The sequence below is a fragment of the Aedes albopictus genome, chromosome 1, assembly GCF_035046485.1.
Source record: "Aedes albopictus strain Foshan chromosome 1, AalbF5, whole genome shotgun sequence".
Lineage (NCBI taxonomy): Eukaryota > Metazoa > Arthropoda > Insecta > Diptera > Culicidae > Aedes > Aedes albopictus.
This window is the reverse complement of record NC_085136.1, coordinates 241317233-241389321: the sequence shown is the minus strand read 5'-3', so window position 1 is coordinate 241389321 and position 72089 is coordinate 241317233. Positions and strand designations below refer to the sequence as shown.

Here is a 72089-nt window from a genome sequence, read left to right as displayed (position 1 = left end):
GATTCCTCCAGGAATTCCTGCGGAGATTCCTCCAGGAATTCCTGCGGAGATTCCTCCAGGAATTCCTGCGGAGATTCCTCCAGGAATTCCTGCGGAGATTCCTCCAGGAATTCCTGCGGAGATTCCTCCAGGAATTCCTGCGGAGATTCCTCCAGGAATTCCTGCGGAGATTCCTCCAGGAATTCCTGCGGAGATTCCTCCAGGAATTCCTGCGGAGATTCCTCCAGGAATTCCTGCGGAGATTCCTCCAGGAATTCCTGCGGAGATTCCTCCAGGAATTCCTGCGGAGATTCCTCCAGGAATTCCTGCGGAGATTCCTCCAGGAATTCCTGCGGAGATTCCTCCAGGGATCCCTCCGGAGATTCCTCCAGGAATTCCTCCGGAGATTCCTCCAGGAATTCCTCCGGAGATTCCTCCAGGAATTCCTCCGGAGATTCCTCCAGGAATTCCTCCGGAGATTCCTCCAGGAATTCCTCCGGAGATTCCTCCAGGAATCCCTCCGGATATTCCTCCAGGAATCCCTCCGGAGATTCCTCCAGGAATCCCTCCGGAGATTCCTCCAGGAATCCCTCCGGAGATTCCTCCAGAGTTTTTAAAGAGTTTCATCCAAGAATTCCTCCGGAGATTCCAACAAAAATTCTTTCACAGATTCCTCCAGGGCTTCCTCTAAGATTTCCTCCAGGAATTCATCCAGCTTTTGCTCCAGGATTTTTTTCGAGGATTTCTCCAGGAATTCTTTCAGGAGTTTCTCCAGGGATTCCTAGAGGAGTTCCTCCAGGGATTCCTAAGAGTTCCTCTAGGAGACCTTTACTGAATTTCTCCTGGGTTTCCTCAAGGAGTTCTTGCAGGGATTTCTCCTGAAGTTCTCCAGGATCTTTTTCAGTTATTCCTGCAGGGATTCCAGGAATCCGTCCAGGGTATTCCACCAGGAGTTTAAAGTACCATTGAAGAACAATAGAGTCAATTAGCCACTATTAAAGCTGATGTTCACTTACCGTACGAACAATATGGGCTTGATTTATATCTATCTATATTGTGTGTTTTATTGTGATAACAATATTTACCATTAAATCAATGATATTGTATTGGGAGTGTTGTAAGAGTTCCACCGCATATACCCACAGCAGTTCTACCAGGAATTCGCGTTGGCGTTCCACTTGAAATAACTGTGCACGTTCCACTGGAATTCATTTAGTTCTACTAAGAAATCTCCTCAGCGTTCTCCACTGAAAATTCCTCTAGCAGTTGCACCAGCGCATGGTCACGATTTTTTCCGCAGTCAAGTTCGCAGATTGTGAACAATCGTCGGTACCCAATTATGTAATTTATGTTTAGTCCGTTACTGTCAGATCGGTGTAACACGCTAAATATAATTAGCACAAAATACACAGTAATGTATATTATTTGGTACCGGACTGGACACACAAAATCTAATGGTTTTCTTTGGTACATCGAGGTCTTAAAATTAGTCTTGAAATTAGTCACTGTACTCGAATAGCATAGCACGTAAGATTTCTCAATTTCCCCCTCTCCTTCTGCCCAAATTGTCCCACTCTAAAATAATGAACCAGTCATGATAGGACCATACACGAGTTTACTCATTTTACGCTGTCTGTAAATTGCGTACACTAATTTTTAGTTATCTCAGAACCCCCTCTCAACTTGTAGACATTTATCCATATCAAATTTTGAACATTTTGTATGGATCGTAGATTCATACAAAACACACCCCTCTTCCCTTCCCATTAGAGTCTGTAGTCTGTTAGTCGCCTAGATAACACGGCTCCGCTCAAATGTCAAACGAGCGAACGCATGCAGAGATCCATAAAGAACAATAGAACACCGCATCATTCACGATTTCGAAGTTCTTTCATTTCTTTATTCAATCTGAAAATGAAGAACGTTTGGCAATCGGCATTCCGGACAAAGTTGCAAAAATCTATCACCTACAAGCTCATTCATTCAATACATTGTTTTTTTTTTCAGTAATGTCGCAGCGCATCAGAACCATTCGATGGGAGGATTGCACAGCCGCGTCTCATTCGGTGGTGACAGAATGTCCCTTAAAAACACATCGCCCTATCCGATCAGCTCCCTCAGTCCGTATCAAAACAAGTGGGTTGTCCGAGCCCGAGTCATGTCCAAATCGAGCGTCCGAACCTGGAGCAATGCCAAGGGCGAGGGAAGGCTGTTCTGGATGGATGTCATGGACGAATCGGGGGGGATTCGGGTCACTGCATTTAACGAGCAATGCGATAGGTACTACGATATGATCGAGGTGGATAAAGTGTACTATATCAGCAAGTGCAACGTGAAGCAGGCGAATAAGCAGTACTCCTCGTTCAAGAACGACTACGAAGTGACCATGACTAACGACACGATCATCCAAGAGTGCAAGGACGCTGGTTCGTTCAAACCCTCGCTGCAGTACAATTTCGTACCAATTTATCAGATTGGGACCATGGAGGCGAATGCGATAATCGATGTCATTGGAGTTTGCAAGGAAGCTGGAGATGTGATACAGTTCACGGCCCGGTCCACTGGTCGGGAGCTTAAGAAGCGTGAGGTGATCCTGGTGGACAAGAGCAATGTAGCCGTTCCGTTGATTCTGTGGGGTGTCGATGCCCAGAACTTCAACGCCTCAAGCAACCCAGTCCTGGTTATCAAGGGAGTTCGAGTGTACGAGTTTGGAGGGAGTAAAAAGCTCGGACTAATAGCCAGCAGTGTCATGAATATCGATCCAGACATCGAAGAAGCGCACAGGATGCGCGGCTGGTATCTGAGCGGTGGATGCGACATTGTTATTGACAGCGTTTCCACCAGGACCGCTATCGGAGCTGGCTTCTCTGCCGAGTGGTTAACGTTCCACGATGCCAAGGAGATGAAATTGGGCACCGGCGATAAGGCGGATTTCTTTCATGTTAGGGCTGTCGTTCGAAACATCAAGTCGGCCAATGCGGTCTACAAAGCGTGCCCACAGCCGAATTGTAACAAAAAGGTCATCGATCAGGGCAATGGGCAGTATCGGTGCGAAAAGTGCAACGCGAGCTTCCCTGACTTCAAGTATCGGCTACTGGTTAATGTAAGTACAACAATTACTTATCTTATTGCCTTCACATCAAGAAGCGCGAAATCGAATCATTAGAATAATTATTTATTTATTTTTATTTATTTGTCACCGTCTTCAGAAATACTGTACAGACTGATTATTGCTTATACTAAATTAATTCTAATAAAATTTCTAAATCGATCCCTACTTACATTAAAATCAAAAACATCGACTTCGTTGAGTGCATTGAAGCACCGTTCAAGCGGATGGTTTTGTCCAAACACGGTGCGATGTCGAGCAGCCCTGAAGAGAGATCGCTGACGCGTTCGTCGTGCCGGTACGAAAAATTGAGCTTGCTGAAACAGCTCAGGACAGTCAATTCGGTTGCTCAAAAGATCGAACGCAAACATCAGTTGAAGATACACTCGACGCTTGCGCAGTGACTCCAACCTTATCAGTTGGCATCGTTCGTTGTATGGAGGCAGCTGTAGCGGGTTAGACCATGGTAGTCGACGTAAGGCATAACGAACGAAGCACCGTTGAACCCGTTCGATACGTCCAATTTGAGTTTCGTGAAATGGAGCCCAGATCTGAACTGCATACTCGAGTATACTTCGGACAAGCGAGCAATATACAGTTTTAAGAGCGTACACGTCATGGAATTCTGATGCATTTCGACGAATGAACCCGAGTACCGCAAAAGCCTTAGCGGTTGTGGATGCCACGTGCTCATTAAAACTTAGTTTGCAATCCATTATTACTCCTAGGTCCTTGATAGAAGTCACACGGTCTAACGCAATACGGTTTGCTCTGTACGCAAAGTTCAACTGTGAATACGATTTGTTGAAGCTGATGACTTTACATTTGATTGCATTCAGTTCCATTCCGTTTGATACGCACCAAGAAGCTACAACGTCGAGGTCCTGTTGCAGAGCGGCACAGTCTACTAGTGAACTTATGATCCGGTAGATCTTTAGGTCGTCAGCGTACATGAGGTGATGAGAACTGATTCGGTGGCTCAGATCATTGACGAATAATATAAATATCAACGGTCCGAGATGGCTACCTTGCGGAACGCCTGAAGGTGTCGAAAAACGAGTTGACTCTACGGATTTCAATTTAACATATGCAGATCTACCATGCAGGTATGAGCGTAGCCAAGAGATAAGCCAATCAGGAAAGCCTAGAACGTTGAGTTTTCTCAGTGCTAGATCATGAGGGACTTTATCAAATGCTTTGGAAAAATCCACGTACACACTGTCCACTTGGCAGCGCTTTTCTAAACTGGAATTCAGCAAGCTAGTGTACGCCATTAGGTTAGTTGTGGTGGACCGGTTTTTCACGAAGCCATGCTGGTATTGCGAAATTATGGGCTTGGCAGCAAGGTACATTCTTTCGTGAACCAATAGCTCGAGTGTCTTTGCTAGGCAGGAAAGAATCGAAATGGGTCGATAGTTTTCAACGCTATGAACATTACCTGCTTTATGTATAGGCGTAACTGCAGCTAGCTTCCACATATCCGGAAACTCTGCTTCTGACAGTGAGAGGTTGAACAGGCGGCAAACAGGTAATGCGAGTACATTAGCACAGCGTTTGATAAATAAGGGAGGAAGTTTATCAGATCCAGCACCCTTAGAGGGATCTACGTCATTTAACGCCCTGGTAACTTCAGCTATGGTAAACGTTGGACGTGGAAAATGAATATTGTAAGACGGTAAAGAATTCAGCAATTCCGTTGAGTCCACGGGAGAGTCAGGATTGTACACCGACTTGAAGAAGTGAGCAAAAAGTTCGGCAGAATCTTCGCTACAGTGAGCTGTTTTGTCACCGAGAGACACATCGGACGGTATTGCCTGCGCGTCTTTTCTGGTTTTGAAGAATCTCCAAAATGAGGAGGGATCGTTCTTAACCTCGTCTTCGATTCGGAGGATGTACTCACGGAATGATGAAGAAACACATTCTTCGTATTCAGCTTCAACTCTGCGAAGAATGGCTCTGTTGTCATCAGTTCGGCGACGCAGGTAACGGCGACGGGCTTTTCGAAGAGTGTTTCGACGATGACGCAGCTCAGCATTCCACCACGGTTTGTTGTTCAAATGACGAGGGTTGATTCTGCGGAGAGGAGTATGTCTACTTATGCTTCCGAAGATCACACTGTAGAAGGTTGCAACTGCTTCATTAACACCGACGCCGTGTAGTAGCTCATCCCAGTCCAGAAAACGTAACTCATCGGCAACGGCGGCAAAATTACATCGGTTGAAGTCAAAATCGAAATCTTCGGAAACACTTAGAGGATTCGCAGATTCACTTACGTTGGTTAAACGAAGAACGAGTGCTTTGTGATGTTGGTCAAGAGGTAAAATTGATAAAGGAGCTTCGAGCAATTCAGCTTCCCTGCTGTTGCTGACAAAGACCAAGTCAAGCAGTCTGTCATTAGAATTTCGTACATCAGAGATCTGCTGCAAGCCACTGGCAATCATACTCTCGGTGAACTCTTGCTCTTGCTCAGAGGACGCATTTGTCGGAAGGAAAGAATCCAAATCGTTATCATACGACCACTGCAAGCGAGACAAATTGTAGTCACCTAAAACCATCACGGAGTCCCCACAAGCAGCCTTCCGTATTATCTGTTGAACGCAGTCAGAGTGTGCAGCATAACTTGCAGGATCGCTATTTGGTCTCAGATAAATAGCACAGACAAAAATAGACTTAGACGGGAAGCGGAGTTTTACTACGACTTGTTCGAGTGAGTCAGATCTCTGGAGACGGACAACTGCGCTGGGGATGGATCTTTTAACAGCGATCAACACGCCACCTCCTCTACGGAAACGACTAGATGCGCTGTTACGATCACAACGGTAGATATTGTAGTTTGATGATATTTCTGAATTACTTACATCGGCCTGAAGCCACGTTTCGGAAAGGGCGATAACGTCATAATCACTGGAAGCTGTGGCCAGGAAAAACCGGTTCGTCTTCGTTCGCATACCACCAGCGTTTTGGTAGTAAACCGTTAACGGAGGGTTTGTACTTTCGGGCTGCTGAGAATCCTGGGTCAACGTCGGTGCGATGGGAGGAGAAGTAGTACAGGGAGCGAAAGGCGGGTGGTATTAATCTTTAATGTGAGCCACGATCACAGAGGTTGGCGGTATTAAAGTGAAGGTGTTTAATTTTATTGTGCTGCAAAATGGTAAGTAGACAAGGAGCGTCCAATCGATAACACAGACCACCAGCTAAGAGCTGTGTGCTTAGCTGGTAGTGCAGACTGGGTACTGTTGTTCTTCTGACTTCAGCCAAATTGAGGCGGTGCGTCTCGAGCGTTTGTTCACCAAGGAGGTGCGGCTCAAACAGCGTCTGTTGTGTCACCCAGTGACTGAGTATGAAATACTCCTCCACAGGAAGCTATACCTGTGGGGAGCTCAGGAATCTGTCTACACTCGTCGTCATACCAATCGTTCCTTCGGCTTCGTTCCACATACCCAACATCCCAAGTAACCAAAAGTTTCGCTTGCCATGACAAAATGCGCTTTCAAGTTCCGCGAAGTTCAGATAAAGTTCTAAATGGAACTTTCTGGCTGCTTAAAAGGCTAACGATGAGCCTTGCTGGAACTTCGGTCACAAGTTCCGGCAATGCTCATTGTTAGCCTTTTAAGCAGCCAGAAAGTTCCATTCAGACCTTTATCTGAACTTCGCTGAACTTTAAAGCTGCTTAAGATGCTACGAGGAACTTTGTCGGAACTTTTAAGTTCATAGAAGTTCAGTTCAGTGGCATTGTGTTTCAATGAAGATTACATTTATTTCTTTTACAGAAAACAACTGTTTAAGCAATAAAAGACAAATATGAATTTATCAAATCAATAAATATTAGGCTTGAGCAAAACAAAATTGCCACCCATCGGATTCGAACCGATAGTCGCTGCGTGAGAATCCTACGCTCTACCGCAGTACTACAGTTGCGTTTGAGTGGACAGCAGCTAAAGTCTGACTTGAATCGATTTTCTGTCGGCAGCTAGTTTTGCACATTTGTACAGTAGTGAAGTTAGCTTGACTTTGTCAAGTGTCTCCAGCAGCGCAGCGGTATGTCAGCAGGCTATCACACAGGAGGATCCAGTTCAAATCTACATAGCAGTGACATGTGTGAAAATGTAATTATTGCGACATTTGCACCAATTTAGACTCGGCCGAAATTCATTATCATCACAGTCGAATTTCGCACACGACTTTGCAGCGGCGCAGTATCATAACGTCCGAGGCCATAAAGTCCCAGGGCTTTATGGCGCATTTTTCCGGGGCATAACGTCCGAACTTGCAGATACGCCACGAAGTCCAAGGAAAGAAGGCACATAGGATATTATGACGCATCCAAACTTCTGGACGCTATTTCGCAAAAAAAAAACGCGACTTAATGTCCGGGACTGTATGGCCTCGGACGTTGTGACCCGGCCCCCTTTGCAGCGGCTAGCATACACAAGCTCCGTTGAGTTCATCACAGGGGCGTCGGATGCACAACAGGTAAACAAAATCAGTTTGATTAGTGTGGAATGTCGCTGGGAAATGGTAATTCAGTGGATTCTCAAATTATCACAGTAGTCTAAACATCAACAAGAAACCCAATATCAGAAACAATTTCCGGACATGAATCACAAACCCACCAACAGGGTTGTGATTCTGGAAAATACATTTTTGTTTCTGCATGAATTTTGCCAAAGTTCTGTCAGAAGCTGCTTAGAAAGCCCTCCAGCGTGCTTATGTGAACTTTCAAGTTCCAAAACTACTTAAAAATGAAGCTGTTTAGAAGGCTTATGAGCAACCTCGAACAAGCTGCTTAGCTTATAAAGTGCTCTTTTATCTGAACTTTTGTTTATTTGTTTGTTTGTTAACTCTCAGCTGAGTTGCTGATGGCTGCTTTTATCGCATTCCAGCAGTCATCGAGGTGTAACGATAAGGAGGCTGTGCAGGAAGTAGGTACTACGATTCGCGGTGTGGATGATGGTTGGTTCTAACAACAGCTGATGCAACTCGTAGTTCATTCAACTTTTCAAAGTCTCGTCTTCCACCTGCACTCCGTCGTGGATGGTATGCAACACCTTCCGTTCTAAAAATTCAAAGGCGCGTTGATCCGAAGCACGTAAAGTCTATGTTTCGTACCCATAGAGGACTACCGGTCTAATCAGCAGTTTGTAGATAGTTAACTTCGTGTGACGGCGAATTTTGATCGATGGTAGAGTTCTGCGATCACCAGTGAGCCCAAGTACACGAATTCTTCAACCGCCTCGATTTAATCACCGTCGATAGAAATTCGGGGTGCCGGGTGCGATAATTCCTCCCTGGAGCCCTCTGCCATCCTGAACTTTGTCTTCGACTCATTAATGACTAATCCGGTTCGCCTGGCTTCATTTAGTCGGATGTACGTTTCCGGCACCGTCTCAAATCACCGAGCTATAATATCAACATAAGCGAAACCAAGCAGCTCAACGAATTTCGTGAAAATGGTTCCACTCGTGTTTATCCCCGCTCTCCTTATTACACCTTCTAAAGCAATGCAGAACGAAAGACCATAACCTTATCGTAACCTTCTGCGAGATTCGAAGGGACTCGAGAGTGTCCCTGATACTCAGGCTACGTACATCACTCGATCCATCGTCATCTTGATCAATCATAACAGTTAATCCGGAAATCCGTATTCGTGCATAATCTGCCATAGCTGATCTCGAACGATTGTATCATACGCCGATTCAAACTCGATGAACAAGTGATGTGTGGGCACGTTGAATTCGCGGCATTTCTACAGCACCTGGCGTATGGCGAACATCTGGTGCGTTGTAGCGCGTTCACCCATGAATCCAGCCTGATATTGCCCCACGAACTCTCTCGCAATCGGTGATAGACGGCGGCATAAAATTTGAGAGACTATCTTGTAGGCAGCGCTCAGTAGTGTTATCGCGCGATAGTTCCCGCAATCCAACTTGTCGCGTCACCCTTTTTGTAGAAGGGACACACGATACCTTCCATCCATTCCTCCGGTAATACTTCCTTCTCCCAAATCTTGATAACGACCCAGTTAAAATGCACTATGTTCGGGGTGTTTCTTCACTCAAAATAAAGAGGTGTTCACTCGTCAACGTTCACGTTAGAAGAGACAGATCATCTCACTTTATTCATACTAGTAACCTACATTGTATAAGTTTTTGGGGTTGTGTGGTTGGTAGAATGATATGACGTTTATGGATCTGTCAAACAACAGTCTAATCTATTGTGCGTTTAGCACTAAATTGATTTCCGAAAAAACTTCATTGACTTCCGCTGCCTTTCCTATGCGTTAAACATTACGTCGGAAGTAGTGCGCTGTATAGAAAACCAGATTTACTGTACAGCGCACTACTTCCGACGTTACGTTTAACGCATAGGAAAGGCAGCGGAAGTCAATGAAGTTTTTTCGGAAATCAATTTAGTGCTAAACGCACAATACACTGGGACAAAAGCATACATAGTATTCGAGGTAGTCCGAAGAGAGTGGAAGCGAATGCTCGTGACAAACGTGACAAGTATTCGCAGAAGCGGGCGAGGCAGCCGTCAGGTGAGGAGCTGTCTGGCGGCGCCCGCAAGGCCAGGCGTATAATAACCCCGAAAGCCGGTGGTAATGCCGGAAAGTCGGACCCCAGCCAGGGTTCCCGGAAAGCTGGGGAGGGTGGGCCTGAAGAGGCTGGTCCGTCCCGGAACGATGGGAACAAGGGGTTGCGACCATTGGTGGGCCCTCAGCAGCCACATAGCAGGGCGATCCAAGGAGAGGACCCTCCTTGGACAAAGGTAGAGCGAAAGAAGAAGAAGAGGAATCCGCAGGTAGAAGAGCAGGGTGCCAAGTCAAGGCGCAGGAGGGTACGTGCCAAGCGCGAGAAAGGTGACGCGCTCGTCATCAAGACTGAACAGTCGAAATACTCGGACGTCTTGAAGGCGATGAGGTGCAACGCCAAGCTTGAGGGTCTTGGAGCCGACGTACGCAGTATCAGACGTACTCGTATGGGCGAAATGATCCTGGAGCTTAAGCGCGAGAAGGATCACAAGGGCGCCGCCTACAAGAGGCTGGCAGAAGAGGTCCTTGGTGATGGAGTGGAGATGAGGGCTCTTACGCATGAGGCGACTCTGAAGGTCAAAGACCTAGACGAGATCACCGAAGCGGGAGAGCTCGTCACGGCACTGCGGCAACAGTGCGATGTTCAGGTGGCCACCACAGCCGTCAGGCTGCGGAAGGAACCAGCCGGGACACAGATAGCTCTGGTTCAGCTACCTGTGGCGGACGTTAAAAAGTCCGTTAAAGTAGGGCGGATAAAGGTGGGCTGGTGCGTATGTCCTTTGACATTCCACGAGCCACCAGAGGTTTGCTTTAGGTGTCTGGAACCAGGACACAAGTCGTGGGACTGTAAAGGCCCCGACTGGCGCAAAATGTGTCGGCGATGCGGCGCTGAAGGTCACAAGGCCCAAAGCTGCACGAGTCCACCCATCTGTATGATCTGTACCGGGAAATCCTCGAACAACAGACATCCAACGGGTAGTCCAAGGTGCCCGGCCTTCAAGAAAGCCGCAGTGACCAACAAATCACAGTGCAGGTTACGCAGCTGAACCTGAACCACTGTGATGCGGCTCAGCAACTGCTTTGTCAGGCGGTTTCTGAGTGGGAGACGGATATCACCATCATATCGGACCCATATCGAGTACCCGCCGGCAACGGCAACTGGGTCTCGGATGGGACCAGGAAAATGGCGGCGATATGGACGACGGGTAAATACCCCGTGCAGGAGTTGGTGTCTACTACCTATGAGGGCATCGTGGTCGCCAAAGTAAACGGGGTCTTCTTCTGTAGCTGTTATGCGCCTCCGCGGTGGCCGATCGAGCGGTTCACGCAAATGCTGGACCGCCTAACGACCGTGCTAACAGGGCGAAGGCCGGTGGTAATAGCGGGTGACTTCAATGCCTGGGCTGTGGAATGGGGAAGCCGTTTCACGAACCAGCGGGGTCAGATCCTGCTAGAAACACTGGCCATCTTAGATGTCGACTTGGCTAACGTCGGTACCAAGAGTACCTATAGTTGAAACGGAGCGGAGTCAATTATTGACGTGACCTTTTGTAGTACTGGCCTAACAAGTAGTTCGAACTGGAGAGTAGATGATGGCTACACTCACAGCGACCACCTGGCGGTTCGCTACAGTATCGACTACAACAACAGCAGACAGCGGATAGAAGAAGAGGCGGCTAGGCCAAGGCCAAGCCCTCGTAGGTGGAAGACATCATACTTCGACGAAGAGGTATTTAGGGAAACGCTCCGCCGTGAGCAAAACTTAATCGGTTTAGACGGCGACGAGCTGGTAGCGGTGCTCTCACGTGCGTGTGATGCGACCATGCCTAGGCGAGTCCACCCTAGAAATATGAGGCCACCGGCTTACTGGTGGACCGACGCGATTGCGGACCTGCGCCGCGCCTGCCTACGGGCTAGGCGGCGGATGCAGCAAGCACGATCTGAGGAAGAGCGAAATGAGTGACGGATGGTGCTCGCCGCTGCCAAAGTCGTGCTGAAGACAGAAATAAGGGCATGCAATAAGGTCTGCTTTGAGGGTCTCTGTCAGAATGCCAATGCGAATGCGTGGGGTGATGCCTATAGGATCGTGATGGCCAAGATAAGACTCCTACAGAGCAGTCTCAAGAGATGTTGGTAGGGTCATCGAGGGGATCTTTCCGCGTCATGCTCATAGTCCTTGGCCTCTTTTCGTAGGACCGCTCGGAACTGGGTCTTGCATTGAGGGGAGGGGTTACTGATGTGGAACTTGCGGGGATAGCAAAGTTCCTAAGTGTAGGTAAGGTCCCAGGTACGGACGGAGTTTCGAACCTAACCTTAAAAGTTGGTAATGCGGAAACTTCCGGGATTTTCAGGTCTACTTTGCAGCAATGCCTAGACGAGGGAGTTTTCCCAGAAGTTTGGAAGCGACATCGCATAGTGGGAAAGCCACACCTTGAATTAGGGGTTTTTGCTGAAGACTCTAAATCAACGCATTTTCAATAGAAGACGCATTGTTGATGCCAATGAGTTTTGATCTTTTGGGCGAAAATCAATCAATAAATGACGCACATTTGCCATTCTTTCAGATGCTCGTATGCGATTGGACCTCTAACCGATGGGTCACCGTGTTCACGGATCTGGCCGAACAGATGCTGGGCACATCCTCGCAGGATATCGGCAACGCGCTGGAGTCGAACGCACGCGAGGCCGAGAGGATTTTCTCCGCCATCCATTTTAAAAGCTACGTTTTCAAGCTACGCACCAAGGTAGATAACTATGCGGGCGCACCGCGGAGCAAGACCATTGCCGTGGCGGCGGTCGACAAACTCAACCACAAGGAGTACAACGCTTATCTCATCCAGAACATCCAGAAGCTGACCGGTGTCGGCAAGCAGTAGGGAGGCAAATCCATTGAAGGAAAAATCGAGCCACCCATTTACGAACTTTGTACCTGTTTCTGAACTTGTTTTTATTCTTTTTGTTTACCATTCGTGTATAAGATCCAACAAAAATACACAGTTTTTATTGTTTTATAAAAGAATTGCTTTCATACTTAAAAATCTATGTTGAGTACGAACCGATCAAGGTTGTTGATCGAAGGTAGTCGAAGACATTTACCTTAAATATTTGTGATAGAGCAGGTTACCGTAAAACTGGCCTAGCTGCACAAGTTTTTCATATACCATATTTTCAGGTTCAGCTTCTGAAATGAGCTGTAGATGATTGAATCTAGATATGCCGAAATGACATTTTCAGCACTGCAAACATCACGTTTGATTCGGTTAGGCTCGCTTTAGTGTTGGGGGGTACTAGAGAATTAAATCCAATTTCTAAATGATCCAAGCCATCAGTGTGTAAACAAAACCATGTGAAGTACCCGCGCCTTTACTACTACGCGCGGTTTTTCTCGGAAGCTATCGTAATTTGTTAGGCGTCTTAGAGCCGATGCACACGAGCGTTAATTGACGCTGCGTGAATTGACGCTGCGTCGCCGCAGCGTTCCTGTGGGGCATGCGTTGACATTGCGTGACGCACACGGTGCGGCGCGGTTGCGGCGCGGCAGCGTTGCGTTCTCGTGTGCATCCTCCCATTTGATTGTGTGTAACTCAGGACGCACTTGCGTGCACGCTGCGTGGACGCGCCGCCCGTGTGCATCGGCTCTTAAACGCATCAAACGGTCGGTCGCGCGCAATTTTTCAGAAAGGGTCGTAAAATTAGCCATATAGGTATGCATAAGTTGACTGACTGCATTCGCTCTAATTGAACGCGTAGTGGTTTTTTTCTGCGATTCATTTGGGTTATGTACGCTGCCGCCCTATCAATCCATTCATGCGAGGTTGCAGCGATGACGACGACGAGGTTATAGTGTTTGGTTGTAATTTTATGCTTGAAAGATCGTAAAGATCGCAAAGCGCCAATCCGGGCAAGTGGTTTTACGATTTTGTTTTGATTGCATGTAAACAAAATTCCATGGGCAACCCGAAGAAAAGTGTAAGACTGGGAATTCAGAAATAGGGTGAACGGTTCTTCTGCAAATCGGCTTATTTTGGGGTATTGAGATAATTGCATATTCCGAATCTGCACGTCAAACTGAGTCAACCTGTTTAAAAATCAATTTGTAGTTGGTTTTTCGAATCACCCCTCGTTACATTTTGTACTTGGCGGAGCTTCAAACAGTTGCCCAGCTGTCAAAAGGGGATACATTAATTTCTTTAAAATTGATTTAGGATAGGGGTAGGCGGGGCAATATGGGCACCCTAAGGTTTTTGCCAACTTTACCTGGCAAGATGTCAAAAAAGTTTAGTTTTTTGATACATGTATCCTTTTAAAGTCTATTTAGCATCTATTGCATAAAAACGCTCACGAAGAAAAATGATTTATCCACTTCAAAAAATGTTATGAAAAATGTTAGTTTGTCATGACCGTCTTCAAGCATACGGGGCAGAATGGACACCCCCATGGGGCAATATGGACACCATGAGACTTTGACGAATTTCGTACATTATTTACACATATAAAGTAATTTCATTACAAAACAACTATTATGGATGAATAATACGCCGGAGTAGTTCATTTTTGTTCAGTTAATTTAAATTCAGGCTGTTTTGGATAAAGCTTCGTTTTCGTCGGCATGTACAGCTGTGCCTAGAACAACTATTTTTTTACTGCTGTCGTTTTTTGACCATTTTGTTTCACGCTATGTCTACTATAGTGAACATTTAACCGAAAATATACTGAAATCGAAGAATTTGGTTGGTTTGTGATTTAGGTTATATTTTTCCCTTGCCGCTTCTTTAAAAAAGGTGAGTGACCATTTTGCCCCGGCAGCAGAAAATATTTCCAAACTTGATTTTTGATATAATAAAGAAGAAAATATAAACATGTTAAGCACGTAGATACAGCAAAACTACACGGTAAAAAATCTGCACTGTGATATAAACTGATTGGCACTTGAATTCGCACTACTGTTCAATCAGTTTGTTATCAATCACATATCATTTGACAAAGAACATCCAATGCCTCTTCAATTTTAATGTAACTTCACATCAATTCGTTGACAATGTTTTGATTTCAAAACTAAAATTTAAAAAAAAAATGTGTACAACCGCACCCAGATTCGATACCAGGACCTTTAGAGTCACGATCAACTATTTTACCACTACACTGCTTCACCTCTGTTAGAGAGGTACGAATCGAAGCGAAGAACTTTCTACCGCCTGTCATCTATGTTTACTTTCATGCCCAAAACAGTCATTACCAAATCAACAACTTTTCACTTTGGATCGTATTGCTTTTTACAGTAGTGCAAATCGAAGGGATTTTCTGTTGATTTCTCTGGTGGGTTTGTTTTGGTCCTCAAATCAACACTGACAGCATTGCGATCTCAAAGGAAAAGCACTTCTGATCATGTTGATGACGACATTGAATAGTTAAGGGATTTTTCCCTTACATCTAGCGTGCAGAATTTTTACCGTGTACTTGCATGTGTTCTAGAAATATCAGGTTTTAATCGACCTGCAATAAATTAATCACTAAATCTTATTTTAGATGGTGTGAAAATTATAATTTCCATGCACAAAAAACGGAGGACGAAACTTTTTCGTGTGAAATCAAGTATAATTTTAATTTTGAATGCATCTTTCCTGAAACTACGTTTTAGGCAAATGGACTATATTCTCTATTCATTAAAAGTTCAAAAAAGTTCGCATATTTCAAAATATTGAGGGTGTCCATTCTGCCCCGGGTGTCCCATTGCCCCGCCTACCCCTACAGTTTAAAAATTCCAAAAAAAAAAAAAACATAGTGGTTCAGAAAAAGCGCTCTTTCGTAAAAACTAAAAAAAAATTAATGACACCTTGCGCTTTAGTACTACCATGGCGCAGAGAAACAGTGACTACCTTCTGTGCCAAGTAACTTTGCTATTCAAATGTCAAAATCAATTTTCAGTCTCAGTATGTAACCTTTGGTTCCAATTCGTGGCTTGTTGGCTTTGCCACAAGTTCCTTTTCCTAACACCGTAACCTACCAGTAAGCACCTAAACCAATTCCATCCCGATCGTAGAACAGCCTTACTGGTGGCGTATACCTAGCTGTTCTAGAAATAAGCTTGACCGAACCGTGCATTCGAATATTAGTCAAAGCGTTTGCTCACTCCGACACGTTACCGCCCGTACTGAGCTAGGACAACCACCCTTTCTGGAGTTGACCTAATCGTAATGTGACCCTGCGTGGAAGGGCTGCCAACATTTTTGAAATGACAACTTCGGCTTTTCACGAAGATGTGAAAAGCCGAAGCGAATAAAACTATGAACATAGCATTGGTCGGGTCTCATTCCTAAAAAGGCTACCCTCTAGTTTAGTAGGGCGCGCCGTTCATAGTTTCCGTAATTTAAAATGTGTATTAGAGTGTAGCATCGTGTATTTAACCTGAATGTGTCCTTTTTTTAGATAAGCATTTGAAGATTGTCCGTAAGCGACCGATCCTAAAGAAAACGTGTTAATTTGTGTTATTAGAAGAAAAGGTAATTAATAATAAGGCTCATGTGTGAAATCGTGTTACAAAATGGTGGTTTTAAAACAAGAGAGAGAGATTAAGGTATACTAATTGCGGAATAGGTCCGTGAGTGTTTCCGGACCTTTTCTTTATTCTATGGTGGCCTCGGGCGATTCCCGAAGAGTCTCGTTTACTTCCCAGGATCGAAACACTGGACAGAAACCTGCGGCACGACCCTCGTGTAGAGCTAGAGCCCTAGTACGCACCGGGATCGCCATTGCTGCCTCCGCCATCTTGTAGACCGGGCAATCGGCCGCGTGGTCACTCAGCCGACGCCTGTCAGAGTCGATCGCCGAGATCGCCCCCAAAACCAGGAACGCGAATCCTCCCCACCGCTGGTAGGCCTTAGCCACTCCAGTGGGACCCCAGAGTGTCATCGGTCCAGTGGGAGTACTGACGGAAAAGCTCCTTCCCAGCTTCCCAAGAGTATCGCCGAAATACCTGGACCCTGGTGACGGTAACCCACGATCAACCGTAACCTCGCTGGTGGGCCGTAGCCTGTCCAGAGAGTCGGTCCTCCTCCCCAGCTTTTGTGTGGGCCGCCTGGCCTGATTCAAGCTAAATCTTCATCGCCGCCTCCGTCATCGTGTGTGCCGATCGAAGGACTTCTGCCACCACCCGCGCTGAAGCCCGACCAAGCCGTCGTGCCGTGAAGAAGCGTTCTACCAAGCCATTTCACACCGGTTTGCCCGTTGGAGGTGCCAAGCTTTCCCAACAACCCGTACGCCCAGGGCCGGATTTACAAATGTGGGGGCCCGGGGCCACAGCGTTGTGGCGGCCCCCTTTTTAAAGGATATTTTTTTCCATTGTAGAAAAATCCAGATAATATGGAAAATTCTTCCAAAAATTAGAATTGTTATTGAAGAAATTAGGCTGATAAAAGTAATAAAGTATTTAATTTGAACAATATTAAAAACTCATCAGATTTGTTAAAGAATTTTTGACAGGACCCGATATTTTGATAAATATTTTTCTAACTGCCCCCTCAAAATGCAATAGACTGCCAAAAATGGGGAGGGGGGAGACAAAAAGGCTTCCACTATAAACTAAGCATAACAGAGATCCAGATATGAAAATCTAGTCTGAAGACGATTGTAAAAGAAATTTTATCAAGTAAATAGCGCTTTATCCCAGAGTGTTCATAATATTAGATTCCATTGATCAAGTCGAAATTAATGAGAAAGTCTTTTAAGAAATTTAAAAATAGATTTTATAGGAGACATTTTTGATAAATTTCAGATAAAATCAGCGCTATCTTTGGGGTCGTTATTGCAAAACCTCCAAATAGAATTTCTTGCGGAATCTTTGATGAAATCTATAGAGTTGCTGAACAGAACGATTACCAGGTTTCTTTTTCTGTGGAACTTTCTTGAGGAATCGACTGTTGATCTTATGTTTTGAGGTTATGGCTTCCAGTCTTGGAAGAAAAACTCAAAAACGGATTGTTAAGTCTTCATCCGACGTTTCGGTCACTATATTGTGCCTTTCTCAAGGAATTAACTATGCTCCGTTCTCTCGTAACATAGGCCCACAGCATAGGCCAAATTTGTCCCAGACGAACGTATCGTCTGCCGCCTGCTGCGGTGGTTCGGTAGAGGGAAATTCCGAAAGCGAGGCTGTCCGACAGACAGACGAATCGATACAACAAGAATCAATACAATCAGAGTAAAAGTGGCGCCAAACAGGCAACTGCATCGTAGTTCTGCGACCCGGATCGTTTTCGGAATTTCCCTCTACCGAGCACCGCCGCAGGCGGCAGACGATACGTTTGTCTGGGACAAATTTGGCCTATGCTGTGGGCCTATGTTACGAGAGAACGGAGCATAGTTAATTCCTTGAGAAAGGCACAATATAGTGACCGAAACGGCGGATGAAGACTTAACAATCCGTTTTTGAGTTTTTCTTCCAAGACTGAAAGCCATAACCTCAAAACATTTCTGTGGAACTTAGGCATAAACATTCCTAACGCGTCTTCGAGAGGAGTTTCTGGTGAACGCGCAGAATAATTGTTGAGAACTCCTTGTAAAACTTCAAGAGGCAAAAAATCCATAGTGGTATTTTACCGGAAATTCTATTAAAAGCTGCTGAAGAAATTTCATCGGAAAACCCACAATGAGTTCCTGATGGAATTTCTGTTTTACTTTGAATAGATTTATAAGTAAAATTTGTAAAAATAGTTTGCAAAACTTTAAATATTTCAGGATTTTTCAAGAATTTCTCCACAAATATCTACTGAAATTTTCATAAGGAACCTATGGATTTGTTAAGAGTTTATCTTAAATTACACATTCAAGCTAGGAAGAAAAATTCGTCATGGATTTAATCATATTAAAGAAAATCGGATCAGATCTCCGCCTAAATCCGACCTAAAATTCTTGCTAGTTCCTTCAAAGAAACATTTCAACAATTCTGATGTTCGTTTTGAATAATTTATAAGGTTGGTAAGTGAAAATAAACTCTATAATTCTAAAAACTTTTATTCTGATAGAAACAATTTCAAATCTTCGAAGAACTATCTAGGCAATTTAAAAAAAAATACCAATAATTTTCGACAGAAATAAACACGAATTTTCAGCAGAAATTTTTGGACTCTTTATTTCATAGCGTTTAATATTTCATCCAGAATTCAAGTGAAGATTTTCTCATGTAAAAACAACTTGTGCAATTCACAAGAGTGATCAATTCAAACCTTAAAAATCTTAACACCTTTCTGGAAAAGTTTGAAATTTTATTAAAAAGCAGATATCTGTTTTTTTTTTTTTCATTTGAAGCACAATATTTCACACACATCTTGAGAGTAGAAGTACTTAAAATTAAACCAAGATGTTTCTACATTTTTTCGGTTCCTATTTGAAGTAACATTTTGTGGGGGCCCCTGAAATGTGGGGGCCCGGGGCCATGGCCCCCCTGCCCCCCCCCTTAAATCCGGCTCTGCGTACGCCTACTGGTGGGCCCTAGCCTATCCGGTTGAGTACCTGCCATTCAACAACGATCTTTGGACAGCCATCTCGGGGCGGAAGTGCTCGCCCGTCGTTATCGTTAGTAGCAACCTCTCCGGTGCCCGCCTGGCCCCCCGTCGAAGATGCCATCCACAAAGCTAGCCAACGTAGACCGTCGCCGCCAACCATCCCGCCACCGCCAATGTAATACGCACGTATACCACCTCTCTATCTCTCTCTCTATTGTCCAATGGACGAATAAAACGATTATGTTAAGTTAAGCACTGATAGTTACGTCATTTTAAAAGGCGCACTCCCTCAGGTTGAATACATTTCCGCTACTTTTGGTTCGATTCCGTACCTAAAGGGGTATCCAAGCCTCGGCTTTGGGTAGTCAGTTTAGGACTTCGACCTCTTTATTGTTTTGATCCACCTTGGTTACATACAAACCGGTTGGCTACCTATTCCACTCATTGATTACAAACCGATGCTCTTACCAGGTAAGTGATCAGCGTTGCAGTGAACGAATTGTTAATACACAGAGAACAGACATCCAGGCTAGAACAAATTTCATTCGGAAAGTTGTGTAAGGATTTGAATCTTTACTTGAGTAAGGTTGCAAACCAATACACGATGACAACACTAACGCCACCAAACACCATATTGCCACAGTCAGTGGTGAATTGAAACATTTCAAGTGGTGAATTAAATTAGTATGGGAAATTAACCGACTGCAGCGCCACGCTATTGCCACTCGTGTTGCCGATTTCAAATGGCCGTTAAATTCCTTACACAGTTTCGGAACTGGACTTGGATGTCTGTTCTCTGTGGTTAATATACAGAGTGAACGACCCTGTGATCAGCAAATATTCCCACATATATTTCCCGTCTGAGCAGCCAGAGGCTACAAGTATAACCTCCCGCATAATCACAAACTGTAAATGCAACGTTTCTCATACTGTGGATGACTATTAGCAATTGTCATGTAACCATTCCTCAGGCTGTCCAAGATAACAGTAAGACAACCATTCTATGTACAGATTTGCCAGTTTGATAAATGGTAATCCGCGAAATTACAGTATGATGAATAGGCGGTTAAGATAGGTTACCATAAAAAATCGCTCGTTTTCTCGAACAAATTTTTCGCAATACAGTAAAGGATACGGTCAATATATTATCCAGTTTTTCAAACCATTCACTGCATAGCAAATGGTTGGACAACAGTTCCACAATAAATCTGGGAGAAAACGAGCACTGTATGTGATATTATTGATTAATGGTATTTTATGGTATTTTAATTTTGATATATGGTTCTGCTGCATTTCAACCGTTTAGAAATAAAAAGGCGGTTGTGTTTTCTTTTCTGTAGATTTTTTTATTCATCAACTATTTACCATCTATTCCAAGACTAGTTACCTCCAGCATCATGCCCAGCAGCCACTCCCATCCTACTAGATGCAATTCCTCCACCAATTGTTGCGGCTCCAACGAATGCCGGCAGTGAGCCACATTTTGTTCACTTTTCCCTGCCGGCCGTTGAGCGACGAGAATCGGAACCATGTCTACAACACAAAAACAATGCGTATTAGTCAGTGCGGATCACCATCCGCTGGTATCGATTGCAACTCACATGAACATTTTGCTAAACGACATCGCTCTTCTTCTCCTTTAGTTCTTCCGGAAGTTTTCAACAATGCTGAAGTTAAAGCTGCCGCAGGTCATTTGTATTGGGAGTTACTGGGCTGGATCTGTCGGGGAATGCCTCTGGGTCGAGCTCTGGGTAAAATCCGTGCACAACTGCGAAGAGAAAAGATCGATGGTTTGTTTAAAACACTCACTTTCTGACGCCAAACCTGTGGCCAGGCATTGAAAGCTTAGTAGAATACTCACCGAAATGCATAAAATCTGCCGTTTCAGATGTATCCCGGAACGGATTTTCCGAAACTGCATTTAAACACCAGCGACCAAACAAATTACTTTTTTTTCTTTTTTTTATTGCAAAATGTCAAGCTGCAACTACTTGAGTAGATCCTCTGGTCAAGTTTCAATCGATCACAAATACTAATGTACGAAACTGTTTGTCATATTGTGCAACATTAGTAAAATATAGTTGAATGCACATGTTTCAGTGTGTTGTGCAAATATGAATGTAAACCATTTGACAAACTGTGCTTCTATTTTGCAACCATTTCTCGCAAATATTCATCCTCATATAACTTAACAATAACTGCACAAGATAATACATTGTCACCTCTTGCTATGGGTTAATTAAACCATTGAAGACAGTCGAATGCACAGACCTTCATATTGTTGAACATGAAAGCAAATGTGTGTGGTATATTAACATTAACACATACAAGATATTTATTGTGTGGAGATTAAGGACAAGGTATTTGGAGTACATAGCTCAAAATTTCTAGAGCACCGTTTTTTAGAACCGTTGAACGGATTTGGATGGAAATGCATCACGCTAATTGTTCAGTGGTTGTCAACAGCGTGATGCATTTTAATCCAAATCCGTTCAACGGTTCTAAAAAACGGTGCTCTGGAAATTTTGAGCTATGTACTCCAAATACCTTGTCCTTAAGGCAAATTGTAATTTGTTATGCGGGCTCTCGCTTTGTAACAAAAGGAATTCAATAAAACTCGTTGTATCTTTTTAAGTTTCTCACGTGTTTAGATCGTTTATCCGTGTGACTAGTCCCTTTCGGTGGTTTCCGGTGGTGCTCTACTCCTTCAGAGAATGCCTGCCGAAATTGAAGCTGATAGTACACAGGGTCAAATATTTTTCCAATGCTCAAACATCCTGTTTGATTCGATCGAATTTCCATTAGTGTCAAACTGATGTTGTATTTTGAGTTCTTTCCTTGTCAAATATTTGACCCTGTGTACTTCAGGCCTTAGGGAGTGCGCACAAATTGTGCAGATTATCCCCCATGGTTAGGAAGATAAAAAAGGGGCATACGTATGAGGTCCCCGAAGTTGATGGATTGAAGTTTGACGAGCTTGACTGGAAACGCACTTTCATGCACCGAGTACGTATGGAGACAACTTTTACGTATTGATTGATACACCAAGCGGTAAGAAGAAGAGTTTTGACATCCAAGCGGTGTGCCGTTTACATCCATCGACCAATCAGCGACGAGGATCTAATCGACGGCACACCGCTTGGATGTCAAAACTTCTTCTTCTTTTCGCTAGGTGCATCAATCAATAGTAGAGGGCACTCAGGCCTTAGCACAGAGAACAGACATCCAAGTCCAGTTCCGAAACTGTGGAAGGAATTCAACGGTCATCTGAAATCGGCAACACAAGTGGCAATAGCGTGGCGCTGCAATCGGTTAATTTTCCATACTAATTTATTTCACCACTGACTGTGGCAATGGTGTTTGGTGGCGTTAGTGTTGTCATCGCGCATTGGTTTGCAACCTTACTCAAGTAAAGATTCAAATCCGTACACAACTTTCCCAATGAAATTTGTTCTAGCCTGAATGTCTGTTCTCTGTGGCCTTAGTTTGACCGGTAGTCTAAGTATTACTTTACACCTGACATCACCAACATGAACCCTCGGTCACACAGCCGTTTCCCATGAACTTGCGCCAACGCAGTGGTATTCACGGCCGGCTTTGGGACAGAAGGTCGAAGGACAAATGGTCGAAGGACAAAATGTCGAAGGACAAAAGGTCGAATGGACAAAAGGTCGAATGGACAAAAGGTCGAATGGACAAAAGGTCGAATGGACAAAAGGTCGAATGGACAAAAGGTCGAATGGACAAAAGGTCGAATGGATAAAAGGTCGAATGGACAAAAGGTCGAATGGACAAAAGGTCGAATGGACATAAGGCCGAAGGGACAAAAGGTCGAATGGGACAAAAGGTCGAATTTTAGTAGACTAATTTACCAGCTGGTATTTCTCGCTTATAAGACAAACATTTTTGAGAAGTGAGAATCGCGCTACAATATTCGTTGGTCAGTCGGTTTTCTCGGTAGGGCGATGGAAGTGCGAGTGAAAATTCCGGGATCAGAATCGCGCTACAATATTCGTTGGTCAGTCGGTTTCCACGGTAGGGCGATGGAAGTGCGAGTGAAAAATCCGGGATCAGAATCGCGCTACAATATTCGTTGGTCAGTCGGTTTTCTCGGTAGGGCGATGGAAGTGCGAGTGAAAAATCCGGGTTCAGAATCGCGCTACAATAATCGTAGATCAGTCGGTTTCCACGGTAGGGCGATGGAAACGCGAGCACGAAATCCGGGATCAGTGGTCATCGTGATTAAATAAATCATAATCGTGATGAAGACCGCGACGTGTATTTCCATATAACTAGTGGATCATATCACCTAACAGAGGTGGCTCCTAGATCCACACCTTACCCTACCCTACTAACCACCATTCCTTCCCGTGACAACTGTGGGGATGCTGTGGATTCCACGGTTTCTAGTAGCAACGGTTGTCGAACTAACATTCCTTCCCTTTCCTGTTGACCGTAAGGACGTGGCCAGCGCCGTTATTGACTTTAAATAGCTGAACTCTCGAATTGTGCACATTGAGAATGGTTAGCTAGTCCCAAGCTTTCACATTCATTGGCTCTCTGTGCAACTTCGATTGTTCTGGTCAATCACGGAGTAGCAACTACGATGTGTACGGTTATCTTTGCTTTGCTTTGCTTTGCTATAAGACAAACATTTTTGAGAAGTTTTTGTTGCCGCTTATTGAAAAAAACATTGTAGTGCTGAAAATGCTTTGACATCCATGTGCACAACAGAACATGTGCTCGATGAACAAATTGAGATTTGAAATTATGAAAAGAAATCCACGTACTCCGGTGAGACTCGAACTCACGACTCCCAATTCGCTAGACGGGCGCTTCTATTCCTTCAAGCTACGGAGTCACTCGACTATCTCCGTCGCTAGCAGGCCTAGAACTGAACTCGATTCCACAATCGCACATGGTTATCTTCTTTTCACAATCCAAACCCCCTTCGGATGGGATTAGATGAACATCTAACACATTGTTTCAACAGTGTAATTTCCCACATGGCTTGGTCAGCCAAAGCAAAATCAAGAAATTGACATTTGTAAGGTGCTACGGTCACCCTTACCGTATTCGGTCGGCCGAGGACCGACCCGTCGAGAGTCCGACTGCACACTAATTGCCATACCAATAAGTGATTGGGAGGCAGTGCCCGAAGCTCTCGACAATTAAAAATAACTTCCTCTCTCGCTTTGACATACATGTGCACAACAGACAATGTGTTAGATGTTCATCTAATCCCATCCGAAGGGGGTTTGGATTGTGAAAAGAAGGTAACCATGTGCGATTGTGGAATCGAGTTCAGTTCTAGGCCTGCTGGCGACGGAGATGGTCGAGTGACTCCGTAGCTTGAAGGAATAGAAGCGCCCGTCTAGCGAATTGGGAGTCGTGAGTTCGAGTCTCACCGGAGTACGTGGATTTCTTTTCATAATTTCAAATCTCAATTTGTTCATCGAGCACATGTTCTGTTGTGCACATGGATGTCAAAGCATTTTCAACAGTGTAATTTCCCACATGGCTTGGTCAGCCAGAGCAAAATCAAGAAATTGACAATTGTAGTGCTGTTATAGAAATCATATGCATTTCAGTCACTAACATTTCCATAGGAAATTTTTCCTTCTTTTGTTTGTAGGCTGTTCTTTCAAGTTCTATTAATGTCGTATTTATTTAATGGCAATTTAGTTTGGTTTTTTATTCAGGAATTTTTCCTTCTTAAATTTATAGGCTGTTCTTTTAACTTTTGTTAGTGAAATAATTATTGACTCCTTAGGGACTTATTTTTTAATCAGAAATTTTGCCTTCTTCTTTTCAATATATGTTCTTTCTAACTGTACTGTAGAAACATTCATTAACTTCTTGTGCTTAGTGATCCCCTCTTGGATTGATAGGTAGATCCTAATAATTATACTGTATAAGTAAACAATTTCATTTTGTTTGCTCATACAGGCGTTACGCCAAAAATTGAGAATTTTCGATCCCCCTCTCCCTGTCGTATATATTGCTTGTTACACTTTTGCAAACCACCCTCCCCCTATAATCGTGACGTACTTCATGGATCACCTCTATAATACCCAGAGATTTGTCTTTTTCTAATTTATAGACTGCTTGACTTTATTTAATCGCATGAATGATTGGAATTTCAAATGAGAATATTCCGATCTATGATTCATCCTTCTTCAACCCATAGGCTGTTCTTTCAAGGAATCAGAGATGGCATGCTCCTCAGTGCGAAACGTGTGAAGAGAAAACATATACTCTACACACGACTTTCAACGAGAGCGAGGGTGAACTATACGCAACTTTTTTTCACACACAAACCACCCGCTCACCCTCAAAATGAGTGCTCAAACAAATGTTAGCACAAACATGTTTTTTTCAGTTTCTGCGTGCACATTTTGTGCGCGCAGAAAATGTGCATACACAAATTCGTGTTGAGAGCGCAATCAGTCGTGCTTCCATTGCAATACTGTGTGTACAACAGGAGAATAAAAGTATTGCTAATCCAGAGAAATCTTCCAACCTGGCGGAGTGAAGAAGACAAAGAAGACCTGTTCCGCAAACGTCAAACTGCTTCACACTTCAAAAAGTATGCACACAACCTTGAAACAAAAATAAATAGTTGAGAATCTAAATTATGTTTAATGGCGTACAGCTGCATACTAAAGAGCTAAAACTACACCTAATATAGTTTAGAAATAAGTTACATGTTGTGGCAGCAATTGCTATTACATAAACCATAAATGAAACATTTTTCATTATTTTTGAATTTTATGGCAACCAAGTGAGTGAGAGCTTTTTAGCGTGAACCGAGCACTTTTGACGTTTGCGGAACGACTGCGGCGGTCGAAACCACCGCAACCCCGTTGGATTTTTTCTATTTTACCGCAGTACTTGCTGGTCTAAGATATCACATAAATCACAGACAAATAGATGTGACACTAACGAAATTTCAATCTCATATATCTCATGATCCTGATTACTTAGAAAGTTGGTGTCTTCGGCAAAGTTGTTTGGCTGGTCAAGGACTAACCGATAATTAGATTTAAGATTCAAAATTCCACCGCTAGGCGGTGCTAGTGAGCTAAAAAATTTTGTTTTTCATAAATATCAGGAAAATTTACCAAAAAATGCAACTAGCGCCGCGTAGCTGTTGAAACTTAAACCAAACGGTAATTATTCTGAAAGCCCTTGATCTACCAAACCATATTGCCGAAGACAGCATCTTTCTACAAAATGAGGATGCTGAGATATGCGAAATTTAAAATTTGTTTGCTCTCTAGCGCCGCCTAGTGGTAGAATTTTGAATCTTAAGTCTTATTATCGGTTAGCCCTTGACCAGCCAAACAACTTTGCCGAAGACACCAACTCTCTAAGTAATCAGGATCATGAGATATATGAGATTGAAATTTCGCTAGTGTCACATCTACTTGTCTGTGATTTATGTGATATCTTAGACAAGCAGATGCAACACTGACAAAATTTCCATCCCATTTATCTCAGGAACCTGATTACTTAGAGAGTTGGTTTCTTCGGCAAAGTTGTTCAGCTGATCAAGGGCTTTCAGAATATGGGCCGTGTGATTTGTGATTTCACCGCTAGGCGGCGCTAAATAGCGTACAAATTTTACATTTCACATATCTCAGCATTCTGATTCTTAAGAAAGATGGTGTCTTCGGCAAAATTGTTTGGTAGATCAAGGGCTTTCAGGATAATTATCGTTTGGTTCGAGTTTCTGCAGCTAGGTGGCGCTAGTTGCAATTTTTTGCAAATTTTCCTGATATATTTGAAAAACAAAATTTGTTAGCTCACTAGCACCACCTGCTGATGGAATTTGGAACCAAAATATTCATCAACTGTAAGTTCTTGACCAGCTTAAGACGTCTGCTTGTCTCTGATATCACAGGATTTGATACCCCTTAGCGGGTTTTAGACTTAGGGAGGAAGGGGTAACCCCGTCACCTTAAGCATTTGGATTTTTCAAAATAAATGTAAGACGAAAATTGATATTTTCAGTACGCAGAATATTTGATTCATTAGTTTTTTATAAGACTTGTGCATTGGAATTTTCAAATTATGTTAATTCTGGCGAACAATGCACATAACGCAACCATATTAAATATTGATGTTTTTAATTCAGTGCGGGTAAGACCGTCACCCCTATGGGGTAAGCCCGTCATATATATTTTTATATTGATACTTTTGAAGATTTCAATTTTAAAATATTTTTAATACATTTTTGAAGTGCAGTGATGGTTTACCAATCATTCTACACTCTTGTAAAATCTCTGGTCGGGGGGCGCAATTGAAATTCGCTTAATAGGAGACTAAGCTTATGGAATTTGGGATTTTTGGGGGTGTGGCCAATTATCCCGGGTGTGTTTAGAGATAGCGCAATACTTTCTTCTACAAAGTTTTAGGGTTTGAAAAGATCTACAGTTCGATGCTAAATTGCACTACAGGAACCATATTAGGTTGTCAAGCAAACGTTACGATATGCGACTGCTCAAGAGCCTGATAATTAGAAATAGTGTCTTCGGAAAAATTATTGGATACGCTTATAACTTACAAAGTTCGAAATTCCTCCACTGGGCGGCGCTAGTGAGCATGTAAATTTTCCAAACCTCATATCTCAGAATCCAATAATTTTGTGTCTTCGACAAAGTTGATCAGTTTGACATAGACTTACATAAAACGGGACACGTGTTTCGGAATACTGCCACTAGGCGGCGCTAGTGAATTTGCAATCGCTGAAAAAATAATCCACAAATTATGCCCTTACAAGGTCCAGAAGCAACAGGAAGAGTCCAAGGAGGAACTCCTGGAGAAATCCTAGTAGTTTTAGTTGGATACCGTAGGAATTACTGAAAGAAGCCTTAGAAAAAAACCCCGCAGGAGTCCCAGGAGAAACCCATATAGGGTCGTTCATAAATGATGTTGCATTTTTTTGACGATTTTTGACACCCCCTTCCACCCCTCGTAGTCTATTTTCCAATACGTAATACTTAGCTAGTAGCATAATTCGAGACTCCAACTCACCTCCCCCCCCCCAGAAAACGCTACGTCATTTATGGGCGACCCCTATAGAAATTGTCCTGGTTGGTCATCAGTTTGTAGTTGCGTGACATCTAATAGAAATGCCTAGCCAGATCAACAAACATCCGGTGATCCGAAGAGCATGACGGTGTTACCCCCGCCGATGAGTGACGGGCTTACCCGAAAAGGCCACTTTTCTTAAATTACACCGTAATTTCTGAATAATTGTTGAAACTAACCATTCAATAAATCTTGGCACTAAAGAATAGTACAGATGAGAATACATGATTGATGAAAGTTAATTTTTGTACTTCTTTTGTATTCCAGAAGCTAAATTCTACCGACGAAATATTACATCCGCCGTTGGTACAATGACGCGTGCGTTTGTTTTGTTTATTTTCTTCGTGTTTGACAGGTCAATTTTGGTATCATTTGTCTCGAAAGAGTATAAATGGTAAAAACAAAAAAGGCGTGTCGCCAAAAAGTTACTAAGTAACTGTTTTCTGGTAAAATCATTGGGGTGACGGGCTTACCCACCCTGACGGTGTTACCCGCTTTTCCCCTACTGGCATGCTTTCGGTTCACCAAATGCTCAAACAACACTGACCCCTTTAAACACACTGCGTGTGCACTGAGTTCTGTTTTTTCTGCGTGCGCGCAGAAATCGCGCACTGGGATTGTGATCTGCGGGCTCTCATTGCTCTCACGCAGCACTCTAATTACCCGCACAAAAACTCTGCGTGAGAGAAATTATGTACATTTTATTGTGCGTTTTTTCTCTTTCTCTTTTGTAAGGTAAATGAAACTGAGAAGTTCAGTGAAAGTTGAGCGTAAATGGGCACAATTCCTGCGTGACATGCCATGCAAGGAATATTATTTTCCATATTTAACCTTAATGAATAACATTACTTTTCATCATTTATGGGCATCTATTTCGAATTGCAATGCGGTAAAAATTGCTGCATATAAGCTATTGCAAGTTTTAGAAGACACATTCCTATTTTCCAAAAATGATTGTTTTGAAGTTGTTGAATAATTTTGCTATCACTCGTTCTATTTTTTAATCGTCGTTTTCCTGTCGAATTCTGATCACTTTTTCATGTCTTCCAATTTGTCTTTAGTCTATTTAACCTCTTTACCATTTTAGACCATTTGTCCATTCGACCTTTTGTCCATTCGACCTTTTGTCCATTCGACCTTTTGTCCCATTCGACCTTTTGTCCCATTCGACCTTTTGTCCATTCGACCTTTTGTCCATTCGACCTTTTGTCCATTCGACCTTTTGTCCATTCGACCTTTTGTCCATTCGACCTTTTGTCCATTCGACCTTTTGTCCATTCGACCTTTTGTCCATTCGACCTTTTGTCCATTCGACCTTTTGTCCATTCGACCTTTTGTCCATTCGACCTTTTGTCCATTCGACCTTTTGTCCATTCGACCTTTTGTCCATTCGACCTTTTGTCCATTCGACCTTTTGTCCATTCGACCTTTTGTCCTTCGACCTTTTGTCGTTCGACCTTATGTCTTTCGACCTTTTGTCACAGATTCTTCACGGCCTGCCGTCGGTAAGCGAATTGCAGCATCACTTCCCCGCCTTCCTCACATTGACGTACCATCTGACGTAGTAGGCGTCATTCTCGTATAAAATGAAGGATCACCAAAATTTGTACACTGAAAATGCCTGTTAATCCCAAGTTGCGATCTCTGGTTCTTTGTGTGAGTGTAGTTGATCTGGTGATACTGATGGTATGTAGTAACTACGGGCGATCAATCAAGATCAACCTTGAGTAGGTGAGGTCTCCAAGGATGATCCCGACGAAGTGACGTGGTTTGGGCAGCGTGCGCACTTATGTTCGAGCTGCACAATACTGCGTCTTGATCATCAATAATGCAGTAAATCGTTTCAAAATTGTAACCATCGTTTGTTTCGAGTCCATATTGAAATACTTGCAGTAATGCAGCGGCGATCCAAACGAGTTTATTGTTTACCTAACCCTTTTTGGCGGTAGTGATCGATACAAAGTTGCGATCACAATTATCACTCTGCACATTTCATATCCAATCGAGCTCACCCTCCATTACATTGGCGAGCCAGCAACTTGTTGGTGCTAATGAAGAATTTTTCGCCTTTCCTGTCGATAATCACACGCCTGTGCAAGCTGACAATCGAGATGATGAGCCGATTTTCTACAAATGTGTCTTCGGCCTCCTCCGGATCCACTGCTAGAAGAAAACCAGTCCAATCGATTATCGGAATGCAAGCCTGGCCATTTACGCGGGCGGACAGCAGCAGTCGTTTGCTATTTAACCGTCTTTCATCACCTGAAAACGACGGTGATGATGTGCCAATTGGTCCGGGAGGGCCCAACCGGATTGGAAATAGTAGGAAAAAACGACAGATACCTACTGGCTGCTTTTAGCGACGTACGTAGATGGCATTCCTGAAACGGTTGCATTTCTCACGCGTAGTGTGGTGATGATGGGCGAATGACTGACGAGGTTCCCTTGATCGGCGTATAAACGTTGTCATCGGATAACACGCGGGGTGTCACCATCAGCATATCTCTTAGCGTGGTATGACAGGCGACAAGCTGCCAAACGAGCATCCAAGACGGGTATGAACTATTGGACTCTCATAGGAACGATTCAGCTGAAAATGTAGCGATCAGGAAGTTGCTATAGCGTTTCGATACACCTTGGTGTACGAGAAAGGCAAAAAGTATGTTTTGAACAGGTACGATACTTTACCCTATGCAATTCATTGTGACAATCTCATTTACCATACACTGTGTTTAGGAAAATTTTATTCTGTCTGTTCTGTTCTGTTGTTGTTATCCAGATGCCACAAATTCTATGGTTAAAATGTGATCTGATTTTGATGGATCCCGCACCGGTGGAAAGGAAAAATCGAGGAGGGGGCAGGCCTACATTAACGCTCGTGTTTCTGCCGAACCACGGTATTCTCCATGGGAAGCATGAGAAAAAGGTGAAGATCCAAAAGAGGCCTCGTTATGTCTGCCACCAATAAGGGTGTTCAACAAGTTCAAGTCCTTGTGATTCGGGGACCGCCAAATCAACCCGCACCTGTTGCATTGGAGATTGTAGTAAAAAAACAACATCCAGCTTTACACCCATGTCAACAATCGCTAGTCAAACCAACGACTGAAGCACGTTCCAAATCTGATGCCATCTCGAAGGTTCATCGTTGGCGTTGGAACCAGGCGCTGTCCATAAACTACGTAGACGCAATTTTGGCAATCACAGAACCCCCTCCCCCCTCCCCCCTCGTAGACCTTCGTCTACACAAAATTTTCGAAATTTGTATAGACCGTAGACGCCGTAGACTTTGCCCAGATCCCTCCTTCCCCCCTCTGAGTCTACGTAGTTTATGGACAGACCCCCACCACACTACGATATTCCGTATAAGTGCCAATCGTTATTGCACTGAAAAGAAGTAAAAATATTATCTTTTGCCTTCCTCGACGAAGGTTCACCGTTTACTCTGATTGACCAGGAGGTAGCTGACCTGTTGAACCTTGAAGGTAAACGGCAACCGCTGTGTTTGATATGGACTTTGAAGGTTTCCCGTCATGAAGCTGATGCGGGAAATCTTCAAAAAAGGCAGCGAAAATTTCCCTCTGGTGGATATCAGCACTGTAAGCCAGCTAAATCTTCCGGTGCAGACAGGTACACGTATTTGGCTGAACTTCCGATTAAAAGTTACGAGGACGCTATTCTGAAAATCCTGATTGGGTTGGACAGAATACCTATGTATGAGGTTACAAGAGGGACGGAACAGCGGACAAAGGAGCACCGAAAGTCTTCGGAAGCACTGACAGTACTAAAGTGGACTTTCGGTCCCCAGTATTGCACATCTGCAATAGCACAGAGTAAACCGACCTTAACGACCTGGTGAAAGCTTACTTCGCGATGGAGAATCTCGGCGATTCCATTATTGCCAATGGACCAGAGGCAGAAGAAGACCGACGAGTGAAAGAGATTCTGCGGCGAACGATGATCAAGCGTGCCGACGGGCACTATTAAACCGGACCACTGTGGCGGTACGATTTAAGAACTGTACTAGAAAAAATGCACCACAGAAAATAGTGTATAACTTTTGATTGAACGCATCCAAACAACTGATTTTTTAAACAGTTTAGTTTGTGTAGATGATGCCATAAAAATTTCATTAAAATTGGTAAAGTATTGGTAAAGACATTGCTGACACAAAAAAGGTTTTTTTTTAAATTTTGTGCACCACTGTAAAAATGGTTTTTGCAATAACTTTGCTGCTAGTTTGTAAAAACGTCTGAAAATATTTGACTGTAGGTCCCCGACCTAATGCATATTAAGTGGTAAAAAAATCATCAAAATCGGTTCGGCACTTTTTTCTTCTAGAAGTCAAAACGCAAACCGCGTCAGAGTTAATTTAGGCATTTTTTTTAACAATGCTAAGGTCCGTGTGCACTATTTGGACTGTAGAACTGTCCATACTGCCTCGATTCTTATCAAAATTTCTATTAAACTGTTCTCAGTCAAATTTTGAGCTATTTAGGATGAACACTTTCAAAGTTAGAACACTTTGAATGTTAGAATAAAGAAAACATGTTTGATTATTGCAACATTCGGCGACATACACGACCGCAACTTTTTATAGGTCAGATCAAATTGAATGAAATCACCTCATATTATCTCCATGTACATTAGGCCTGTCCACCTTTTCAAAAATGTTCTCTGATTTTCAAGTCCAACCCCATATTATGATTGGCATCCTAAAAGAAGTAACTGGTCAATATTTCAGCCAAATCCATTGAAATTAAGAGGTGCATCAAATCAATTTTGTGTTTTTCGACTATTTTTGAGCTTAAAAAAATCATTACTACGCTGAAACTTGTTAAAAATCAATTCTTTTAGCACAAATTGAAAGATATACTTGATTGCTACAAGTTATCCAAACATCGTATGCCAATAAAATTAAAGAAACCTTTGTAATTATTGTATTTGTAATCAGAAAATCCTTAAAAAGATGATTTTTTGATAGATTTTGTTCTGGAACACCCTAATGTACGTAATAAGTTGGATGTTTTAAAACGGCATCATATAGGGCACTGCACTGTTTTGATTTTGTATGGGATTTTGAAGTTTCGTGGCCTTGTTGTTTACAAAATTTCTGTAAGAGTGAAAGAGAAGGATACAATTTCATGCAGTGCCCTATTCTTTAATATTATGTACTTATTTTCTTCTTTGACATCAATGCCATAGAAGTTAGACAAAAATTATTATTGCGACATTTGCACCCATTTAGACTCGGCCGAAATTCATTATCATCACAGTCGAATTTCGCACACGACTTCGCAGCGGCTGGCATACACAAGTTCATGACAGGGGCGTCGGATGCACATCAGGTAAACAAAATAAGTTTGATTAATGTGAAATTTCGCTGGGAAATGATGATTCAGTGGATTCTCGAATTATCACAGTAGTCTAAACATTAATGAGAAACCCAATATAATTCGTGAAAACCAAGTGTGTCCTAAAAACTAGGTATTCGGGAGCAATCACGCTTTGGCGCGCAGAAAGTTGAATCGCGTCAGCACTGATATTGATGGCCAACACGCTTGTTTGTTGACATCCGCGATAGGGGTAGCCAAGGCAAACTAAAAGGAAACAAAGCTACTACGTTCAGTACAATTTCGCGCCACAGCGTGATTGCCCCCGAAAAGCTAGTTTTTGGGACGTTTTTGGTTTTCCCGAATTTTAATAATTTTTGCTTAATTCCTACAGCATTGATGTCAAAGAAGCAAATAACCACAAACTATTGGAGAATATGATGCCGTTTTAAAATGTTCCACTTATTACGTATATTAGGGTGTTCCAGAACAAAATCTATCAAAAAATCAACTTTTTAAGGTTTTTCTGATTACATACAAATGTTTCCTTTGATTTTATTGGCAATCATTGTTCGGAGAACTTGAAGCAAACAAGTATATCTTCCTATTTCTGCCGGAAGAATTGACTTTCGACAAGTTTTAGTGTAGTTGTGATTTTTTGAAGTTCGAAAAGAGTCGAAAAACACAAAATTGATTTGATGCACCTCTTAATTTCTATGGATTTGGCTGAAATATTGACCAGTTACTTCTTTTAGGATGCCAATCCAAATATGGGGGTGGATTTGAAAATCAGAGAACGTTTTTGATAAGGTGGACAGGCCTAATGTACATACCTAACCTACAGAAAAAAAAATCATCGAAAATGGTTGAGTATTTCCGGCTCTAGAGCCGGACTTTATTTCCGGTTACACGCAATGATTTGCTCTGCTTTACCTCTTAAACACAACAACAACAGTGTCGATCGCGCCAACATCTGACAACTAGGGTGTTGCACATCTCTTACGTAACTCGCGAGGGGTCGGACACCGCTCTCAGATCTACCTGCGAGGGGTCGGACACTATCCATTCTCCATCACGAACGTCGTTTGCTTTGCCTGGAGCGGAAGCTGAGATCTAATCCAGCGTTGAAAGCGAGCTTGACAAGGCAAATTTTCGAGTATAATGGTATTTAATGCGCACAAAGCAATATCTCAGCAGTTGGCGAAAAGTGATCCGCACAGTACATGGTATCTTCCACTCGGAGTGGTAATGAACCCACGCAAGCCAGGAAAAGTGCGTATTGTCTTGTTCGCTGTCGCTAAGGCAAGTCACAGAGAAACAGACGTTCCAAGTGTTAGGAACAAATTATATTAAAAATCATCGTCATAAAATCGTAATCGCCCAATGCTTATCTACCGTGTTTGGATAAGCCACCACTAGATGGCAGTAGTGAGTAAACGTCAAACACGAGCAAAAACTATATCAGCGCCGCGACTGGTCAATTCGGCATTGATTTTTCATTTGGGCCTAACTGACATTTTCGAGTTCTCTTGATCGATCCTCTCTTTTTGTTATCACAGAATGTGTATTGAGTTTTCCAAACATTTTTTGGTTGAAATGCGAAGAAGACGACTACAATTATTGACAAACTACCAAATATTTGAATCAATCGTTGATAAAAAGATAATCGATGGGATGCGAGTAGAGTGTGACGTCTGTTTCTCTGTGGGCAAGTCGTTGCCAGGGGTATTGTGCTGCTTTCGTTAGCAAAAGGTGACGATTGCATGTGACATCCGCGAAATGTATCATCAGCTGAAGATACGAAAGGAGGACTGACCAGAAAACGGCTGTTTTTTTTGTGATGGATGTTGTGACCTGCGGTTCGACAATGTATGAATAAAGCTCTTGAGCTTGATTTTGAAAATTTTAGCTGGATAAGCTGTTATTCAGCTATCATTGTTCTTTGGTTTGTTCGCCTTGCTTGGCGATCTTCGTGAAGAATAAAAACGCGCTAGAGTGGAAGGAAGAACATCCAAAAGCGTCAGCGGCGGTGATAGAGAATCACTATGTGGACGATTGACTGGAGAGTCGCGATACGGAGCAGGATATTGCAATATTGGCGTCAAACGTAGAAAACGTCAAAATTCAGGCAGCGGTTGAATTCGAGATACGACACTGGCGATCGAATTCAACAAAACCATTCATCACCGACAATGAAAGTCGTGGCGTGGTTGCCGGCTAATAATGAGCTCATGTACTACGTCAAGCTACCGGACGATCCCGAGTGTTCAAGTTCTTTGTCATCACATGTCAGTCTACACATACACAGCCATTCATTGAAAGAATCCTGGAAAATGATAGAATCGACTACTTTTATCATTTTCTTGTCATTATCAATGCTTGCAGCACATCAAAGATGCAATACAAGAATTAAAGCGGCCAGGCCTACTGTGCGGCGTTATTAGTACAATAAACTAAAGAACGGGGACATCTCGTACCAACCGCTCAGTATAATATGTAGTATAAATGTGCAGTAAATACGTTGGAAGCATGGTTGGAAGTGACTTTGCTAAGATAGTTTGTCAGTGTTAGAGTGGTACACCTATTTCACAGAGAACAGACATCCAGGCTAGAACAAATTTCATTCAGAAAGCTGTGTAAGGATTTTAATCTTCACTTGAGTAAGGTTGCAAACCAATACACGGGGAAAACACTAACGCCGCCAAACACCATATTGCCACAGTCAGTGGTGAATTGATACATTTCAAGTGGTGAATTATATTAGTATGGGAAACTAACCGATTACAGCGCCACGATGTTGCCACTTGTGTTGCCGTTTTCAAATGGCCGTTAAATTCCTTACACAGTTTCAGAACTGGACTTAGATGTCTGTTCTCTGTGCCTATTTGGTAATAGTGGCCGCGTCACTATCCACCGAATCATGCTCGTGGTCACTCTTCGTCGTTTCACCTCGTGGCGGCTACGACCCAAAAGTTGGTAGGGTAATTTCCACGAACACCCGTTGGCTTTTCGTCCCACCATCTTTCTCATATATGGGCGGTGTCTGGAAAATGATGGTCAGAGCAGTTAAGGCAGCAATGGGGTCGATTAAACATGCACGAGCGCCGTCTGAAGAAGTTTTTCTGCCAATACTTTGTGAAGCAGATTCAATGGACATCTCCAGACCGTTGACATACGTCCCTCTGGAAACATCGGGTTAGGAGACTTTGACTACGTACCTTTTCTTTTCTTATAGTTCTAAAATTGAAAAATTTTGCGTTACGTAATATTTGGATGAACCCTTAGCTAACTTTAATAGATGCTAACTGTCAAACTGTGAACGAAGATGCGAAATGTGGAGAATAACGACGACAAGTTTAATGTGGTCTATCCAAACTTACCATAAAAATGACTAGTTTTTAAATTATAATTGTAATTGTAATTATAACTATAATTATAATGGCTATAGAGAAGACTATATTCCCAAACACAAACAAACGTAACTCTTAGAGAAAATTCATCAAAAACTTTTGCCCAGTGCCTTTTTCGTGAGCACACTGCCATATGTTGGTATTGCGCGATACACTGTCGGTCATGGTGGATTTTGATTTGATAACACGCACACTACTGCACAAATTGCCTGTATCATTCAGCAACTTGTACACTGACAAACGTCAAAGCGATCGAACACTAGCGCCTCTGGTGGAAGGATCGCGGAAATCAAATGAAATTTGAAATGATTGTTAAATGCATGAACCAAGCCGTTTTAAAAGATTTTACGTCTGTTTATCTGTGATATTCCTGTAATCTACTTAAAATATACGGAATTTGCATGCAAATATTCATTAAGTTGCTATAAATTTTCTTATCATCAATATGTAATACTTACATATTCAGTTTAATTTCATGCACAGCTTGCGCTGGATAGAGGATCAGATCCCACGTTCCACTACGTCGATTAGAGTCATTTGGAGTGAAATCGACTTTTGCGTGTCGCAAATTTCCGACTTGCAACTACGCGGACAACGCATGCACGCCAAAGCTTTTCAACATGTAATAAAACTAATATTTATTCATTCTTCAAAATGAGCATAAGTTTCAGATAAGCAGACAACGGGGAATGATCTTGATCTGTGTCGTCGGTCAACACCACATCAACTAGTGCTTTTCCGTATTTGTTCGATTCGATGCTCTCTGCACGCTGCATTGCTGTTGCGTTGACTCCATTTCCAATGCTGAACTCGCCCATGACTCGTAGGAAAAAGTCCCATGCAATCTGTAGAAAGTGGACAACCGATTAGAATGTAATCAATTATCGAAAGGCGATAAACAGAATTACGAACCTTGAAGACAAACATTAGGTCGAAAGTTGCTTCGGCCGTTGGTAGAGTTTGCAGCAGCACTAGCCCAACAGCAGCAAGCAGACCCGGTAGCATCGTACGCAGTCGTCAACTACTGTGCGATGGCCGTGGCTCGCAGTTACCTTTATAACAAATCATTTTAGGTCGTAAAATTGGATATTATTCGTTAGAAATATGCAAACAAACGGAACAAATAATGCTACATTTAAATGTAAAGCGCTAGAGCAATGTCGTCTAGTCGCTGCAAACAGGGCCCGACTCTGAAGGTTAGCCGCAGCCGCTCGCTGACAATGTAATGCAAGAGCTGTCACTCTTGCAGGCAAAAATCCATATCTCATCGGTCCGAATGGCTCCAGGCGGTTATTCTGATTTGAAAACGGTGCTGGAGGTGCTGATTTCCGTCAGCATGGAGCAGATAGAGAGAAAAAACGTTGCATGCTCTTCTGGGTAGTGGTTTAATTAAGTTATCATATTTTAAAAGGGGTCTCCATTACGACAATTAATCGAACGAGCGTCGTAATTTAAACCCCACCGGCAGCGATCATCTATCGACACATATCTACGCATGTAGGGTAGGTATAATGAGAACAACATCACGTGCAATCAAGTCGGCGCTGTAGACTGAATCGAATGTTATCTCCCAAGTTTATTTGTTAGTTCTGGTGTTGATATTGATATGTGCATTGTGCACATTGCAGCCAAGCACCCTTTTTGAAGTCATAGAAATCCAACTCACGGAAAATCATGTAGAAAAAAGCTGTGCGGTGCAGATTGATCCTTTGTCGACCGGCCGTCGATGCACCCGGCTTGATAACTTCCCTTTGAGCTTATTCGTATTAGGTAAAAGACTACGGAAGATGATCTGAGATAGGTAGCACTTTTTAGCCTCTGTGGCACTTTGTAGGTTCCCTCAGCAGGTGATGCAGCTCGTGGTTCATTCGCCTATTCCAAGTTCCGTCTTTCATCTGCACTCCGCCGTAGATGGTACGCAACACCTTCCGTTCGAAAACTCCAAGGGCGCATTGGTCCTCTGCTCGTAAAGGCCATGCTACGTGTCCGTCCATAGAGGAGTACCGCTCCAATAAGCGTTTTGTAGATAGTTGACTTAGTATGACGGCGAACTTTGTTCGATCGTAGAGTTCTGCGGAGTCCAAAGTAAGCTCGATTCCCTGCCATAATGCGCCTCTAAATTTCTCTGCCGGTTTCGTTGTCAGCGGTCATCAGCGAGCCCAAGTCCACGAGCTCTTCAACCGCTCCGATTTCATCACTATCGAGGGGTGGCGAGCTCCCTGGAGCCCTTTGCCATCACGTACTTTGTCTTCGACTCACTAATGACTAATCCGATTCGCCTGGCTTCATTCTTTAGTCAGATGTACGTTTCCGCCATTGTCTTAAATTTTCGAGCTATAATATCAATATCATCCGCGAAACCAAGCGGCTGAACGGATTTCGTGAAAATCGTCCCACTCGTGTTTATCCCCGCTCTCCTTTATTACACCTTCCAGGGCGATATTGAACAGCAAGCACGAAAGACCATAGCTTTGCCGTAACCCTCTGCGAGATTCGAAGGGACTCGAGATTGTTCCTACGAACATCACTCGATCCATCGTCGCCTTGATCAATCGTATCAGTTTATCCGGGAATCCGTATTCGTACATAATCTTCCATAGCTGTTCTCGATCGATTGTATCATACGCCGATTTGAAATCGATGTAAAAGTGATGTGCACGTTGTATTCGCGGCATTTCTGCAACACCTGGCGGATGGCGAACATCTTGTCCGTTGTAGCACGTTCACCAATGTATCCAGTCTGATAACGCCCCACGAAGTCTCTAGCAATCAGTGATAGACGGCGGCATAAAATTTGAGATAGTATCTTGTAGGCAGCACTCAGTAGTGCTGTGCGCGGTAGTTCCCGCAATCCAACTTGTCGCCCTTTTTGTAGATGGGGCACACGATATCTTCTATGACCTAGTGTAGTGCTCTCAACCAGTGCCTCTGCACCGTATTTTAGAAGCTCGCTTGGTAATTGATCTGCTCCAGCGGCTTTGTTGTTTTCAACTGGCCAACCTTATCCTCAATCTCTTGGAGGTTAGGGGCTGGAAATCTTTCGTTCTGCGCACGTACTCCTAGATATCTTACGACCCCATCTTCGGTGCTTGCAACGTCGACATTGGGGTGTTCATTGTAATGCTGCCGCCACCTCTCGACCGCCTCACATTCGCTCGTGAGAAAATTCCCGTGATTGTTTCGGCACATATCCGCTTGTGGCATAAACCCTCTGCGTGAGCGGTTCAGCTTCTCGTAGAACTTTCGTGTGTCCTTAGCGCGGTACAGCTCTTCCAACGCTTCGCCATCTCGTTCTTCCTGCCGGCGCTTCTTCCTCCGGAAGACTGAGTTCTGCCTGTGCCGCGCCTGTCTATAACGTGCCTCATTCGCCCTCATACGGTGTTGCAACTTTCTCACCCATGCTGTATTCTTCTCATTTCTTTTCATATTCGTCGTCGTAACAAACGTTTCTGTGATTTTGGAGTCGCGAAGCCTAGTGCTGCAGCCGGGGTACTACTCGATTTTGAGGTGTGTGAGGTGTTACGGGTGGCTTGTTATTGGGCTCATGCCAGCTAAGCACACAACTCTTAGCTTGCGGTCTTTGCCATCGCTTGACCCGTGGAAGCATGAGGTAGGAACTTGTGAGGACAGGTGAGGACCAGAGTCCTTCCCTGGTACTCGGACGTCGATCAGTGGCCCCTAACATGGGGATCAGACGTTGTTGTGAGCCGCTCCTCCTGGAGAACAGACGCTCGGGTTTTCAATAGCAAACCTTCCCCTTCCGTGTGAGTCTACGGCCACGTTCTCACCAGGGTTGGTTACTCGATCTTCCCTAAGGATGCTCACAGTCCGGTCGGTACCACTCTGTGGTATAGAGATAGAAGTTGCTGAGCAGCTAATGAATCTCAATGAGATCTGAATTGCGCAGAATATCTAGCCTTTATCGTCCCATAACCCTATGGTATTCGACAGATTATCTAAATTTAAAAACTTGCCTGCTCATACTTCGAACCAGTCTAATGCGGCTCATTGATGACATTTGCATAATGCAAAAACCACATGTACCACAAAACTACTAGTCGAGTTTGCGGTAGTTCTTGCTCGTGGGTAAATAGTTTGCTGTGATCAGCATTGTGAACTGCGGGAGGGCTTGTAAGTAAGAGGAGATGTAGGGTATTACAGATACAAAGTAGTCATATGATCTATGTGGTATGTAGAACCATCTGAAAGAGAAGGTAACCTAACTGACATCACATCACGTTGTACTACATGTGGTCACCAGTTTTTCCACTTGATTTCAATTTGTTTTGTTTCTATAAACGTGTATTTTTAGTAGGTGTCCAATTAACCATCCTTTCTCACTCCTCAGCAGTCGTAAGGACGTGGCTAGGACAGCTCTCAACCGTTGAAGGATTGCGTGTATCTAATGCCGTTTTTCTTTTTTAACCTGGGTTGGAACTGGATTGGCGGAAAATGTGTAAACAAACAACGTCAAACAAAGTTTAGTCCAAGCGAAACCGAAGTCGGGTTGGGGTTGAAACTGTGATCTGATCCAGTTCCAACCCAGGTTGGAACTGGATAATAAAGAAAAACGGCATAAGAGTCAGTTTAAGAGTCAGAGATTAGACCCAAATCTTTGTGCTTAGTTTCGGACATGAAGAAGCCCACCCTCATAACAGCGACCTCGGACAAATTCTAGGTCAAATTTGTGCGATTTGCTTAACCTTTCTAATGCATCACATTGAGAACATCTCACTGACGTAGTGTACGGTTCTAGTAAAAAATTACCTATAGAGGAAATCACGTTAAAATGTATGCGTGCCTTTTTTGTAGATGTAGTTGTGAAACTTCGAGGAAAATATTTGCACTCTTGCCCCGGACGTTAGTTTTATCATTATTTACCCGTTTTACCCAATTCGATTGGGTAATATTTGCATATGCAATCTGAATAGCCTTTCAATCGGCGTGCACTTTTGTGTGAGGAAAAATTTGCGCTAGTGTTCGTGTGTTGAAATGTCACTTATCTCTATGAATAAGGAGGGTTAATAAATATGGACCAATCAGGTCTGAGCCATTTAAAAGGAAAAAAAAGGAGGGTTAATTGACCAATTTTCGGCGTCGGTGGTGTAGTGGTAAGCGTGGTTGCCTCTCACCCCAGTCGGTCGGGGTTCAATTCCCGTCGACGCCGATGGGATTTTCTGAGACATAAAATCCGTGATCACGCCTTCCCTCGGATAGGAAGTAAAGCCGTAGGTCCCGGCCCATGTGTTGATGGGTTCGATATGTAGGGTCCTCAGGTGTGGTGGCTGTCTCCCTGGGGCGTCGGAATTTAAGGCTTAGCTCCTAGACCCAGCCGACGTAAAACACAACTATTTTGGCACCACTGCCTAGTTTGTTATTGAGTTATACCACCGCTGTTTTATTCACGTTTTTTGCATTGTCATACCCATTCAAAACTCAATCGAACTATTCGACTGTGAATTTAAATATATGAATTCGTGTGTGATAGTGTTTGATAATCGTATTCTTCGTGTTAAACCTTATTAGAGTCTATATTGTTATTGCACTATTCATCGTTGTCATCATTATCCCGTATACATATACCTTGCCGCACCCCGCCCATACCGCTACTGCCAGCAAGTAACCGTTCGAATTGGGTTTTTAAATTGAGAAAAATGTATCGTTTTTTTAATTTCATACAAAAGAGCACCTTTTTCTGAGCCGCTATGATTTTTTTCAGATTTTTAGAACTTTGTTTTGGTACTTAAAATCAATTTCAAAGAGATTTTTTGAAATCACCTTTTGACAGCTAGGTAACTGTTTGACAGCTCCACCCAGTACAAAATGCGACGAGGGGTGATTCGACAAATCGCTCCCATACAAACTTCAAATTGATTTTTAAATAGGTTCCCGGTCATCAAAATTCATGAAAATTTGGATTTCGGCTCAGTTTGACATGCAGATTCAGAATATGGAATTATCTCAACACCGCTAAAGAAGCCAATTGTTTCTTGCATACAATCCCGTCGATCGCTAGTGTTGCAGACCCGCAGGCGCATTCGTTGTTGATTCACCACCGTGATTCGTACAGAGTATTTTGACCACGATGACGTCGACTTGCTATTCATGCACCAACAAAATCACCGACTCGCCAGTAACTTGCCGTGGGTTCTGCCATGAGACATTTCATCGATCGTGTTGCAATATTGATTCATCTGCGTTCAACGAGGTGATGGACAACGAGCAAATTTTTTGGATGTGCAAACCTTGTTCGGACCTTATGAATGACATCCGTATGCGAGAATCCGTTCGTGCCGCCTATGAATCCGGTCAGGAAAGCGTGCTGACTGCGCACAACGAAATAGTAGCCAATTTGAAGCAAGAGATATTGATTGAGTTGAAAAACGAAATAAAATTGAATTTTTCAAAGCTCATCAACTCTAGCTCAATGACTCCCAGGTCTTCCAAGTGCCCCGCTTCTGCTATCATCTCAACCCGTCGTCGTCGCCTCTTCAGTAAGCCAAATAAATTGCCGTCACAGCCTGTTATGCCCGGTACTTCGGAATCCGTTTCTCCGTCATTTGGAAACATTGTTGCTACCGCTCCCATTCCAAAGTTTTGGCTACCTTTCTCGCATCTCTCGCGATATTACCTCCGAGCAAGTTCGAGCTCTAGTTTCGCATCGTTTGGGCACCGACGACGTTGAAGTTGTGCGGTTAGTTGCAAAAAATCGGGATGTTAGCACATTATCGTTCGTCTCCTTTAAAGTTGGGTTGAACAGCAGCGTGAAAGACAAAGCGATGTCTAATTCGACCTGGCCCAGAGGAATACTGTTTCGCGAGTTCCAGGACAATAGATCATCCCAAAATTTTTGGAAACCTCGTCTGACACCGAATCGTACCGACGTAGTTCCAGCCAACACTCCCACCAACGTTTCGTCACCGGTGGAAGAGTACTGCATGATGGAGTAAGGATACCACGACGCACACTAAAAAGCACTATGGAGGCCTCCGCTCAGCTCGACACAGTCCCGCCTTTTGCTGCCAGCGCTCATCACAGCCTTCGTGGTCCTGCTGTCGAGTCTGTAGTTGAGGTCCTCCAGCCTGCTTTTACAGGCAAGTATGTTCAATTTCAAGCCCTCTTCCTGCCTGATCGCCATTCCGTTTCCAGACGGTGTTCTACCACGGGCACTCCCTCTCGTAAACAGTCATCGTCTAGTGGTTCATCATTTATCAACGGTGCTTCATACAATTGGGTTCTTTAGGGGTATCTGGATTATTGCATAATCGGATTCTCCACCCAAAAATTAGTCGAAATCCAAAATTTCATAATTTTTGGAGTCCGGGAACTATTTTTAAAATGCATTTAAAGTTTGTATGGGGGAAATTTTTTGTTCGGGTCGAACTGTCACTTTATCGATTGAACTGTCATTCTATCCACAAAAACTAAAACTGTTTTGTTTATTTAACCATCAAAACAAAGGTATTGGATTCTAATAAAATCACGTAATACTCAGAAAAATGAGGTCTTTCTATTAGGCTATAGAAAATAGCAATATGTTATTCACTAAACAACCCAATTGCTCAAGCTTATCATCGCTCAGCCCGGGACGCCCGACATCAAGCAGTATGGAAGCCCCGGATCCGCCTAGCTCAGTCGCGCCTTCTGGTTCTACGATGACCGATTACCCGCCGCCATTAACTTGTTCCTGCCATCAAAGTCGTCCTGGCCCTGAGTCTAGTGCTGGTGATGGGGTCTTCCAAGCTGCTATCGAAGGCATGTATACTATTCCTAGCGGTAATCCTCGTCCTGATGTATATTCACCTCCTAGGTCCGCACCTCGCGGGGACGATACAGCACAGCCCGCTTCAAACGTCCTCGTGTATTATCAAAATGTTGGTGGTATTAACAGCTCTGTCGCGGAATATCAGCTGGCCCTTAGCGACGGGTGCTACGACGCTTACGCTTTCACCGAGACCTGGCTGAACGAATGCACATCATCTAGCCAGCTGTTTGACGATTCGTTTTCTGTATATCGACAAGACCGGTCACTCTTGAACAGCAACAAGATCGCCGGAGGCGGTGTTTTATTGGCTGTGCGCTCCAGATTCAAATCCCGCTTGGTAAGTCCACCGAACAGTTCATCGGTTGAGCAATTATGGGTTGCCATTTCAACCGAAGGTGCGACCATTTTTGTTTGCGTCGTTTACATCCCTCCCGATCGAATCAACGATGCAGGTGTGATTGAGACGCATATCAATTCACTCAATTGGGTGGTGTCGCAAATGAAACCTAAAGACAATGTCGTCATTCTCGGAGATTTCAACTTGAGCTCGATTGCTTGGCAGTGTAGTTCTGTGGGGTTTTTCTTTCCGTGTACTACTCGCTCTTCGATGGGCCAAACATCGCGTGAGCTGCTTGACGCTTATAGCACCGCTGGACTCAGACAGATGGTTGGAGTTAAAAATGAAAACAATCGTTCACTCGACCTGTGCTTCGTTAGCGAAGAACTAGGGGTGAATTGCTCGGTTATGCAAGCACCAGATCCGCTCGTTAAAATTGGTAGACATCATCCGCCTCTGCTGTTGAACCTTGAAGTGAATCCCTATAGATGCTTTCACGAAACCTCAGAAAGTATCGCCTATGACTTCAGTCGAGCCAATTTCGAGGAAATGAATAATTTCCTGGAACGCGTAGACTGGAATGAGATTCTTAGTGAATCCGATGCTAACCTCGCCGCTTCGACTCTGTCCGGAGTATTGCTCTATGCAATCGACCAGTTTGTTCCAGTTTCTTCTAAGCGGGAGCCTGCTGAACCGGCTTGGTCAAATGCTGCCCTCAAAAATCTCAAAAGAGCTAAACGAGCAGCTCTAAGGCGCCACTGTAAATTCCGTACGGACACAACGAGAGCATGTTATCTGGAAGCGAATACTGCATACAAGCACCTCAACGATAGGCTCCATAGCGCCCATCTAAGCCGATTACAAAGCCGGCTGAAAACTAAGCCCAAGAGCTTTTGGCATCACGTCAACGATCAACGGAAAGAATCTGGTTTGCCGTCCACGATGACTGATGGATTGCAGGAAGCTGATACTACCACCGCTATAGTCGACATGTTCCGTTCTCAATTCAGCAGCGTCTTCGTTAATGAGGAACTTGACCCGCAGGATGTAGCCAACGCAGCACAGAATGTGCTCAGCTTTCCAACATCTGGAGTGCAGTTCGCTATCACCAACGATGCCGTAATTGCCGCCGGTAAGGATTTGAAGTCCTCCACCGGATGTGGTCCGGATGGCATCCCTTCACTCGTTATTAAACGTTGTATGAGCTCCCTAGCCGTGCCGCTGACTACCGTTTTCAACCTTTCCCTGGAGACCGGTATTTTCCCCAACTGCTGGAAGCAGTCGCACGTTTTTCCCGTTTTTAAGAAAGGCTGTAAAAGAACTGTGTCAAACTACAGAGGTATTGCTTCTTTGTGCGCCACATCGAAGTTGCTGGAGTTGATCGTTTTAAACCAGTTAGTCCAAGGTTACGCACATTATATATCTGAGGATCAGCACGGATTCGTTCCAAAACGATCGACGACCTCCAACCTGACGTGCTTTACGTCCTACCTGATACGCCAGTTTCAAAGCGGCCATCAAGTTGACGCCATCTATACCGACCTTTCTGCCGCCTTTGATAAAATGAATCACCAAATCGCTTTGTCCAAATTTGACAAACTAGGCATGAACAACAACCTCCTCATCTGGCTTCGATCCTATTTGACCGGACGCAGTATGTCTGTGAAAATTGGTGACTACGTCTCTTCACCGTTCACGGTATGGTCCGGCGTTCCCCAAGGCAGTCATCTTGGACCGTTTTTATTTCTGTTGTATATGAATGATGTCAACTCTATGCTCAAATGCTTGAAACTTTCATATGCTGACGACCTGAAGCTGTATTTCGTGATCAAGCAACGTCAAGACGCAGTGTTTTTGCAACAACAGCTTGAAATATTTGCTGCATGGTGTTCTTTAAATCGGATGTCACTAAATGTGTCGAAATGCTCTGTTATTTCATTCGGCCGTAAAAAGTCCCTTTTCCATTTTGACTACGCTTTGGAAGGTGTCCAGTTGAAGCACGAATCGTTCAAAGACCACGTCGCCTATGTCGTGGCGAAAGCATCGTCGCAACTTGGTTTCCTCTTTCGCTTTGCCAAAAAGTTCAAGGACATTTACTGCCTGAAGACGCTGTATTGCTCAATTGTGCGGCCCATCCTGGAGTACTCGGCAGTCATCTGGGCCCCTTTTTATGACAACGATACTCAACGCATCGAAAGAGTTCAGCGAAAATTCATTCGTTTTGCGCTACGTCATCTCAGGTGGAGGAATCCTCTAGTATTGCCTAGCTACGAGAGTCGCTGTCAGCTTATCAATTTGGAAACTCTTAGTGCAAGAAGCAACGTGGCCAAAGTCAGCTTTATTGGAGATCTCCTGCAAGGTAACATCGGCTGTCCCAATCTGCTTGGAATGCTGCATATTAACACTCGTCGACGTAGTCTGAGGTCTCATCCGTTCCTCAACCTTCCGTCAGCAAGCACCAATTACAGCGCTCATGAGCCTATTCGTGATATGTCTCGTCTGTTCAATACTTGTTATTCTGTATTCGATTTTAATGTGTCACGTGAGGTCAATAAGCGTAGTTTTAAGCGTGTTTTTTGTTAATGTTTAGCTGTAATTTTGTAGTTGTATTACTTGTGTCATTGGGGTGAAAATTTTACCTGTTGGCTTTATATGTATAAATAAATAAATAAATAAATAAACTGGCGCCGAACGGTGCTAGTTGGCCAGAAAAAAGAAGAAGAAGAAGAATTGACCAATCCAAATTCCTGTGTGGTAGTGGTTTGTGTTCAGATTTCCCGTGTTAATCTATCTGTAAGAACTTTGTAAACATCTTTTGTTCTCACGTATATGGATAGGCTTGCATTAGGTTTCGTGAGATATTTTTTGGACAACTCAATTCTAATACATTGCAGATGATATGAAACCAATTCGTTTTTTACTTGATTCTTATAGTGATAACCTAATTTTTTCGATAATCTATTCTGCTTGCTGTTGTGCTAAAACATACATAAGATCGTGGCCGAGCCCGAGTTGCCTCACTAACTGTAGCAAACCTTATGTTTACGTTAGCGTTCAAAGACCTGACTATTGAATAAACTTCTCATGCATAAAAGTGTCCACTCAGATGATGATGGTAATTACGATAATACATTAATGACAATATTTTCATTCCACCGCCGACCGTTTGCGCCCACCACAGTTGCATCAACATCATGCGGTGCATGTGTTGCAAGACGCGATTCTGTCTATGGTAGCTCTTTCTAGCTCGGTCGGCGGCGGAAACATGATCTTCGGCGACGGCGGCGGCGGAGTCCGGACCCAAGTGCGTACCCTCTGGGGCCGAGCCCCGAGCCTTTGAACGCCGGGCGAGCGACGGCAAAAGTCAATCACCGTAAATCGACTTATAATTTAATTACCCCTGAAGCAAATTATAGTGTTTATAATAGCATCATATTAATCATAACAGAGCGTCGCCAAAGCGCATTACCCAGCGCAGCGCTCTGCAGACAATCGTGTTTTGGAGTGATATCTGTGGCGATACGGGATAGAACTTTTTTGAGCTTGAAATCTTCGACTTGGATCAAATCTAATAAGGTACAGTGACCCCACACCGATGAATCACCTTAATTTTTGTACACTATTTATGAATCACCATGTTGATCAAATGGAGTGATCCATAAACTGTGGTCATTTTTGCCGATTCATAAATTGTGGGATCCCTGTACACCCAGAAAATTTATTTTCAGACATGATTCCTGCGTAACCCATTTAAAAGTTTTGGGACGTTAAATCGAAAATCGTTTTGTTACCCTTTTGCTGTGAGGTACGCAAGGTACATATTTGTCACTGAGATACCTTGGAATCGACTAAACTCAAGACCATCTATTATTGATGAATAGAGATCCTGAGTTACAGTATGTCACTCCCCCATTCTGGCGAGACTAGCTCTATAAAGCCAACCACGTCCTTGGTATATAAGATCAATATGTCAGCAGGCCCTAAAAAGGGCTTGCTGAGAACTTTGAACCTACGTTGAGTGAGTGCACTGCAATAGCAGATGATGTGTTCTGATGTTTCCCTCTCCTCGTCACAGAAGCGGCAATTTGAGGTTTGGATTGCTCCGATCTTTTGTAGATGGTATCTGCAGGGGCAGTGTCCAGTTATTAGACCGGTGTAGATGTTGAGATCCCTTTTGTTGAGGCCTAATAGTTGTTGGGTTTTCTTGGGGTTTATCGTTATCCAGTTTGATGTGATTTGACTGACCATATATTTTTTCAGTTCCATTTTTACAGAGCAGTCTGAGATCCCGCAGAAGGGCTCAGGGCCAATGAACCTTTCATTAAATCCATTCCTGGCTAGCTCATCAGCAATCTCGTTTCCCTCTAGACCCGTATGTCCTGGGATCCAATATAGGTAGACTCGATTGCGTATGGAAAGCCAGAATGCATTCCCACACTAGCTTTGAGGTACAAGTGTAGTTATTAAGCGACTTAAGTGCCGCTTGGCTGTCAGAAAATATACATATTTTTGCAAACCTATACTTTCTCCTCAGGCATAATAACACGCATTCTAATATTGCATATATTTCCGCCTGAAATACTGTGGGCCACTGTCCTAAGTGGACAGAGATTTTTGTTCTAGGGCCATAGATTCCGGAGCCTGTCAGATTATTCATTTTCGAACCATCTGTGAAGAAATTTATAGAGCCTGTTGGAACGCTGGGTCCACCTCCTTCCCACTCCTGGCGGGAAGGAATGAACACAACGTAAGGTAAGTCATAATTGACTACCGTTTCCATCCAGTCACTACAAATTCCTATTGCGGGATTTATGGCAAATTCATTTAATATGCTGAGGTGACCCGTAAGGTTTCCCGACAGCAGTGTTTTTGTTCTCTTTAACCTTAGAGCACTTTTTTCCGCATCCAGCTTTATGAATTGATCTAACCGGGGCAGGTGAAGCATTGCGTCTAGGGCCAAAGTGGGTGTACTACGAACTGCACCAGTGATGGCTATGCAAGCGGTGCGTTGGATTTTGTTGAGCTTAGCCCTTGCAGCAGCCTCATTAGTTTTAGGCCACCAGACAAGGGAAGCATAAGTAGTCCTGGGACGGACAATGGTTTTATATATCCACATGATCATACTTGGTTTTAGGCCCCATCTTTTACCCAGGGTTTTTGAACAAACCCAAAGTTTATTGAGACCTTTCTGCACAACTGATTGGAGATGAGAGTTCCAATTCAGTTTTGCGTCGAGTATGATACCTAGATATTTTACTTCGCTTGAATAAACTAGTTGTGTATGATTCAAGAAAGGGGGTTTCAGTTGGTCCTTCCTCCGTTTGGTGAAAAGGATAATGGAAGTTTTTGTAGGATTTATGCCTAGTTGTTCCTTTTGACACCAGGAATTTGCCTCGTACAATAATGACAACGTCATCAGCATATCCAACCACTTCGAAGCCTCTTCTCTCTAAGCTGTCTAGAAGCTCATCCACCACCAGTGACCACAACAAAGGAGAAAGCACTCCGCCTTGCGGACACCCCCTTGTTGCTTTAACAGTAATGTATGAACCGCTAAGCTCAGAGGAGATTTTTCGATTAGCTAGCATAGCATGTACCCAGGTAACAATGCATGGGTCGAATTTTCTCCTCAACATTGCTGACCCTATAGACGAATAAGAAGCGTTATCAAATGCGCCCTCAATATCAAGAAATGCTACAAGAGCAATTTCTTTTGCATTAAGTGTTTTTTCGATCTTTTGAACTACCGTATGTAGTGCCGAGAACGTAGATTTTCCACTTTGATAAGCGAATTGGTTTTTTGACAAAGGCATTGCTTTCATAAATTTGTGATTTATGTACTCGCATAGTACCTTTTCCATAATTTTGAGCATTAAAGATGATAAACTTATCGGCCTGAATGCTTTGGGGTTGGTTTTATCTCTCTTTTCTGCCTTCGGAATGAAGACAGCCCGGATTTGACGCCAATCGTTGGGTATATGCCCCAAAATCAGACTCGCCCTAAAATCTCAACCAAGGGTGGAACCAGTGTTTTCTCCTCTTTTTGGATCAACGCTGGGAATATTCCATCCATGCCAGGAGAATTAAATCTAGATTGAGTTTAAATAAGGGCGAAAGTAACTTGAGAGAGTTCTCTTCATCGACTCTCTCTTCTGCAAATTAAAGTGACAAGATGCAAATTCAATCGATTTTTTTTACACTTAGACGCTAGATTGCATCGAAACCTAGCGATTTATGACCAAAAAATTCAACCATACTTACATCTTGTCACTTTAATTTGATGAAGAGAGAGTCGATGAAGAGAACTCTCTCATGTTACTTTCGCCCTTATTCAAACTCAATCTAGAAATCTAGATTGAGTTTGAATAAGGGCGAAAGTAACATGAGAGAGTTCTCTTCATCGACTCTCTCTTCATCAAATTAAAGTGACAAGATGTAAGTATGGTTGAATTTTTTGGTCATAAATCGCTAGGTTTCGATGCAATCTAGCGTCTAAGTGTAAAAAAGTTCGATTGAATTTGCATCTTGTCACTTTAATTTGCAGAAGAGAGAGTCGATGAAGAGAACTCTCTCAAGTTACTTTCGCCCTTATTTAAACTCAATCTAGAAATGGCTCGGAAGATCTCACAGCCCTCTCAACCCTGGCCCGAGTGAAAGCTTCCTTTGCAACTTTTATTGCGTCTTTTTTAGATCCAGACACACATAATTGGATCTCTTGTGGATCTGAGACAGCAATTCCAGTGCCTTGGTCGCCGATGCTCGACTCAGGGATTGAATCAGGGAAGTGGATCTTTAACAATTCGCTCAGTGTAGCGAACCATCCGTCTTTCGGAGGCTACCCACACCATTGGAGTGGTCTTTTGAAAGAGTTTTTTGGAGTCTGGCCACTACGGCCACTCCATGCATTCACACATTAGAATCCACGATTTCCGTTTGGCTGACCTTATTTCTTTGTTGTAGTTCGTCAGGGCCTTTCTGTATAGGCTCCAATCGCCGGTTCGCTTGGCACGATTGAATTCCCTACGCGCAGTTTTCCTAAGCTTCTCAAGAGTTTTATTCCACCATGGAACGTCTCTACTCGAACTAATGGACTACCTGCTTTGCGCGCAGCCACAGTTGATCAGCAGGAGTAAATCAATTTAATTTTGTATGGCGAAATGCATCTAAACTTGAATTACTTGAAATACAAAGCTTTTCCCGAAAAAATATTTGGTAGGCTCAATAGTGGTCACCATTGTGCACAACCACTACCAAATATTATTTCGAATAATGTGTTCCACTTTGAAGAATTTGCCTTTAGATGGTATTCGCCATACAATATTTTTGCGATTTACTTTTAGCGATTTTTCGCGCATAGAAGCTAGCGCCACATTGGTCGATACGGAGAGTAGGAAAACAGCCGATGTAGTTAATTCATTGATTTAGTTGGACGACTCTCTTGGTAGGCATTAAGGATTTTGTTTTTAATGGATTTTGACGTGGAAGATGCGTAATGGACTTGATGTGACTTGCTAATAGCAAGTTGCTATGATGTACTCTTCGGATTGTAGGATAGCTGAGTAGGATTCCCAATCAGTTTTCTTAGGATCTTTAAACGTTTTTTCTATCGTTAGACCCCCTTCCCATTCGAAGATGATGTGTTTGTGGTCTGACATTGATATTTCTTCAGAAACATGCCAGTTTTTTATTTTATCAGAGATAGACCGACCACCTAGAGTCAAGTCCAAAATTTCCTGACGAATGGAGTTTTCAAACGTGGGCTTGTCACCAACATTACAAATGTCAATGTTCTTGGAAGAGAGAAACTGTAACAGGTAGGGTATCGCGCCACTTGGGCGGTGGCTTCTACATTCGTCTGTTTTCTACTACAACTCAGTCAATTTTGAACCAATTGACTTGAAATGTTGTACACGGGTAGATACTAGCGTGGGTCATCGGAACCGCTTTCTCAGATCAAAGCTTTTTTGGTTCCGTTTCGGGTCCCGAGTATCTGTGCAAAATTTGAGCACGATCGGTTGCGTCTACACTTTGCGCATTGCAATTGAAATTTGTATGGAATTTTGTATGGGAAAACATACTTTTTTGCATTTTTGGCATAAATTGAAAAAGTTTGTCTGAAATATTTTAACCGATACTGTACAATGATAGCTTAGGATGTTCTGAAAAACTTTGTTGAAGACCGCAAAGCGATCCGATGCTTGTCAAAATAGTTATAACCAACGAACCGCATGCATATGTTTATGTTTTAACATGTAAAGGAATAACAATAGCAACAAAATCATGCTGTTTTGGCAAGCAATGCCAACGCTTTAACTTTTTTCATTAGTATCAGATCACTTCGCGGTCTTCGACAAAGTTTTTCAGGACACCCTAGGCTATGTTTTCACTTTATCGGTTACATGGTTTTAGAAAAAATCTAGCTTGTCTAGAGAGAAATGCAAAAAAGTGTGTTTTCCCATGTAAAATCCCATACAAACTTCAAGAGCGATGCGCAAAACGTAGACACAACTGATCGTCCCCAAATTTTGCACACTTATTTGGGTCCTGAAATGGGATCAAAAAAGCTTTGATCTGATGGGATACCATTGATTTTTTCAATTTTCCGATGACGATGACCCACTCTAGTAGATACTATACCTATCTCACCACATTCCTAAATTTGTGTCAATTGGTTCAAATTTGACTGAGTTATAATGGAAAACGAACGACGAATATAGAAGCCACCGCCCAAATGGTGCGATTCCCTACTCACCTCTGGTGTTTATATTTGTACTTCCCCATACGGTGTGATGTGCATTTGCGTCACACCCTATGACGAAGGGGATGTTGTGTCGGTGGCTGTAGGCAACGAGCGCAGCTATTTCTGGAGGAGGGATTTCGTTCACGTCACCTGGGAAGTATGCTGAGACCATCAGGATCTCTCTACTCCCTCTAGCGGAAGGTATCCTGACAGCTACGATGTCCCTATGAATTCTGAAATTGGAAAGTATTTACAGTTGCTATCTAATAAAATAGTCGCTCTAGGAGAAAGCTGGCTGTCATCATATACCAACTTACATGAGTGTTGTGGAATACCTTGTATTCTGGATTTATTAACCCATGGCTCTTGAACGAGGGCCACGGTTAGATTCTCTTTGGTGAACCTCCGACAGAGCACACCCGTGGCGCTCTCAGCATGGTGGAGGTTCACTTGCAGAGCTTTAGTCGCCATTTCTGGGGTTCCCGCTTTTTTCCGGACGATCCGGCTTTGGATGTTGCGGATCATCAGGGTGTCGTTTGGTGTTACAGTTTGGGTTGTTTCTCTTCCCTGTAGCGACCTGGCCCGCCAGTTTCGCCTCTGTGGTCAAACTGTCGCTTTTTGCACTCCCTTTGCCCTGTTTAGATACCTTTGGTTTGGTACCACTAGAGCAGGGAGTCGCATGTAAGCTTCGAGCTTTTCCTTTAGAGGCGAACTGAATAGCCTTTATTGTGCTTTTGGGGTGGGATTTATTAACCTCGCCCAAACCGGAGGCTTCCACAGATTGCTCTTGGGTCGGCGTTCCAGTCGGATTGGCGGTATCGGCAGTCGGTTGATCTGTAATCTTCCTTAGTTGGATTTCACCAAATCGGTAGTTGAGGGTGTATTTGGACTTCTTCAACTTTTCCATCGACGCACCCTCTACTGTGAAGATCCATTTGACATAAATGTATTTCAGAATGGATCGTTTCACAATACGCCAATTAGTTGTTGTGATGTCATTTTGGCTTTCTATGAGAGCCTTTATTCGGTCGTCGTCATAGCTGGAGCTTTGTGGGAAGAATACTCGGATCATTTCTGGACGTGGAATTCACTTACTTTTAATTAACCCTTCAGCGCGCGCGCTGTTGTAAAAAGTACAACACTACCAAAAAACCTCGCTTTCCGTATACAGCGCGAGCGCGGTGCAGTTTCGGTTGCTTGATGGCGCGCGTCCTGGAAGGTTAACACCACTGAATTTCACGGAAAGGCGAAGATCGAAGCAGACAGTGATCGCGAGTGCGTGTGTTTTTGCGTTTGACAGCAAATTTTTCGTGTTATGTGTGAGCCAATTTTCATGATTTGGCTGATGATCCGGCTGGCCCTACGCCACCCGGATTATAAATTAAATGGAAGTAGAATGTTTCGGAGTGTGTTAGACGTGGTGAAGCCGAGTGTTTCGCCCAAATATCTTTATAGGTATGGTGATTGCAAACGAGTGGAAAAGGTTACTCGGTCCGCAACGGTTGCATTGCGGCAATCGTCGTTGTTTCGCGTGTGTCCATATCGATTGTCGGATCGCGGTCGGTCTCAGTTTTGGGGCGGCTAATGCGAGCCACCGTGGTATTAAGTGATCGTAGGTGCTATCAGTACGGAATTCAGTTCTGGTCGCATGGCGCTTTTTCTTTGGCTGGACACCGGACCAAACGTAGGGGAACTAAGGGTAAGACGCCCACGTTAAGGAAGAGTCCAATTTTAACCACGAAACACTTCATAATACATACTTTTTTGGCACTAACATGAAGCACCAACATGTTTCCTTTCAAATAGAAGAAACCATAAACCAGTTTTATGTTTTACTACAGAAAAATTTAAATTTGAAAAAAAGTTTGATTTTCAGATTTTTAGTTTCAATGCGGGGTAAAACGCGCCACTAGCCACAGATAACGCCAGGATGCCAAATTGTGTACATATACTTGCGCGCCTGGTTTATTGTCATTTGTTATTGTTCGTGAATGGTATACAGTCAATGCATAATTATGGATCACCTGTATTTATGGGTCAATTCCATTTAAACGTCATAGTGAGCTGTTTTATCAATAATTACTACAAAATGACACCTGGATATGTGATTAGTGAACTTATTCATAGTAAAAATGTGCTGTTGCTTGGTTCCAACTTGTGTTCTACATAATTTATGCCAGAATTTGGTTCTAAATAGCTATTTTAATGTAAATAACTAGGGGTGGGCATTTTACCCCACACATGCCTCAGAGGTTTGGACGCTTGTAAAAAAGTTATAAGGGCCAAATTCGATACTTTTTCCGCTTGGTACACAAACAATGGGAGTATGCAAAACAGTTTATGGGGATAGCGAGAAAAAAATTCTTTTAAATGATGTAAAAAAGTGCAACAATTTGATATGCTCAAATTACATCAAAAGTAACCAAAATCTTTTTTTGAAGTTTTTGTACAATTTTTTTAGTAAAAATATGTAAACTCAAATGTAAAGAAGCATTTTTATTCTTATTTTAACGATTGCAGTTGAAAAAAGTGCCGAAAATAACGTGGTTTGCCTAAAACAAGGGTGGCGCAACTTGCCCCCTATGGGCGTTATGGCCGCAGTTCCCCTACTTGGCTGACGATCGTGTGATATGCTGTGGAGCTCTCACTCGGAAGCTGCGGAGCGATTTCCCACAATGATCAACTATTTTTCAAAAGTATTCAGTTGAATTGAATTATTCAATCGTACCGTAATCAACCTTTAATTAAATAATTATATCTACTATGTACTAATGTTTACTTTTTCAGCGTTAACCAGGTAAATGATTAAACTAAATTAATAACAATTTGTCATTCGCTTTTTCGCCAAGGAAAGCATCCCAATAAACCCCATCCACATCCAACTCCAGATATCTATGAAGTGGCCCAAGTTCTTGGACATATTCTGAGTAGATATCTAATCAACATCAAGGACCTGGCCAGGTGTCGAGAGTTAGTTAAATGAAAAGTTTGTCAAGTCCCAGGCAACTTTTCTGGCGCATTAAACGACTCTATCGACAGCCACCCCAGGATGTGTACGGTCGGCTATGCTATGCTATGCTACCACTGAATTTCACGGAAAAGCGACCGAACAGTTAGCGGTTCAAACCTACACTAGTCGTAAAGAATGATCGTTCGGTAAATAGAGCACAATCCCGATCTACCAAGTGATCGTCACAACACCCCCCTCCAGAACGATCATTCCTTCCAGTTATTTCACATAGTATCGATGCATTTAATCATTCCCTAAAACTAGGGTTATCGTTTTCTGCTAAATCTACTTGTACTAGATAACTATAAACCTGTTCGAGTTCTGTAAGCATTGACAGTACATTGTGTAGTTTTCGCGGAAAATGAAATTTTAGTAGAAATAGTAACTTTTCTTCAGTAGGTGGAACCGTTAAGTATTTTGATTGATTAACAAGCCTAGCGAAATATGAACTCATTTTAGATGATCTACCTTTATTCTCGTATGTTCCTCACTGCAAGTGTTTCACGAACGCTCGCTGTTCCGTGTTTCCCCAAAACCGTTTTAAGAATAGCATTTTGAATGTGTCCCAATTTGTAAATTTATAGAAAAAGGTACGGTTCCATACTTTCGGATCTCCTGATAAACAATCGAACACGCTACCTAACAGAAAAACATCCGATGGAGATTTGCTTTTCATGTGCATGTAAGCTTCGAATCGCTCGATGAATTCAGCCGCAGTGAATTGGTCAAATTTGCCATTATACCATGGTTGTTTGATGCCACTGCACGTGTGTATAGCTGCTTCGCGGCACGGTGTTTTTATGGTGTTTACTGTAGCTTGAGCTGGTCGCCGTTCGACGCTATTCATATAACAAGCTGCTGGTCCGGCAGCGGTTACTTCTTCGCATTGTTCATCTGTATCGCCCAGTAGACTTGTGTTGAAGATGGATTGGATGAAATGTTGAAGCTTTTGGATTGCTTCTTCCAAACGCTGCATACGTTGTTGCATGCTCTGGACATCTTACATAGGTTGCATGTCCACGGCTTTGTAACATGATGATTGGGTTGGGTAGTTTTCTCCGGAGACTGTCGCAATAAAGTTTGAAATTCTGGATTCACTTACTTTTATTTACACCACTGAATTTCACCGAAAGGCGACCGAACAGTTAGCGGTTCAAACCTACACTAGTCGTAAAGAATGATCGTTCGCTAAATAGAGCACAATCCCGATCTACCAAGTGATCGTCACATTTGAAAGTTTAAACTCGGCGGTAAACTGGAACACGGCATCTGACGGCGTCGCATAAACTAAGAGTTGAACTAAGTAAAACGATGAATATAGTGAAACGAATAAAACACGTTAGGTTGCGGTGGGCTGGACACGTATCTTGTATACCGGAGCGACAACATAAACCCATATCCAGTAGAGAACCCGGAAGGAGCCGTCGGCTTCGTGAAAGGCCGCGTACACGTTGGCTTTTTGCATTTGAGGACTCTAGTTGGAACTTTGGGGAACATAGATTGGCGTCGGATGGAACATGCTCTACGCCAACGTTGAGTTGGTTTACTGTTCAGTGCACACGCCCACGCTGCGCTCATGAAGTGGGAACAAATTGATAAGAGGATAATTGTAGCCATATTCAGAACATGGGTTCAAAACATTACCATGATCTAATGTTACGGAAATCGGAAATCGGACGCTGATTCAACACACGTCGACTGGAAGACGGTGCGGTGAAACGATGCTTCGTCGAGGAGCTAGAGATCCGTGCTGCGGACATTCCGGAAGGTGGAAGCGTAGAAGATCAATGGAGTGCCTTCATCGCCACCGGCGAGAATAATTTGGGTGAGCTACGCACCCGGGGAAAGCAATGGATCACATATGATACCAGGAGGATCGTAGAGGAGCGATGGAACGCCAAAGCAGCGATAGAGCGAGCAAAAACACGAGGAGCCAAAGCTTCTCGAGAAGGAAGTGGAACGTTCATGTAGATGAGACAAATTAGCGTGGACGTACTCCCTAGCCGACGAAGGCGAGAAAGCCGCAAACACCGGCGATATCCGTCTCCTCTACGATGATGTTTCACGTCGCCTTAGTGGGACTAAGATGAATGCGATGAAGCCCGTAAAAGACACGTCTGGGCAGTTATTGACCGATCCAACTGACCAGTTGAAACGCTGGTTCGAGCACTTTGGAAACCTTTTTCAAGTGTCGACCACGTCATCAACACCTAAGCATGATTCGCCAAAGGTTCGATGCATTACCAGTGTCAACACCGAAGCTCCATCAGTGCAGGAGATAGAAACTGACATCCGTAGCATGAAATCGCACAGAACCTCGGGGGTCGATCGCATACCAGTTGAGATGCTCAAAACTGACCCCAGTATCCGCACAACTACTGCATCAATTACACTAGTTTACAGCATTTTTGAACTCGGTAAGCTGATGATCATTTTTGGTGTAGAATCATGCCCTGAGTTCGAAAACGCGAAAGAAAAAAATTACAGTAGAACGGAAATTTTTTCGACTTTCCATACAAGGTTGATGATTTGAAATCGATTTTTGTTCAATTTTTAAGCAAAGTCGCTCACTTCAAACATCTCATTCTCCGTAATCAATGCTCCGATTGAGCTGAAATTTTTACTGTAACTCGTTTACATATGATATGTCAAATAAACGTCGAGAAAGAATTTTTAAGTTGGTTTTTTCTTATTGAAAAAAATACACTTCTTCAAAAATTTTTGGGATTTTTGCTTAAATTTAAGAAGATTGTCCCTAAAACTCGTCAATATCTTGAATTTCATCAATCTGAGGCAAAACCTGTTTTCAGATGAACGAATGGTATTGTATTGAGCTCTTGATGTATGGAAAAAGATTTAAAATTAGTTGAACAAAACGTAATATATTTGAATTTTAGTAAATTACATATTTTGAAAAGTTGCAAAACTCGATATTGAGCTTAAACTCAAAAACTGTTCTACTTAAAATTTTTTGAAGGTCGGTTTCGAAATCAGCACTAAATTGTGCTTCAAAAATGTTGATCGTTGATAGAAGTTCACGACTTTCGTTTTATTTTGTAAACTTGTGTTATTCTGCAACATATGGGAAACTGTGGCACTTCCGGCCGACTGGATGCAAGGCATCTTAGTAAGGTACCAAAAAAGGGTGACCTGACTGGCGATTATTGGCGGGGCATTATGGTACTGTGTATCGTTCTTAAAGTCCTCTGCAAAGCAATCCTTAACCGGATACAGGAGAAGATTGAGGCAACTCTCCGACGGCAGCGAACAGGATTATATGTGCCGGACGATCATGTGTGGACCATATTGTCACGCTCCGTATCATTCTGGGGCAAATAAATGAATTCCGAGAATCTCTCTACCTGGTGTTCATTGATTAGCAAAAAGCTTTCGACCGTCTCAATCACGAAAACATATGGGGTGGGAATCCCTCAGGCGCACCCACCGTACAGGACATTTTCGTGTAGAGTACTGCACAACGATGTATTGTCCGATCCCATCCGGGTCGTTGCTGGAGTGAGGCAAGGATGTATCCTATCACCGCTACTGTTTCTCATCGTAATCGGCGAGATCCTGGTAGGTGCGATTGATCGTGAGCCAAATCGTGAGTTGCTGTGGCAGCCCATTACTATGGAGCACCAAAATGACTTCGAATTGGTTGATGACGTTGCTCTCCTAGCTCAACGGCGCTCTGATATGCAGAGTAAGCTCGATGATCTTGCCAATCGCTCCTCGGCGGCAGGTCTTACCATCAACGTCAACAAGACCAAATCGTTAGATGTAAACATGGTCAACCCTTTCAGCTATACGGTAGCTGGGCAAGCAGAAGAGAATGTTTAAATCTTCCAATATCTTGGTAGTCAAATGGCGACACCAAGATCGACATAGGTGCGCAGATCAAGAAGGCGAGGGCTCTATGTGCGAGCTTAAGAAATGTATGAAAAAACAACCAGATCAGTCGACGCACCAAAATCCGAAGTTTCAACTCGAACGTGAAATCTGTGCTGGTATACGCCAGTGAAACCTGGTGTGTATCAGTGGAGAACACTCAACGGCTGTAGATCTTCATCAATAGCATTCCTGCGGTATATAATCCGTGCATGGTGGCCTCACATTTGGATCTCCTACGTGGAGCTCCATCGTCGATGTCATCAAAAGCCGATAGCGACAGAAATTCTGGAGCGAAAGTAGAGGTGGGTCGGCCACGCTCCACGCAGGGGCGGAAACGAAATCTGCAAGCAAGCGTTAGATTGGAACCCAGAAGGACATCGCAGCGGAGGCAGATCCAGAGGCTCATGGCGGTGCAGCCTCAACAACGAAATAAAGCAAGTCGACAGAAATTTGACCATGGCCACAGGTCAAGGCGATGGCTGGCAATCGCCCAGGATGGAGATCTTTCAATTCGGCCCTCTGCTACACCGTGGATACTCAGGACTGAAAGTAAGCAAGTAGGGACTCTAAATCTGGCTCAGGACCGAGACCAGTAAAGGCACATGATTCATTTGGTGTAGACTCACCGTCACGAGTTATAGCCCATCAAGTATCAAGTACCTAAGTATAAACGTTATCGAACATTTTGCACTGAATTACACTCGTTCCCAACAAGATCATGCTTGTTTGCGCCTGTACTAAGCAAATCAGCTGCTTGTGGTTTGTGGCAAAGTACACCCCATGCGACACCGTGGTGCGCAACCCCATCCGTTTAGAAGCACCTATAGCTGTCCAATGCGAATGTGTGTTCTCTCGCATGCATCTCGCAGTAAACATGTTGTGTAATAATAGACGCATTTTCTGTCTGAGGCAGCAATTTTTCTTCTCGCGTCTTGGTAATATGTATAGAGGAAAAGGTATGCGTTGCGTCGTGCGACGTCGCCCATGGTTGTCTTGTCGCCTCGATTGCATAGAACAGCATATTGCAGTAGACACAGGTGGTCGACCGATCAGCCGAAGCGATGAATGGCAAGTCACGCTTTACGGAAGACGGGTTGTGACCTACTTGGGGGAACATAACATTTTAAAAATTGTTATCGGCTACAAATGGGAGCTTCAAGGATTATTCGTATGCACATAATTAGGATGAGGTTGACTTGGGCAAATATAAAATGCAGCTGGTTTGAACGAGTCAGTCATTCGAAACAATAGACTTGCAACGCAAAGTTGATGCTAGATTCCCTCTAATTCCTTAAGTATGTTGAGACTAGCGATTTTTGGTTTTGCAGTGATTCTCACCACCTTGAACAGTATTCCATCGAGTGACGCATTCGGAACAGTAAGACATAAACATTTTCCAGTAATTATCAATGATCATATTTCAACCGAATTCTTCACAGGATATTTTTGAACAACTGGCCGATCTGCTGTTTGGATCGGATTCCTCCGAGGAAGATGGATCCGGAATGATAGTGACGGCGAAGCCCAATGCCTCAGTGACCGTACTGTGCGAGAATAAGTGCAATCTCAATGTAACTTGTATAAACTGTATGAAAGTTGACTCCACTATGATGAATCCAGCTGGGTCATCGACGACTACACCTGCCGCAGGGACAACCGCAGCAGCTTCTGGTGGTGCGACTACAGCGCCTCCCAATGGCGCTGGTGGTGGTGGCGGCGGTGGCGGTAATGGCGCCACTACTTCTGCTGAAATGCCCACAACAATGACTACTACCGTTGCACCATGAAATAGAGACAAGTAGGGTCTGGGACCATTTGGGCAAAGGCACCTATTTTGGGCACTTGCTGCTATAACTCAGTCAATTTTCAACCGATTGATTTGATTTTTGAGACACGATCAGCTAGGCACAGTATCTAGCCATGTACAAAAATTCAAAACATTCGGTTTGAAATGGACTGAGTTGTAGCAGCAAGTGCCCAAAACAGGAGCTCCTGCCCAAATGGTCCCAGACCCTAGTTCTTTAATATTGTATATTATTTTACGATAATTTTGATTATTTTTTACTCTGACAGATAAAGCAATAAACCGTGAACCGCAAAAATTCGAAACCGACTATTTGCTAAGGATAAGCATGCTCGTACAACTCGTAGTTGCTACGTGCTCCTACTTTTGGCGCACGGTAAAAAATCTGCACGCTCGATGTAAGGGAAAAATCCATTAACTATTCAACATCCCAATCAACATGATCAGCAATGTTTTTCCTTTGAAATTACAATGCTGTCAGTGTTGATTTCAGAACCAAAACAAACCCACCGGAGAAATTAACTGAAAATCACTTCGATTTGCACTACTGTATAAAGCAGTACGATTCAAAGTGAAAAGCTATTGGTTTGGTAATGGCTGTTTTGGACATGAAAGTAAATATAGATGACAGGTGGTACCCAAGTAACACACATGTTATATAAAAGTTACGACAGCGCAAGTTTTGGTTGTATAGAAGTTTATTTTACGTTATTTCAACACAATGTTAGAATTACGTAAACTAAACTTCTATACAACCAAAACTTGCGCTGTCGTAACTCTATTATAACATGTGTGTTGCTTGGGTAGAAAGTGTTTCGCTTCGATACGCACCTCTCTACACGGTAAAAAATCTACACTATGATATAAACTGATTGGCACTTGTAGTGTAGTGGGAAAACAGATGATCGTGAATCTCAAGGTCCTGGTATCGAATCTTGGGTGTGGTGAACACTTTTTTTTAATTGTAGTTTTGAAATCAAAACATTGTCAACTGCAAATTGAAGTGAATTTCCATTTAAATTGAAGAGGCATTGAATGTTCATTTTCGAATGATATTTGATTGATAACAAACTGATTAGACAGTAGTGCGAATTCAAGGGCCAATCAGTTTATATCAGAGTGTAGATTTTTTACTGTGCGGTATTACGAATTTGTAGCAATTTCGTGATTGTTCAGAACATTCCAAATTGCACAATTAACTAAGACACGGAGCTTGGAAGTAGCTTTTTGTCCTTCGAGTGTCCTTCGAGTGTCCTTCGAGCATTCCGAAAGGTGCCGGCTACACCCTTAAGTTCATAGGCGAAAGGGGAGGAATGTTAGTGTGTGACGTGAGTTTTTTCAAGAAACCGTAATTACCTCTGCATCGGGAAGACACGACAGATTCTAGCTAGGAGATACGATCGAATCTGTCGTTTCTTCCTTCGTCCTACGAAAACTTGCAATAAAGCTATCGCTGCTTATACTTCAAAATGACTTCCGCTAATTGTGGGCAGAGGTATTGACGTTCATCATTGATGGGTTAAGAGGAAACAAACCATCATCCTTTACCAGAAAATCAAAAGCAGTTTTTTCGCTGAAATCAAAACCGATGGTAATGAAAACTTATCACTGTACTCTATTCAGCATGTGGATAGCAGTGAAATAATTTTCATTGACGGTTTTTGGATTTTTAGCAAGAAAACTGCTTTTGAATAATTGATGATTGCTGATGACTGAATGATGGTTATTTGAGCCTTAACGAATTGGGACACATTACATTTATTTACTCCACATCAGATTTAGATAGCACACAATTAACAATAGTACGCCACAATAATCGGTTTGCAGCTGCAGCTCTCCATACTCGATCACACCCAATGCTAGCGAGTCACGTTCCAACTGCTCCATCCATCGTGCTCTCTGCGTTCCATGGCTTCTTGTGCCAACTGCTCAGTTACGACCATTAACTTTGTATAGTTGCTATCCGGCATTCTTGCAACATGCCCTGCCCATCGTATCCCTTCACCTTTGGCCACCTTTTGGATGCACAGTTCGCCGTAGAGCACTGGGAGCTCGTGGTTCATCCTTCGTAACCACACATCGAAGATCGTCCATAGCACTCGTCGCTCGAGCACATCAAGTGGTTGTATGTCCTTTTCGAACATGATTCAAGTCTTATGTCCGTAGAGGACTACCGTGTAGTAAGTAAGAGATTTTATATTAACAAGGTTCATATCAACTAAGTTTGAGTAATATTTTATTTGTGTGAATATCAGGTTAGAGTATCTTAGCTCGCTATTTCGTTAAAGTAACATAAATTCTTTGAGTAGAAAATCAAAACTTTATGTTGATTTATTACGATAAGTTTTGTGTGCGATTTTGTTTCAGTGTACTACATGCGAAATAAACATCGCATAGCCTGCTTGAGACTTTTGAAAGGAAAGCTGATTCGAGTCCGCGATCGGCTCGTTGATCATACGGCTAACGCGTGAATGAAAGGAAGAAGAACGAAGGATAAGAGAGAGTGAGATAGGTAGATGATGGTGCGTTGGCTCGGGATTCGTCGATCTGGACGACGGTGACCGTAATGAATAGAACGGCAGTTTGTTAACGAATTTTGTAGCGGAAGGGTGTTTTTCGAGGCGGCGCGAAGCGAGCGGGAGCTTTTTGTTTGAATTTCGCCGCGGATACTACATGGCGCAGTTGGTGGGTTTCGCCTGAGTTTTGGTAGTGGATTTGTTTGAATTTTAATTAATTTCAATGAGTGATACGGAGTGCGGTGTGGAGGTGAATATTGGAAGTTTTTTTTTGATTGGAGGGATGTCGATAGAAGAGGGCGGAATGAGTGACAGAAGGCAGGGTAGGTTTATCATAGTTTTCCTGATGTGTTTGGTGCCAGTGGAAATGAAAAAAAAAAACATTCTGGTGGTGGAGTGATAGACCTCGTTTGTTCATGCGGGGCTATATAATCGGTTTGTTAGACTGTTCCGAAATCAGCATACGGACCCTACAGCGGGGAGCGAAGAGAATCGCTCATTAATGTAAGCACATGTAAGTAAATACTGAACGTCAGGACGCGTGTGCACCTGTTGAGGATAGAAAATAAGGTAAGAAGGGGTGACAACGGAGATGCTGTTTCACAATTAAGCGGTGTGAAATGGTGTTGCATTCAGGGAGGGTGCAGGCACGTCAAACTCGAACAAACTACGCCTACCTAACATGCATCGAGCGGGCCTTCCCAAATAACACAATGCGATTTCGCGGGCCATCCCCATCGGCAAAACAAACCGATTTCCAAGCAGGATTCGGCCAGGTTTCTGATCGCGTTGCCAGTCACACTAACACACTCGCGAAAGATGAGCAGTAGGCCTACCTTGCCGCTTGCGGGTCCCCTGATTGCATTGGTACCGTAGTTGTTCAAAATTAAAATATGAGCCAAGATTGTGAATAATAATTGGGAGGTCATAGTATGAATAAGGAAAACAATATTTTTCCATTTTCAGTTCGACAGATTTTTGATGGATTTTTTTTTTGGCTTTTTACCGAGTTAAGTTTGACATTTGTACAACGTTTGCGCCACCTATGTTTGTATTTAATTATGGATTGAAGTTGAATTTGTTAACCCTCCGTGTGCATTAGGGTTATTTTTTAGCACAAACCGTGCATTACGTTGGCAGGCTGTATCCAACGTGATGCATTAGGAAGGAAAAGAGTTTGCATGTGTCCAGCGTCGAGTGTAAGAATGATGAGACTTTAAATTTTACTATCTTTGAAATATATACAGAATGATTGAGATCAGACTTTATGAATGGCATATCCAGCCATCCGAAACTAAGATGAGGAATGTGAAAAGAAGCGTTTGAATATGTTCTGGTAGTGATGCTCGATTGAACACATTGAGTCTAGAAAACTCAATACAAGAGAGCATCTCTGAGGTCAGGTTTTATGAATAGCTGGAAATGAAAGGCTATGGTAAGACATCGTGTTTGAGATGAGATTTTAAGAGTAGCTGGAAATGAGCAATTATCATGAGGAATGTCGAAAGATGCGTTTGATTATGTTCTGATTGTGATGCTATGCGAGCGTATGTGAGATGAAATTTTAAGAGTAGCTGGAAATGAGAAACCGTTATGAGGAATGTCGATAGTAGCGTTTGAATATGTTCTGGATGTGATGCTCGCTTGAACAGATTTAGTCCTGAAAACTCATTACAAGAGAGCGAATGTGAGATGAGATTTTCACAATACAGTAGACGTTCGCTCGGTGCAAATGGTTTAACTGCAAGTCCGCTAAGTGCAACAATTTTGCAGTTATCGCACCGCTATCTGTCAAAAACGAAACGTCAACAGAGTTGCGATGTTTTTCAGATACACTAAAGCTGCATTGCGATGTTTCTGAGTGCATTCTGGCTGCGTCCAACAGCAATTGACAACTGTTTGACGGCTGTCAGTTGTTGCAGTTAGCGAATTTCATTCGGTAACTGAAACGTAAACATGTTACACTTATCGAATGTCTACTGTAGCTGGAAATGAGAAACTGTCATGAGGAATGTCGAAAGATGCGTTTGAATTAGTTCTGGTTGTGATGCTCGCTTGAACACATTGAGTCTGGAAAACTCAATACAAGAGAGCGTGTGTGAGATGAGATTTTCACAATAGCTGGAAATGAGAAACTGTTATGAGGAATGTCGAAAGAAGCATTTGAGTATGTTCTGGTTGTGATGCTCGCTTGAACACATTGAGTCTGAAAAACTCAATACAAGAGAGCGTGTGTGAGATGAGATTTTAAGAGTAGCTGAAAATAAATTAGCAGAGCGAGTAGGTCTCTAGCTACAAAACAAAACAGTGGAGCGAGTAGGTCTCCGCTGAAACAAAAAAAAAAACAGCAGAGCGAGTAGGTCTCTGACTGCAAAACGAAATCAGTGAAGCGAGTAGGTCTTCTGCTGAAAACAAAGTAGCAGAGCGAGTAGGTCTCTAGCTACAAAACAAAATAGTGGAGCGAGTAGGTCTCCGCTGAAACAAAAAAAAAACAGCAGAGCGAGTAGGTCTCTGACTGCAAAACGAAATCAGTGAAGCGAGTAGGTCTTCTGCTGAAATCAAAGTAGCAGAGCGAGTAGGTCTCTAGCTGCGAAAAAAAAAACAAAGAGAGCGGGTTTGAAATCAGAGATAATGAGAACCTATGATGAGAAATAGCGTTTGAATATGTTCTGGTTGTAATGCTCGCTTGAACACGTTGAGTCTGAGAAACTCAATACAAGAGAGCGTATGTGATATGAGATTTTAAGAGCAGCTGGAAATGAGAAACTGTCATGAAGAATGTCGAAAGAAGCGTTTCAATATGTTCTGGTTGTGAGCTCGCTTGAACACATTGAGTCTGGAAAACTCAATACAAGAGAGCGTGTGTGAGATGAGATCTTAAGAGTAGAAATAAGAGGCTATGATGATGAATATCGAAAGACGCGTTTGAATATGTTCTGGTTGTGATGCTCGCTTGAACACATTGAGTCTGGGAAAACTCAATACAAGAGGGCGTATGTGAGATGAGATTTTAAGAGTAGCTGGAAATGAGAAACTGTTATGAGGAATGTCGATAGAAGCGTTTGAATATGTTCTAGTTGTGATGCTCGCTTGAACACATTGAGTCTGGGAAACTCAATACAAGAGAGCGTATGTGATATGCGATTTTAAGAGTACAGGGGAGCGAATCACTTTCGAGATATTAAGAGTAGCAGGAAATGAGAAACTGTTATGAAGAATGTCGATAGAAGCGTTTGAATATGTTCTGGTTGTGATGCTTGCTTGAACACATTGAGTCTGGGAAACTCAATACAAGAGAGCGTATGCGAGATGAGATTTTAAGAGTAGCTGGAAATGAGAAACTGTTATGAGGAATGTCGATAGAAGCGTTTGAATATGTTCGGGTTGTGATGCTCGCTTGAACACATTGAGTCTGGAAAACTCAATACAAGAGAGCGTGTGTGAGATGAGATTTTAAGAGTAGCTGGAAATAAGAGGCTATGATGATGAATATCGAAAGACGAATCGTTTGAATATGTTCTGGTTGTGATGCTTGCTTGAACACATTGAGTCTGGAAAATTCAATACAAGAGAGCGTGTGTGAGATGAGATTTTAAAAGTAGCTGGAAATGAGAAACTCATAAGGAATGTCGAAAGAAGCGTTTGAATATGTTCGGGTTGTGAGCTCGCTTGAACACATTGAGTCTGGAAAACTCAATTCAAGAGAACGGGTTCAAGACAGAAATTTTTAATAGTTGAAAATAAGAATCTATATGATGAGCTGTTAGTCTGTAACTCCGAGAGCCTTGTCAGCTGCATCCTAGAAATGGAATAGAATCTTTAGTTGAGATAACTGAAACGGGGAACATGTTATTTACAATAAACTGATGAGCTTGTTACTATAATCTATGATGTTGTTGCGTTTTCTGGTTTTGTAGCTGTAGTGTCTACCTACTGGTTGTGTAGTATATACCTAACCTTCAGGGAAGACCGTTTTGTTGGTGCCTATGGTATGGGTATGATCATTATATCTGCCTACAGCAGTGTAGGTGTTGGTGATCACTGGACCAAACGTGAGAGATTTCACAAGCCTTGTTCTTATTAACATCTTTATTACACTTCATTGGAAGGATATAAAGGTAGCTTAACATTTGATATATGAAAGATAAAACATGAAATTCCGATTTTTTTTCTGAATGTGTTACTTGTGAGGGATGTTCGAGTGAGTTAATAAAATTTACAGAGGTAAACATAAGTAAGGTGACAAGCAATACCCACACTACAAAATAAGCCGATATATGTATAATAATTAGATGTACAGATCCTATAATACAAAAAAGGGGCATGAGATTGATGAGAGATTTTGATTTGTAGTCCAATATGCCTATTTTCTGAGGTTGCATTTGAAATACTTTGTTGAATCCTAGCAAGCTTCACCTAAGAGATCTGTCTGTATAATGTCTGGCTGTAACCTAATATATCAAATAAAGACCAAGGGTGCTTCTGAAAGTCTTATCAGCACCATCCACGACAGAATTTTAGTAACAGCTAATAGTTCGTTAAAAAGAACTCCTTATGTATTTTTGTTTCGATTAATTTTATTTGTCTGTGTGTGTACGACATAGATCCAAGTTCTAAAGTGCATTTTTAAGTAAGAATTTCCAGCCTAATGTTAAGTAGCGTTAATGCAGTAAGTACTGAAACAAAAAACATCAACGTACAACGTATTTGGTTTTTTATGTAAACTTTATATAATTTAGTTTGCTACACTCAAGGTGAAATCAGTAATTGAGTTAAATACACAAATTTCATTTTGCTTCATTCGCTGATTCATTTTGCTTCATTAAGAAATGATTGAAAACCTTTGTAAAACTTATATCAAAGCATAAGTAAAATAACCAAAATAAATTTATTGCGTAACTTCAAAATTACTAATTAAAGTGATTTTTATATTTTTTTTATAAAATTAAATTTTAATAAATTTCCGGGATGGAGAAGGGGGCGGATGTAGTAAGTAAGAGATTTTATATTAACAAGGTTCATATCAACTAAGTTTGAGTAATATTTTATTTGTGTGAATATCAGGTTAGAGTATCTTAGCTCGCTATTTCGTTAAAGTAACATAAATTCTTTGAGTAGAAAATCAAAACTTTATGTTGATTTATTACGATAAGTTTTGTGTGCGATTTTGTTTCAGTGTACTACATGCGAAATAAACATCGCATAGCCTGCTTGAGACTTTTGAAAGGAAAGCTGATTCGAGTCCGCGATCGGCTCGTTGATCATACGGCTAACGCGTGAATGAAAGGAAGAAGAACGAAGGATAAGAGAGAGTGAGATAGGTAGATGATGGTGCGTTGGCTCGGGATTCGTCGATCTGGACGACGGTGACCGTAATGAATAGAACGGCAGTTTGTTAACGAATTTTGTAGCGGAAGGGTGTTTTTCGAGGCGGCGCGAAGCGAGCGGGAGCTTTTTGTTTGAATTTCGCCGCGGATACTACATGGCCAACTGCGCCATGTAGTATCCGCGGCGAAATTCAAACAAAAAGCTCCCGCTCGCTTCGCGCCGCCTCGAAAAACACCCTTCCGCTACAAAATTCGTTAACAAACTGCCGTTCTATGCAGTAATCCACCGATGAACCAAATTCATCGCGGTCCGGGAATTTTGACACTAGAGCGGGGCCGTTCCAATCAGAATCGGACGATTCTGATTGGAACAGACCCCGCTCTAGTGTCAAAATTCTCGGACCGCGATGAATTTGGTTCATCGGTGGATAAGTCCATTCATTACGGTCACCGTCGTCCAGATCGACGAATCCCGAGCCAACGCACCATCATCTACCTATCTCACTCTCTCTTATCCTTCGTTCTTCAAAAATGATGTAGTAAGTAAGAGATTTTATATTAACAAGGTTCATATCAACTAAGTTTGAGTAATATTTTATTTGTGTGAATATCAGGTTAGAGTATCTTAGCTCGCTATTTCGTTAAAGTAACATAAATTCTTTGAGTAGAAAATCAAAACTTTATGTTGATTTATTACGATAAGTTTTGTGTGCGATTTTGTTTCAGTGTACTACATGCGAAATAAACATCGCATAGCCTGCTTGAGACTTTTGAAAGGAAAGCTGATTCGAGTCCGCGATCGGCTCGTTGATCATACGGCTAACGCGTGAATGAAAGGAAGAAGAACGAAGGATAAGAGAGAGTGAGATAGGTAGATGATGGTGCGTTGGCTCGGGATTCGTCGATCTGGACGACGGTGACCGTAATGAATAGAACGGCAGTTTGTTAACGAATTTTGTAGCGGAAGGGTGTTTTTCGAGGCGGCGCGAAGCGAGCGGGAGCTTTTTGTTTGAATTTCGCCGCGGATACTACATACCGGTCTTAGCATCCTGGTACATTTTGTGCGGGGGTGAATCATTTTTGACAGCAGTTTCTTCTGGTACCCGAGCAGAGGAGAATACCAAGTTAATAACTACGAAATCACATAACCTGTTTTTGTATCTTGGTTTGTTATTATTAAATTATCAAGGCATAGCTTTTCCATAACAAATTTTGTTGGACAATCTCATTTTGTTATAATCAAGCTATTGATATACATTAACTAAATTACATTTAAATAACATGTTTTGTTGTACTATTGATCAACTTATCAGAAATAATACAACAGTAATAAAAAAGACAATTACACCGTCTTCGACCTTGCGGCCTCTACAGACTGAACATTACAAACATTCGACAACGGACAACACATATTACACCCAGTGGCCCAGTGGAGAATTTTCCGTTTGATTTGGTTTGGCAAAATCTTTTGAAAAACACCATTCTTGCTGTGCTCATGCACTTTTTGTCGCTCCTAATCTGTACTCATACACGTCTCGTATTTTGCTTACTCCGGTTGGTGTTGGCTCGCCATTAAGCGGACAACATGCTTAGTTTCAAATTTGTTATTCTACACGTTCTAATGTTAGTACCTAACATATCGCCATTCAGCGACACATAGGTACAACATACACACAATTTGTTATTCTAATACCACGCAAGGCATTCGGATCCTACTAACTTGCTCCGAACGGTGTCCTCCCC

At 42.9% G+C, this 72089-nt stretch overlaps 3 protein-coding genes across 3 annotated transcripts in view; all 3 read left to right on the top strand.

The window, feature by feature from the left end:
• LOC109425267 (replication protein A 70 kDa DNA-binding subunit-like) overlaps positions 1-12599 on the top strand; it is a gene marked incomplete at its 5' end in the record, with an annotated part of 14093 nt that extends 1494 nt beyond the window's left edge. The window contains 2 exons of the mRNA XM_062859046.1: positions 1987-3082; positions 12185-12599. Of these exons, the coding sequence (XP_062715030.1) occupies positions 1987-3082; positions 12185-12496 (1408 nt within the window). The remainder of the gene's footprint in view (positions 1-1986; positions 3083-12184) is intronic.
• A 31136-nt stretch (positions 12600-43735) lies between these two features.
• On the top strand, positions 43736-48398 carry LOC115256208 (uncharacterized). The gene is made up of 3 exons (XM_062859039.1): positions 43736-43902; positions 44767-46756; positions 48240-48398. Exons 1-3 carry the CDS (start codon positions 43736-43738, stop codon positions 48396-48398), a joined length of 2316 nt encoding a protein of 771 aa, XP_062715023.1.
• A 13507-nt stretch (positions 48399-61905) lies between these two features.
• LOC109419796 (uncharacterized) lies at positions 61906-62495 on the top strand. The gene is made up of 2 exons (XM_019694080.3): positions 61906-62077; positions 62139-62495. Exons 1-2 carry the CDS (start codon positions 61997-61999, stop codon positions 62484-62486), a joined length of 429 nt encoding a protein of 142 aa, XP_019549625.3. The 5' UTR covers positions 61906-61996; the 3' UTR covers positions 62487-62495.
• The last annotated feature ends 9594 nt before the right edge of the window (positions 62496-72089 follow it).

What these genes read in the sequence shown, in the direction of transcription:
- LOC115256208 (XM_062859039.1), top strand. Translation starts at nt 43,736, where the DNA reads ATGTCTAATTCGACCTGGCCCAGAGGAATACTGTTTCGCGAGTTCCAG. An exon ending in GAAGAGTACTGCATGATGGA is followed by an intron (nt 43,903 to 44,766) that starts GTAAGGATACCA and finishes TTCACCTCCTAG; the next exon opens with GTCCGCACCTCGCGGGGACG. An exon ending in ACGTCTCTTCACCGTTCACG is followed by an intron (nt 46,757 to 48,239) that starts GTATGGTCCGGC and finishes CGCCCACCACAG; the next exon opens with TTGCATCAACATCATGCGGT.
- LOC109419796 (XM_019694080.3), top strand. Translation starts at nt 61,997, where the DNA reads ATGTTGAGACTAGCGATTTTTGGTTTTGCAGTGATTCTCACCACCTTG. An exon ending in CGAGTGACGCATTCGGAACA is followed by an intron (nt 62,078 to 62,138) that starts GTAAGACATAAA and finishes AATTCTTCACAG; the next exon opens with GATATTTTTGAACAACTGGC.